General features: G+C 54.2%; 4 protein-coding genes across 5 annotated transcripts in view; 3 read left to right on the top strand and 1 right to left on the bottom strand.

Moving 5' to 3' along the window:
* The window catches only part of Vipr1 (vasoactive intestinal peptide receptor 1), an 18,071-nt gene extending 10,559 nt beyond the window's left edge, over positions 1–7,512 (top strand). For both annotated transcript variants that reach the window (XM_070017508.1, XM_070017509.1), the window contains exons 7-13: positions 799–952; positions 1,491–1,551; positions 1,819–1,885; positions 2,395–2,486; positions 4,936–5,065; positions 5,169–5,210; positions 5,371–7,512. In XM_070017508.1, the coding sequence (XP_069873609.1) occupies positions 799–952; positions 1,491–1,551; positions 1,819–1,885; positions 2,395–2,486; positions 4,936–5,065; positions 5,169–5,210; positions 5,371–5,562 (738 nt within the window). In that variant the 3' untranslated portion in view covers positions 5,563–7,512. The remainder of the gene's footprint in view (positions 1–798; positions 953–1,490; positions 1,552–1,818; positions 1,886–2,394; positions 2,487–4,935; positions 5,066–5,168; positions 5,211–5,370) is intronic.
* Positions 7,513–9,710: 2,198 nt separating this feature from the next.
* Positions 9,711–17,809, bottom strand: Sec22c (SEC22 homolog C, vesicle trafficking protein). The gene is made up of 7 exons (XM_070017510.1): positions 17,636–17,809; positions 15,083–15,291; positions 14,722–14,885; positions 13,975–14,157; positions 12,755–12,873; positions 12,039–12,104; positions 9,711–11,758 (listed from the first exon to the last, which is right to left on the bottom strand). The coding sequence occupies exons 2-7, from the start codon at positions 15,262–15,264 to the stop codon at positions 11,540–11,542; spliced, it is 933 nt and encodes a 310-aa protein (XP_069873611.1). The 5' UTR covers positions 15,265–15,291; positions 17,636–17,809; the 3' UTR covers positions 9,711–11,539.
* Positions 17,810–20,276: 2,467 nt separating this feature from the next.
* Ss18l2 (SS18 like 2) lies at positions 20,277–22,855 on the top strand. Its single transcript, XM_070017511.1, has 3 exons — positions 20,277–20,420; positions 20,695–20,771; positions 22,435–22,855. The coding sequence occupies exons 1-3, from the start codon at positions 20,352–20,354 to the stop codon at positions 22,520–22,522; spliced, it is 234 nt and encodes a 77-aa protein (XP_069873612.1). The 5' UTR covers positions 20,277–20,351; the 3' UTR covers positions 22,523–22,855.
* A 2,255-nt stretch (positions 22,856–25,110) lies between these two features.
* Positions 25,111–60,628, top strand: Nktr (natural killer cell triggering receptor). The gene is made up of 17 exons (XM_070017414.1): positions 25,111–25,240; positions 26,424–26,505; positions 34,359–34,433; positions 35,481–35,588; positions 36,183–36,227; positions 37,997–38,084; positions 46,357–46,386; positions 46,980–47,125; positions 47,850–48,072; positions 50,084–50,239; positions 52,925–53,012; positions 53,293–53,435; positions 53,923–56,061; positions 56,309–56,404; positions 57,335–57,391; positions 58,021–58,131; positions 58,352–60,628. The coding sequence occupies exons 2-17, from the start codon at positions 26,448–26,450 to the stop codon at positions 58,437–58,439; spliced, it is 3,651 nt and encodes a 1,216-aa protein (XP_069873515.1). The 5' UTR covers positions 25,111–25,240; positions 26,424–26,447; the 3' UTR covers positions 58,440–60,628.
* Positions 60,629–60,948: the final 320 nt, after the last annotated feature.

Consider the following 60,948-nt stretch of genomic DNA (forward strand, 5'->3'; position numbering starts at 1 on the left):
CCCCCCCAACCTTGGCACCTCCTTTATTCCCCCCCCCCCTTATCTTTTCTTGTGTGTGTGACAGTCCTGGGATTCGCACTCAGGGCCTGAGCTGTCCCTGAGCTCTTCAGCTCAAGGCTGGCGCTCTTACCACTTGAGCCACAGATATGGCGCCACTTCTGGTTTTCTGGTGGTTCATTGGAGATGGAAGTCTCATGGACATCCCTGCCCACAGGCTGGTTTTGAACCGCGATCCTTCGGATCTCAGCCTCCTGAGTGGCTGGGATGACAGGCGTGAGCCACCGGGCACCGGCTGGGGCGGCTGCCCCCATTGATGAAGGAAGTTTTTCAACCCTGTACAGGGCAGGGACCCCGTGGTCTGGAGCTATCTCCAATCTCAGGGCGCAGGAAGGAAGGGTGGGGAGCTTTCGCTGTGGGTACAGGGGAAATGGGAGGCAGACGGCTTCCTGGTCGAGGTGGCTCTATGCCCTGACCCCAAGGCCTACGTAGCTTGGGTCTGAACATGAGCTCCTATGTCTGGAAAGGGAGGCAGAGGACTCAGAAGATCTTCCAAGAAAGGCCAGGGCGCTGGTGGCTCACACCTGTCATCCTAGCTACTCAGGAGGCTGAGATCCGGAGGATCGAGGTTCCCAAAGCCAACCCCGGGCAGGAAACTACCAGGAGACTCTTTTTACTCTCCAATGAATCACCCAAAAAAAGTCAAGAAGCGGAGGGGTGGCCCAAGCGGTAGAGTGCCAGCCTGGGGCTCTGAGTTCAAGCCTCTTCCTCCTCTCCTTCCTCCCCCCTGTCCCCCCGCAGGTGGGCTGTAAGGCAGCAATGGTGTTCTTCCAGTACTGCGTCATGGCTAACTTCTTCTGGCTGCTGGTGGAAGGTCTCTATCTGCACACCCTGCTCGCCGTCTCCTTCTTCTCCGAGCGGAAGTACTTCTGGGGTTACATTGTCATTGGCTGGGGTACGGTGCGAGGGGGGCCTCCCCCAGGCTGGGGCGGAGCTGGGGGGACAGGTGTGTGTGGGGGAGGAGTTCGAGTTCATCGGGTGGAAGGCACCATCAAACCAGGCCACAATGCTTTTCTTGGTTTCTGTCGGTTGTGGGGCTTGAACTCGAGGCGTGGACGCTGTGCCTGAACCTCTCTGTGCTCAAGGCTGGCGCTCCACCGCCTGAGCCACGGCGCCACTTCGGTTTTTTGAGTGGGTCATGGGAGCTGAGAGTCTCACGGGGCTGGCCTTGAATGGCGATCCTCTAGATCGCAGCCTCCTGAGTAGCTGGGATGACAGGCGTGAGCCACCAGCACCCAGCAACACTGCGCCCCTCTTAATAGAGACCCTAGGTGGCCACGAGAACGTTTGTCCTCCTGTCTCCTTTTGTCTGTCTCTTCTAAACCTCTTGCTTGGGTCTCCTTCCCGTTTTCCTGTGCTTACCACGCCCTCCCCCCGCGTCCCCCCCTCTTTTCCCTCCCTCCCCCCCCCCCCCCACCATTTGGCCCTGACAGGTGTACCCAGCACCTTCATCATGGTCTGGACCATCATTCGGATCCACTATGAGGACTATGGGTGAGTGTCGCCCCACTTCCTGTCCCCCCAGGTACAACCCCCGGGGAAGGAAATAATGCCCCACACCACCACCAAACTTAAGCATCCTCAGCAGACAGATGGCTGTATGTGCAAATGTAGCTAGACGAGGGCGACAAGGGAACAATCTGGAATGGAGGATCCGGTCATTTAAGGACTGGCGGGGTACAGTTGGGACCAGCTGGGAGGGGTTTATTTGGGGGGGCAGGAGGAGGATCACGTCATTCTCTCCTTATCCCCCCCCCGCAGGTGCTGGGATACCATTAACTCCTCCCTCTGGTGGATCATCAAAGCCCCCATCCTCACTTCCATCCTGGTAAGACTGCCACCCGCCACGTGGACCGGAAGAGGTCAGGGGAAACTGAGGCCCAGAGGATGGGGAGACAGCTAAGCGCAGGGCCCACAGGAAATTCCAGTCTACAGTGCAGACATTCCACAGCCTTTCCTGGGGCCGTGGGTGTCGTCCTGTAATGCACAAGCCGGGCGCCGGTGCTCACGCCTGCCATCCCAGCTACTCAGGAGGCTGAGATCTGAGGATCGCGGTTCAAAGCCAGCCCCGGCAGGAATGTCCCTGAGACTCTGATCTCCAATAAACCACTCAGAAAACCGGAAGTGGTGCTGTGGCTCAAGTGGTAGAGCGCTGGCCTTGAGCTGAAGCGCTGAGGGACAGCGCCCAGGCCCCGAGTTCAAGCCCCACAGCCAACTTAAAAAAATAAAAAGTAATACAGAGGGGAAGCAGCCAGAGATGGGACACCCCCATCTCCCCTTCTCTGAGTGACCATTTTTTTTGTGGGGGGGACCCTTCCTGTCTTCCCCACCCACCAGGTGAACTTCATCCTGTTTATCTGTATCATCCGGATCCTGGTTCAGAAACTGCGGCCACCGGACATTGGAAAGAACGACAGCAGTCCATATTCGTGAGTGTCACCCTGCGCCTTGGCCCCCCCCCAAAAGCTCCACCTCCACCCCCTAGCTCTCCACCTGCCTGGCATCTCCTCAGGCTCCCTGGCCAGGGAACTTGAAGGGGTCAGAGATGACCCGTGAGCACCAGACACCGGCAGCTCCCGCCTGTCATCCCAGCTACTCGGGAGGCTGAGATCTAGAGGATCACAGTTCGAGGCCAGCCCGGGCAGGAACGTCCCCGTGAGACTCTTGTCTCCCGAAAACTGGAAGTGGAGCTATAGCTCCAAGTGGTAGAGCTGTAGCCTTAGGGCAGGAGCTGAGGGACAGCACCCAGGCCCTGAGTTCAAGCCCCAGGACTGGTAGTAATAATAATAATAATGATACATAAACGGGAATGAGGATTCCTGAGTGTGTCTACCAACAGGAACCTTCCCCCATGAACCTGTGAGCGGGGGGGGGGGGGGGGGGGGGGGGGGGCACAGACAAGCTAAAACTCAGCAATCTCACGGGGGTTGCCTTCTGCTGGGCGGGGAATGTTCTAGAACGTTCTCCCTCTGGCTGCTTCTCCTGGCGGGGCCAGGCTGGGCTAGGGTTCCAAGATTTCCCTGCACGATATCACGAGCTGGCGGATTGAGGGTTCTATTTTGGAGCCGTGTGGTTCTTTCTAATGAGATTTCAGATTCACATTTGTGGTGTGACAGATTTTTCTTTTTCTTCCCCCCACCCCACTCTCCCCACCCGCCGGCCAAGCGTGTGTGGGCAAGACTCTCTTTCCTGTAAAGATGGGGGGGGGGAGAGAAAGTGAGCCTACTTTCTCTTCCTCCCTTCCCCGCCCCCCCCCCAAGCACCAATGGCTCACCCAGGGCTGGAGGCTGACGACCAGGATCGGATCCGCTCACGTCGGGTCCTGCTTGGTCCAGGATGGGGAACATAAGCAGGAGCCAAGGACCATGTCCCCCCTCCAGCCTTCCATGGGTGGTTTTTTTTTTTTTTGGTCTTGTCTTTAAAAAAATGCCTCCATCTGCCAGCCTAGCCTTAGGGGGTGCGTGGGCTCCATCCTGGGGGGGGGTGGGCAGAGCTACGGATCCTGGGAGCCAGGCTTCCCAGCCAGAGGAAACTCTGGATCCCCAAAGAGACAGCACACCCTACCCCCCCCCCCCCAAAGAAGCAGGGAAAGCTCACCAGAAACTCTAACCCAGAGCACGGCAAGTTTGGCCACTCATTTCCAGCATGTCAACACGGCAGCCGGGCCCCGTGGCTCACGCCTGCCATCCCAGCTACTCCAGGAACCGAGATCTAGAGGACCGCAGTTCAAAGCCAGCCCAGGGCAGGAAAGATCGGGAGACTCATCTCGGATGAACCACCAGAAAACCAGCAGTGGCGCTGTGGATCAAAGTGGTAGAGCACTAGCCTTGAGCAGAAAAGGTCATGGACAGCACCCAGGCCCTAGGTTCAAGCCCCACACCTGACCAAAAACATGATAAAGGACCTTTACCCAAATCTAGACTGTGAACAAAAGATCTCGCTTCCTGAGACTATTTCTCAGTAACTGAAATCCTATATAAAATAATAATAATATAGCCAAGTGTCAGTGGCTCACGCCTGTCATCCTAGCTACTCAGGAGGCTGAGGTCTGAGGATCGCAGTTCAAAGCCAGCCCGGGCAGGAAAGTCCGTGAGACTCTTAGATCCAATTCAGCACCAGGTCAGGAGACAGGGTTAGCTTTGAGCCTTGAGCAAAAAGCTCAGGCATGGCGCTCAGGCCCTGAGATCAAGCCTCAGGATTGGGACAAAAAAATAGTCGGAAACAGTACTGGAGCCTGAATTCAGGACTGCACAGTAGGCAGGTGCTCTACCACCTCAGCCACACCTCCAGTCATTTCTGCTTTAGGTTATTTTCTCACATAGGGTGTTAAGAGAGAGAGAGAGAGTGTGTGTGTGTGTGTGCATGTGCATGCATGTGCCAGTCCTGGAGTTTGAACCCTGGTTGCTGTTCCTTAGCTTTTTGTTGTTGTTGGTTGTGGGGCTTGAACTCTGGCCCTGGGTGCTGTCCCTCAGCTCTTCAGCTCAAGGCCGGCGCTCTACCACTTGAGCCACAGCGCCACTTCCAGTTTTTCTAGTGGTTTTTATGGAGGTTAAGAGTCTCACGGTCTTTCCTGCCCAGGCTGGCTTTGAACCGTGATCCTCAGATCTCAGCCTCCTGAGTATCTGGGACGACAGGCTGGCCCTGTTTGTATTTGATTTTTCCCCAAGCTAGCCCATGATCTGCCTGCCTGCCCGTCCCACGCCGCTGGGATTACAGGGTCATCCCCATCTCATTTCCCCCCCACCCCGCACCCCAGTTCCACACGACGCTGCGTCCCCCTCACTGGCTTCTCCAAGGAGGGGAGGGCAGACACCGGGCAGGACTGGCAGGGGGCGGGGGAGGGCTCATCCGGGTCCCCCCCCCCCCCCCCCCCCGCAGGCGGCTGGCCAAGTCCACGCTGCTGCTCATCCCGCTCTTCGGCGTCCACTACATCATGTTCGCCTTCTTCCCGGACAACTTCAAGGCGGAGGTGAAGATGGTGTTCGAGCTGGTCGTGGGGTCCTTTCAGGTACGGGCCGCGGGGGGGGGGGGGGTAGGGGGGTGATCGGCCCAGGGCCTCCCCCCCCCCCCCCCGGCCTCCCCCGCTAGCCGCCCGCGTGCTCCCTCCGCAGGGGTGCGTGGTGGCCGTTCTCTACTGCTTCCTCAACGGCGAGGTGAGTCCCGGGGCCCGCAGGCGCGCGTCCCCCCCCCCGAGGCCCGGACCCCCCCCCCGAGGCCCGGACCCCCCCCCCCCCGAGGCCCGGACCCCCCCCCCCGAGGCCCGGACCCCCCCCCCGTCCCCACGCCTCGGCTCTCCCCCCCCCCCCCCCGCAGGTGCAGGCGGAGCTGCGGCGGAAGTGGCGGCGCTGGCGCTCCCGGGGCCTGCTGGGCTGGCCCGCGCAGCCCGCGCATGCGTGGGGCGGCAGCAGCGGCGCCACGTGCAGCACGCAGGTGTCCATGCTGACGCGCGTCAGCCCCGGCGCGCGCCGCGCCTCCAGCGCCCAGCCCGACGCCGCGCTGCTGTGACGCGAGCCCGGAACCCCGCCTCCCGCCGCCCCTCGGCCAATCGTCCCCGTGGCATCTGCATACAGCCGCTGACTGGCCCGCCCGGTAACTTCTGGCCAATCAGGAAGGCCGTCGCCTGGACTCGGGGCTGCGCCTTGCAACGGTCTTCAGATCAGACCCCGCCCCCGACAGGCCCTCGGCCAATCATAAGAGTGGAATCTGCACACGGCCGCTGACTCCGCCTTCCAATAACTTCCGACCAATGAGAAAAGCCCCTGGACTCCGGGCTGCGCCTTGCAACGGTCTTCAGATCAGACCCCGCCCCCGACAGCCCCTCGGCCAATCATAAGAGTGGAATCTGCTTAGGGCTGCTGACCCTGCCCCTCTCCCGGCCAATCAGGAAAGCAGTCACCTGGACGAGGGGATGTGCCTTGCAACTCTCTTCAGTTCCGACCCCACCTCCGATGGTTCCTCAGCCAATCATAAGAGTGGAATCTGCACACGGCCGCTGGCTCCGCCCCTCCCAACCTATCAGAGGAAAGCAGCCACCTGCCCTCAGGGCTGCGCCTCGCACCTGTCTTCAGGCCAGGCCCCGCCTCCCGATGCCCCTCTTAGCCAATCGTAAGCACGGAATCTGCATACGACCGCTGACTCCGCCTCCTCCCAATAACTTCCGACCAATCGGAGGAGAGCAGTCGCCTGGACTCCGTGAAAGCTTCGAGCGCCGCGGGGCCGAGAGCTCAGCCGCCATGCAGAGGCGCGGGGCTGGAGGTGGTGGTTGAAATGACCCGTTAGGCCGCACCCCGCTCCCCGCCCGGTGGAGTATTACCGCCCCAGGAACAAGGCGCGGGGTCCCCCCCCGCCCCCACCGCAACAGATTCTCAGCAATAACGGGTCTCCCGCCGCCGTGCCCGCCCGGCCCCCGCTCAGCTCCCCCCACCCCGGGCTGGCCGCGACCCGCGGTCCCCCGGACCTCAGCCTCCCCGGCGGGCGGGCGACGGCCTTAGACAGACAGACAGACAGAGGGCAGCGAGCCGGCCCGGGGCGCCGGCACCGCTGGCCTCGCCCCCACGGGGCCTCCCTGGCCGGCGGGGCCGGGGCGCGGGGGGGGGGGGGGGGGGGAGAGGGGAAGGAGGAGGGAAGAAGGAAGGAAGAAAAGGAAGGAGGCGATGGTCGGCAAAACAACGGGAAAGAAAGGAAAAAGGGGGGGAAGGAAAGAAATGGCCGGAGGAAAGGAGTGAAGGAAAGAGAAAAGGAAGAGGAAAGGGAAAAGGGAGGAAGGATCAGGAAAGAGTGAAGGAAGGAAAGAAAAGGAGGAAGGAAAGAGAAAAGGCAGAGAGGAAAGGGAAAGAAAAGAGGATCACAGAAAATACAGAAGGAAGGAAGGAGGGAGGGAAGGAAGGAGGGAGGGAAGGATCACAAAATACAGAAGGAAAGGAAGGAAGGGGAAGAAGAAAGGATCACAGAAAGTACAGAGGAAGGGAGGAAGGAAGGACAGGGAGGAAGGAAGACACAGGCCGGACCAGCTCCTAAATGAGCTACTTCCAGCCTAAGCCCCGCCTCACCTCGCTGGACGACCGCGAACTGGCCAATGGGCGCGTCCACAGAGGAGACGGGCACCGCGGGGACCCAATCACCTCTTGAGAATGCGAGCGCAGGGCCTGCTGGGGGCCAATCCGTGCCGGGAGGGGGCGGGCGCGGCCCGGCTAGGCCCCGCCCCCGAGGCCCCGCCCCGCGCGGCCCGGCTAGGCCCCTCCCCCCGAGGCCCGGCCCCGCCCCGCCCCGAGGCCCCGCCCCCGGAGGCCCCGCCCCGCGCGGCCCGGCCCGGCCCGGCCTCGAACCCGCGTCTCCGGCTGTCGCAGGCGTGCGCCGCGCCCTGGCCGCGCGTGTATACACATCTTTTATATGAGATATGATACGTATTTTAATCTTGGTATTCATTTTTTAATCTTAAATAATTTAATCTTGGTCCACTGTCTCATTGGCCGGTTCTTGTTGTGGTCCGCGGGTCTGTCTGTCTGTCCGTCTGCCCACAGGCTGACCTGGGGAGGCTGAGACGGGAGGCCCGGGGTTGGAGGCCGGCCTCCTCCGTTCCCGCCAGGGGGGGGCAGGCGTGCGGTCCAAGCGGGGACGGGGACGCAGCCCTGGGACCGTCGGGGGCGCAGGCCCTGGGCTCCAGCCCCGGCTCCACCCGCACTGCAGCGCGGCCTGAGAGGAAGGGGACAGATGGCAGCTGCTGCCCCGCCCGCCCCGCCCCTGCCCGCCCCGCCCCCTGCCCTCCCCGCCCCCTGCCCTCCCCACCCCGCCCCCTGCCCTCCCCACCCCTCCCCCTGCCCCTGCCCTCCCCGCCCCTCCCCCTGCCCTCCCCACCCCCCTGCCCTCCCCACCCCCTGCCCTCCCCACCCCGCCCCCTGCCCTCCCCGCCCCTCCCCCTGCCCTCCCCACCCCCTGCCCTCCCCACCCCTCCCCCTGCCCTCCCCACCCCTCCCCCTGCCCTCCCCACCCCTCCCCGCCCCCCTGCCCTCCCCGCCCCATGCCCTCCCCCTGCCCTCCCCACCCCTCCCCCTGCCCTCCCCGCCCCTCCCCCTGCCCTCCCCACCCCTACCCGCCCCCCCTGCCCTCCCCACCCCTCCCCCTGCCCTCCCCACCCCTCCCCCTGCCCTCCCCACCCCTCCCCCTGCCCTCCCCACCCCTACCCGCCCCCCCTGCCCTCCCCACCCCTCCCCCTGCCCTCCCCACCCCTCCCCCTGCCCTCCCCACCCCTCCCCGCCCCCCCCTGCCCTCCCCGCCCCTCCCCCTGCCCTCCCCACCCCTCCCCCTGCCCTCCCCGCCCCTCCCCCTGCCCTCCCCATTCCTCCCCACCCCCCTCCCCGCCCCTCCCTCCCTCTGCCCTCCCCCCCTCCCCACCCCTCCCTCCCTCTGCCCGGGCCCTGGTGCCCAGTGACGGGAGGCCGCCGCTCTCCTCGCAAGGCCAATATTGACTCTTCGCACTGGGGGCTCTGGCGCTGCTTCCTGTGTCCGGCCTGCTGTCACCCCAAGACCAGCACTGAGCCCCCGTGTCCCCTCGGCCAGCCACCCCGGGCTGGACGTGGGGCTCAGGCCAGGCCTTCGCGAGGACATTGACCATGTGACCTTGTGTTCCTCAACACAAACCTCTGACCCGATGGCTGTTCTGGGGAGGGGGGGGGATCTCAGAAAAACAGGCCTGGGACAACTGCCCCCCCACCCCACAATCCACTTCCCCATTGACACCCCAACTTCAACCCAGCTGGGAAAATCAGGGCCAGGGAACAACTGGGTCTGTGAATGAGTGTGTGTGTGTGTGTGTGTGTGTGTCACATGAGGGCTTGGACTCTGGCTTGGGCTCCTGTCTCTGAGCTTTTTCCCCTCCAGGCTGGTGCTCTACCACTTGAGCCACAGCTCCACTGCCAGCTTTTTGCTGTTGGTTCACTGAAGAATCTCGTGGAATTCCCTGCCCCCCTCCCCACACACATATCTTTCTAGCTACTCCAGGAGGCTGAGACCTGGAGGATCACCGATCGAGGCCAGCCCCAGGCAGGAAAGACCGTGAGACTTATCTCCAATGAATCACCAGAACACCAGAAGTGGTGCCATGGTTCAGGTGGTAAGAGTGCTCGCCTTGAGCACCAAGAGGCTCAGGGACAGCAGAGCCCAGGCCCTGAGTTCAAGTCCCAGGACCAACCACGGAGAGTGTGTTGAAGTGCGTGAACCCTGGACTAGGAGCCTGAGCCTGCATGGCCACCGCGCCCTGGGGGCTGTCCTGGGACAAGGCCTGTCATCCTAGCTACTCAGCCGGCCCATTGATTAAAAAACAGTCTCACAGGGACATTTCCTGCCTGGGGCTGGCCTCGAGCCACGGTCCTCCAGATGGCAGCCTCCTGTCCCTGTGAGACTTTGTTTTTTATTTTATTTTTTTGGGTCTGGTCATGGGGCCTGAACTCAGGGCCTGGGCGCTGTCCCTCAGCTCTTCAGTTCAAGGCTAGTGCTCTACCACTTGAGCCACAGCGCCACTTCTGGCCTTTTCTGTGGATGTGGTGCTGAGGAATCGAACCCAGGGCTTCCTGCATGTGAGGCGAGCGCTCTACCGCTGAGCCACCTTCCCAGCCGCCCAAACCCAGAATTCCCGGCACACACAGAACACACACCGCTAGTTAGCAAACCCCTTTGATTTATTCATGTTCTGTATACACAGTATATAAATCGCTGTACAACCCGCGCTGCCTTTGTTACATGATAAAAGTGGAAAGGGGCAGAGATTCGGGGTGAACACGGAAAATGACTGGCCCTGGCTCACTCAGCCTTTAACTTTGCTCTGGTCCTGGGATTTGAACTCAGGGCCTGGGGTGCTGTCCCTCAGCCCCCCCCCCTGACATCTTCAAGGTTGGTGCTCTAACCCCTTGAGCCACAGCTCCCTTTCAGCTTTTTGGTGGTTCCTTGGCCACAAGAGGCTCACGGGCTTTCCTGCCTTGGGCTGGCCTCGAATCACGATCCTCCGGATCTCAGCCTCCTGGGTGGCTGGGGTGACAGGCGGGAGCCGCCAGGCGCCCGGCCTGAGCTGCTCACTTTTTTTTTTTCCCCTTCCCTTTTCCGTGTTTTCCAGAATGCTCCAGGGAAGAGGGAACTTAAATCGATGTGCAGAAAAGGATGCGGGTGTGAAATCAGCGCCGAAGCGCCGCTGACATTTACATCCCAGCTGCCCGTTGACTTTTCCTTCCAGATTGTTTATATTTGGTTCAAAATAGAAAAGTCTATTCTAGGAAAATAAAGTTACTATGGCAACGTTTTCCCAGAGCGACTCTGAGTCCCAGGAACCGGGTCCCCCCCCCCCCCCCCCCCGATGATAGGTAGGTAGCCGGGTGCGAGGAGCGATCACCAGGGGAGCCTCACGCCGCAGGCCCGCCTGTCCGGTCGCGCAGGGACCTTTCCCACTTCGAGGACGATCGCCGCGTCGGGCGCCGGCGGCTCCCGCCGGTCACCCCGGCCGCTCGGAGGCTGAGATCCGGAGGATCGCGGTCCGAGGCCGGCCCGGGCGGGGAGACCCCGGAGGCGCTGATCTCCAGTGAGCTGGCGCAGGGCTGGGGCTCGGGGGGCGAAGCGCTGGTCATGAGCAAAGGGGAAGCAAGCTCGGGGCGGCGCCCGGGTCGCGGGGCCTGGCCTCGGCCCGGGCGCCGCCTCGGGCTCCCGGGGTGACCCGGGAGAGTCCTGCCGGGGCTGGCCTTGAACCGCGGCCCTCCGACCTCGGCCTCCTCCCCGGCCTCCGCGGGGCGCGGGCGGGGCGCCCCGGGCCTCACGCTCTCACAGATCCCGGCCGCCCCGTCTGTGAAGAAGCCCGGGCGGCTGTCCCACCGTCCCCGGGCCGCGGGGCGGGCGCCGTCTCGGGGCTGGAGCTCGGGGCGGGCGCGCTGCCCCTTGACCCGCAGCGCCACTTCTGGCTTTTTCTGTCGACGGGGGACTGAGGCCTCGAACCCGGGGCTCCGTGCGCGAGGCGAGCGCTCCTCGGTGGGGCCGCCTGCCCGGCGCGAGCGCCTGGCCGCGGGCTGCGGGCCGCCAGAGGGGGCGGGGCCGGAGAGAGGGGCGGGGCCGGAGAGAGGCAGGCGGGGGCGGGGCCGGAGGGAGGGGCGGGGCCGGAGAGAGGCAGGCGGGGGCGGGGCCGGAGGGAGGGGCGGGGCCGGAGGGAGGGGCGGGGCCGGAGAGGCCGGAGGGAGGGGGCGGGGCCGGAGGGGAGTAGAGGGAGGTGGGTGGGGGCGGAGAGAGTGGGCGGGGCCATGGAGGCAGAAGGAGGTGGGCGGGGCCGGAGGGAGGTGGGCAGGGGCGGGGCCGGAGGGAGGGGCGGAGGGAGGGGCGGGGCGGAGGGAGGGGCGGGGCCCCGCGCCGCCGCCGCAGGCCCCGCGCCGCTCCCGCTTCCGCGGCCGCCGGCCGTGTGTGGGCCGGAGGTGGATGGGGGCGGGCCGGGCCGGGGCCGGGCCGCGCTCCCAGCTCACACGCCGCCGCCGCAGGCCCCGCGCCGCTCCCGCTCGCGCTCCCGCGGCCGCCGGCGCAGGATCTGGTGCGAGGCCAGGAAGGCCACGCCCACGTGGAACAGGATCTGCCACAGGTTGCGCAGCCCGTGCAGGTAGGCGTTGCCCAGGCAGATGGACAGCAGCCCCAGCGCCGCCTTGGCCGTGCGCGCCGGGCTGTAGAACAGGTACAGGTAGCACTGGACGGGCGGGGGGGGGAGGGGGGTCAGACGTCAACAGGTCAGAGGTCACCCCAGGGCCGCCCCGCGGCTCACAGCGGGTCCCGAGGCCAGGTGGGTAGAGGGCGTGGCCTGCACGGGGCGGGGCCTGCACGGGACGTGGCCTGGTCCGCATGGGGCGTGGCCTGTACGGGGCGCGGCCAGCACAGGGCGTGGCCTGGCCCGCACGGGGCGTGGTCTGGCCCACATGGGGCGGGGCCTGCACGGGGCGGGGCCTGCACAGGGCCCGTGCTTTACCCACCTGGAACATGCAGGCCGTGAAGGGAATGAGGAAAGCCAGGATGTTCCCAATCTCCTCGGGGGTGACCTGAAACCAGGATGAGGACAGGTGGGAGGCCGTAATGCCATTTTACTCCAGCTGGCCAGGCCTGGCAGCTGAGGCACCCGCCTGTCAGCCCAGCTCTCAGGAGGCTGAGATCTGAGGATCGCGGTTCAAAGCCAGCCCAGGCAGGAAAGTCCATGAGACTCTGATCTCCAATAAACCAACAGAAAACCACAAGTGGTGTTGTGGCTCAAGTGGTAGAGGGCTAGCCTTGAGCTGAAGAGCTGAGGGACAGCGTCCAGGCCCAGAGTTCAAGACCCACAACTGACCAAAAACAAAAACAAAAAACTTCCTCTTGAGCCGGGCACAGGTGTCTCAACGCCTGTTATCCTAACTACTGAGGAAGTTGAGATTCGAGGATCTCAGTTCAAAGCCAGCCTGGGCTTCCCACCCCTCCCCCCAAAAAGTCTGAGATTCAATCTCCAATTATCCAGCAAAAAGCAGGGCTGGAGGCGTGACTCAGGTGGTAGGGCGCCAGCCGTGATCAAGAAAGCTGATCTGCAGTACAAGGCTGTGAGTTCAAGTTCTGGTGCTAGCACACACCATCACAATCACCATCACCACCACAATGTAAAACCTGAGTTCACAATGACCTTAGACTATAAAATGTGTCCCTGGAAAAGGGGGGGCGGTACCTGTACGGAGTGCTCTGCGAGGTGCACCCCGCGGATGAGGTTCAAGGCGGCACACATGATGTTCAGGACCAGAGAGAGGACGCCCAGAGCTGTCACGGGCTCCATTCGGAAATTAGGAGCTTCACAGTTGAAAAGAAAAGGAAACAGGTGAAGACGAGACACTATGCCATCAACTCAACCTCTGCTCGCAGCAGAAGCTCGCGCTGGTGAAACGCAGAATCACAAATATGCTCATTTTTGCGGGGAGCTAGTCCTGGGGCTTGAACTCAGAGGACCTTGCACTCAGGACTCGCAACCAGCTATTCTTGATCATGGCTGGCGCCCTACCACCTGAGCCACGCCCCCAGTCCTGCTTTTTGCTGGGTAATTGGAGACTGAATCTCACTTTTTTTTTTTTTTGGACCTGGGCTGGCTTTGAACTGTGATCCTCAGATCTCAGCCTCCTGAGTAGCTAGGACGTGAGCCACTCAACTAAGAAGCTCGGGGACACTGCTCCTCGGGCCCCGAGTTCAAGCCCCAGGACTGGCACTAAACTCCATTAGCCAATCTCCCCTTCCAAATAGGAGTGGCGGCTTTCCTACGAGCAGCAGAGCCAGTGTTAGGAATATCCTGGTTGAAATAGAGAAAGCCAAAACACAAAGTAAAGTAAAAGAAAAACAACCAGGAAGTCTGTTTACGTGCCAGTCCCGGGGCTTGAACTCAGGGCCTTTTGCTCCTAGCTTAGCTTTTTCTGCTCAGGGCTGGTGCTTGACCACTTGAGCCACAGGTCCACTTCCAGCTCTCTGCTAGTTAACATCAGAGGTGGACAGATTTGTCTTCCCGAGGCTGGCTTTGATCCGCGATCCTCAGATCTCAGCCTCCTGAGCAGCTAGGATGACAGGCGTGAGCCAGCGGTGCCGGGCTTCACATAAACATTTTTATTATACCACTTTGAAAGTGCAAGAAAGAAATTTAGTATGACAGAAAAACAAATGATTAGGGCTGAGAAGGTGGCTCAGTAGTAGAGTGCTTGCCTAGCATGCATGAGGCTCTGCGTTTGATTCCTCAGTACTACACAGAAAAAGCCAGAAGTGATGTTGTGGATCAAGTGGTAGAGTGCTAGCCTTGAGCACAAAGAGGCTCGAAAGACAGCATCCAGGCCCTGGTACTGGTGCGTGGCTCCAGCCTGGCATCCCAGCTACTCGGGACACTGAGATCTGGAGGATCACAGTTCCACTCACCAGGCTCGGAGTACGCAGGCGCGTGACCGTTGGCCAGGGTCCCGTTGGCGGTATCTGTGTCTTCTAGGGTGAGGATGGTGGGGGGCAGGAACTGCAGCTCCTCCTGGATTTTCTCCACGCTACTCCTCAGCTGAGCGGAGCTGACGCAGTTAAAATGCCACTTTGTTTTCTGAATGACACTGTCTGCAAAGGAGAGCAGCCCATGGTGAAAAGGCTCAGCCAGAAATCCCGGGCCTGGGCTGGGAAGGTGGGTCAGGGGTAGAGAGCGCTTGCCTAGCATGCACAAGGTCCCGGGTTCGATTCCTTAGAAGCCACATAAACAAAAAATCAATAGAAGAAGAAGAAGATCACACGTGTTCTGTGGCCTGCACGTGGCATCGTTGCTATCATCAGGAGACTGAGATAGGAGGATCACGGTTCAAAGCCAGCCCAGGCAGGAAAGCCTGTGAGACCCTGATCTGCCACGAACCACCAGGAAAGCAGAAGTGGCGCTGTGGCTCAAGTGGTAGAGCGCCAGCCTTGAGCTGAAGAGCTGAGGGACAGCAGCCAGGCCATGAGTTCAAGTCCCTGTCGAACTTTCTAGGCCGGTTGAATCATTTCGGTGACTTGTGGCTAGCACAGCCCCAACCCCCTCCCCCATAATGACCAGAACCCCTTCCCAAGCCTGCATTGATGGCTCTACCGCACAGTGTGACCCTCCCTCCCGCCCCCCGGAAACAACAGGAGGTATCAGAGCGGGGTACCAACCGAACTCCAGGAAGGCGTAGGGGCGGGAGGCCAGGCGGATGCGGGTGGGGTCATAGGAGGTGGTGAAATCCCACCAGAGTGTCTCCAGGAAGCAGAATGCCATGGCGGCCGGACACCGGAGGGAGCAGATAGCCAGGCAGCCCACGTCTCCGGCGGAGGAGAAGCTGGGACACACGGGGGGGGGGGGGGGGGGGTGGTGAACACACTCGTGAGGGCCACAGGATCCCACAGCCCTGTCCCCCCCCACCCAGCCACAGCCCGAGTTCAAACCCCAGGCCTGTCATCCCAGCCGCTCAGGAGGCTGAGATCCGGAGGATCGCGGTTGGAGGCCAGCCTCGGGACAGGGGTGCTGCTCACTTACTAGATGCTGAAGTCGGGGCTCTGGGCCGAGCCCCGACCGGGATACTGGGCCAAGCGGGAAGCCAGAGCCTTCAGCCGCCGCCGGCACGCCAGGAACTCCTGGGCCTGGTAGAAGTCGGTGCTGGCGGACAGCGGCAGCCCATCCCTCACCCGAACCACGCAGGCGAAGACGATCACGGACATGGTCCACGGGAGGACTCATCAAGACATCTGCGGGGAGCATGGCGGCCACGTGAGCACGGTCAGGGGGCCCACGGCTAAGTATGTGTGTGTGTACACCTGTCCCGGGGCCTGAACTCTGGGCCTGGGCGCTGTCCCTCAGCTCTTCAGCTCAAGGCTGGTGCTCTACCACTTGAGTCACAGCACCATCTCCGATGAGTTAAATCAGTGGGGGATAAGGGATAAGGAGGTAGATCAGGTAGGAGATAGGGCCATCCATAGGTTCCAGAAGCATCTTTGGAACAGTAGGGAGTAAAACACAGAGCTGGCCAGGTGCTGGTGGCTCACGCCTGTCATCCTAGCTACTCAAGAGGCTGAGATCTGAGGATCGAGGTTTGAAGCCAGCCCAGGCAGGAAAGTCCGTGCAACTCTTATCTCCTCTGAACCACCAAAAAGCTGGATGTGGAAGGTGTGGTTCAAGTGGTAGAGCATCAGCCTTGAGTGAAAAAGCTAAGGGACAGAGCCAAGGTCCCGAGTTCAAGTTCCAGTACCAGCATGGCACTAAAAAAATAAATAGAGAGAGAGAAAGAAAACAAAGAGAAAGTGAGGGATGCTGCTGTATGTCTTGAAGTTCTGGAAATACTGGATCCAGAGCCGATCATCCAAACAATGACCAAGTTCCTACAGGTGGACCCCGGAAGCCATATTGCCAATCCTATTATAGTAAGATACTAAATATGGGACCTGTTATGAGAGAATAGTTAGAAGCAGAAGGAAACAGATCCGGAGCTCCTCACGGTGCCTGTTGTAAATCAGAAAAAAAAAAAAATCCCTCTCAGATGCTGGGCACCCAGGAGCTCACAATTAGCATCCCAGCTCCTCAGGAGGCTGAGATCAAGAGGATCATGGTTCAAAGCCAGCCTAGGCCAAGAAAGCTCATGAGATGCTTAATTCCCACAAACCAGCAGAAAGCTGGAAGTAGAGATGGGGAAGGAGAAAACGTTAAGGGAGAGCACCTAGGCCCTGAGTTCAAGCCCCAGGACTGGCACACACACACACACACACACACACACACACAAAGAAAACAACACCAGGACCAGCTAACCACCCATCGGGGACTTCAAATGTGGCCCGTCCCAGGAGAACTTCATCCCCACACAAAAGGCACTCAGTTCTGAGCACCAAGCCAACCAACAGAGAGCACAGCACAGGAGCCCTTTATGCCCACGCTGAGCACCACAGGGAATAGGGGAATAGGGGAATAGGGGAGGGGGGGAGGGGAAGGGAGGGGGCCGTACTGTGACTTTTGCTCCCATTTGAAGTTGTTCAGTTTGGAAAAATGTTTTGGAAAAGCACAGCAGTGGGTGGGACCTGGTGGCTCATGCCTGTAATCCCAGCTCCTCCGGAGGCTGAGACTGGAGGATCACTGTCTAAAGCCAGCCTGGGGCGGAACAAACCAACCCAAGAGATTCCTTTGTGTGTGTGTGTGGGGGGGGGGGTCCTGGGGCTTGAACTCTGGGCCTGGGCGTTGTCCCTCAGCTCGAGGCGAGTGCTCTACCCACCTTGAGCCACAGCGCCACTTCCGGCTTTTTCTGTGTCTGTGGTACTGAGGACTTGAACCCAGGGCTTCCTTGCTCGCTAGGCCGAGCGCCCTACCACTGAGCCACCTTCCCTGCCCAGAGTGCTAGTCTTGAGCGCAATAAAAGCCCGGGGACGGACAGCGCTTGGGCTCTGAGTTCAAATATCAGAACCAGGGGGCTGGGAAGGTGGCTCAGTGGTAGAGTGCTTGCCTTGCATGCATGGGGCCCTGGGTTCGATTCCTCAGCACCCCATTAGCAAAAAGAAAAAGTGGTGCTGTGGCTCAAGTGGTAGAGCGCTAGCTTTGAGCTGGAGAGCTGAGGGACAGCGCCCAGGCCCAGAGTTCAGGCCCCACGACCGGACCCAAAAAAATAAAAAAATAAAAATAAAAAACAAATATCAGAACCAGCTCAAGAAAGACAAGGGGGGAGGGAAGGAGGAAGGGAGGAAGGGAAGGGAAGGAAGGGAAGGGGGGGAGGAAGGAAGGAAGGAGGGAAGGGAGGGAGGAAGGAAAGAAAGGAAGGGAGGGAGGAGGAGAAGCAGGAGGGAGGCAGAAAAGGAAAGGAGGGAAGGAAGGAAGGAAGGGAAGGAGGGAGGAGGAGGGAGGGAGGGAGGGAGGGAGGGAGGGAGGGCCGTGTTCAGGGATTCCCTGGGCGGGAAACATCAGCGGGCAGGGGAGCCGGGGACCCCGGGGACCCCCTCAGTCGCCCCGGGGGTGGGGGGCCGCGCCTCCGGCTCCGATCCCCCCCACACCCCCCACCCCGGGCCGGCCCTCGGCTTAGCGGACCTCCACCCCGCCCCCCGGACCGGCTCTCACCTCGCCCCGACCGCGGCCTTCGGGGAGCCCAGCCGGTCCCCTGCCAACCGCCCGGTGCACGGCCGGGCCTGGGCTGCGGCGCCCCATGCAGCCCGGGGCCGGGCCGGCCCGCAGGGCAGCGCAGGCCGCAGGCCGGGCTCGGCCTCCACCTCCACCCCGGCTGGGACGCAGGGCTCCGAGCCGGAGGGGACGTCCTGCGCAGGCGCGCGGGCGCCGCCGCCGCTCATTCGCCGTTGCCAAGCAACGCACATACCGGAACGGACCAATCCCGGCACGCCGCTGCCACCTGCTCAGTTCCCTCCTCCTCTGCTCCCCCCGGCCCCGCCCACCCCGGCGTCGGCGATACTCATTCGTCGTTGCTAAGCCACGCCCATGCCGCAACGAACCAATCCCGACGCGCGGCTACCACCTGCCCAGTTCACTCCTCTTCTTTTTTCCCCGCCGCCCCGCCCACCCCGGCGCCAACGCCTCTCATTCGCCGTTACTAAGCAACGCCCCTACGGGAACTGACCAATCCCTGAGCGCGCACCTGCCACCGGTCTGGTTTCCCCCTCCTCTTCCTCCTCCCCGCGGCCTGTCCAGAACTCCAGCAAACCCAGTAAGCAGTTCTTCCAGGGCTTGAGGCACCCCATTAAAACGGGGTGCGAGGAAGCCCCGCTGCTCGGCCGCCCGACTGCTCCCCAAGCCCGCCCTCAGTTGGAAATCTAGGCCTATTCGTTCTCACCTCTGTCCTCCGGATGGCAGGCGATGCTGGGGTGGGGTGGGGTCACTGGGCACGGGCTGAGGAAGATTCGGGGTGACCGGACCTCCTTGCACTTCCCGGGACGCGGCTTCTCGTCGTCTGTCAGGCTTGGAAGTGGGGTGGGGTGGGGGGAGGTGGTGGCCCTGAGATAGACAAACCCAAAGAGCACGGCCTACTGCCAGCCTGGAAGACGGGGTGCCAAAGTCCGCCCGCAGCGGCCCGCCCCGGGTCGCAGGGCCGCGGGGAAGCCGGAATCGCCTGGGGCTTTTTCCTCCTTCCTCCCCCCTCCTCAATAAGTGATTTGCACTTGGCAGTTCTGCACACCTGCAGGACGCCAGTGAAGAACCTTCAGTCGCTTTAGTGGGGAGGGGAAAAGGTCACGGTAAGAGCCCCAAGTAAGATGTGTGAACACGATTTAAATCATCATGCAAAGGAGAACCAGAGGTTTAGATCTGCATTTGGGGGAGCAGGGAAAGCTTCCCTGGGTTTGCAGCCAGTTGGGCAAATAGAAGTGTGTTCGAGGTGGAGAGATGGATCAGCATAAGAAGAAGCAGCAGAAGGGGAGGAGGAGGAGGGAGGAGGAGAAGAGGAGGAGGAAGAGGAAGAAGATGACAACAACAGAGGCAGAGTATGGGCCAGGGAAAGTTAGTATTTTCATGAGTTCAGAATTTAAGTTGGGAAAGATATAGAAAGTTCTGGAAATGGACCAGGCGCTGGTGGCTCACACCTATCATCCCAGCTACTCAGGAGACTGAGATCTGTGGATCGTGATTTGAAGCCAGCCCAGGCTGTAAAGTCTGGGAGACTCTGCTCTCCAAAGGACCACTAGAAAACCATTAAGTGGCACTATGGTTCAAATTGATAAGAGTGCCAGCCTTGAGCTGAAGAGCTCAAGGACAGCACCCAGGCCAGAGCTCAAGCCATATGAAAGAAAGAAAGAAAGAAAGAAAGAAAGAAAGAAAGAAAGAAAGAAAGAAAGAAAGAAAGAAAGAAAGAAAGAAAGAAAGAAAGAGGGAAAAAAGACAAAGAAAGAAAGGAAGGAAGGGAAAGAAGGAAAGAAAGAGAGAAAAGAAAGTCCAAGGAATGGATAGTACTGATGATGAGTGGATAATAATGTAAAAGTATTAAATGCTACGGAGCTGAATATTTTAAAGATGACAACATAGAGTGTATTTTCTCTATAATTTGCCAAAAAAATAGCAAATTGTTAAAATAAAAACTGGATACAAGGCTGGGAAAGTGGCTTAATGGTAGAGTGCTTGCCTAGCATGCATGAAGCCCTGGGTTCGATTCCTCAGTACCACATACACAGAAAAGGCCAGAGTGGTGCTGTGGCCCAAGTGGTAGAGCTCCCCCCCCCAGCCTTGAGCAAATAAGGGAAAGTATCCAGGCCATGAGTCAAGTTCCAGGAGTAGCACAGACACACACACAAAGAATCTGAAGCCTTCAAATTACTACAGGAAAATACTCGAAGATACAGACATAGGCAACAATTTTCTGAATAACCTCAAAAAAAGGAGGTGGGGAATGAAGAGTAACAGAGGGAATACATTTAATCAAATGAAGTGATGTGCACGTATGTAAATGTGACCACAAACCTCCTTTGCACAATGAGCATAAGCTAATTAATTGGTTTTTTCTTAGCCCTGCATCAGTTCCTAATAACAGCCATCCTACTAGGGCTGGGGAGATGCACTAGAGCTACGACCAGTCAATCACAGGCCTAGCCCCGCCCCCAGAGTTTACGCAAGCGCAAATCGCCCCAGAGCCCAAGGGGCGGGACCCGGGGGAGGGACCAAGTTGCTTTTGTTTTTGCACTTCCAAGCCACACAGAACGCCCCGCCCACAGGCAGCGTAGTCCAATCAGCATCAAGATCGTATCCCCCGCCCCGTCGTGACGTCTATGGAGGCGCGCCGCCGTCGCGTGGGGACCGAGCGCGGGTCGGGCGGGCTTCTGCCGGGGAGTTCTCGGCGATGTCGGTCATCTTCGCGCCGGACTGGCTGCGAGGGAAGGCCAAGGTGAACCAAGAGACGGTCCAGCGGGTGAGCATCCTGGCGGGCAGACGGTGGGCCCCGGGGGGGGCTCTCAAAGCTTCTTGGAAGCGGGTTCGGATGGAGATCTGAGGCGCTAGTGTCCCCCCCTCCACCTCCACGCGCATGCGCGCAATCCCCTCCCCCTCCACGCGCATGCGCGCAATGGGGTCCAGCGATCTGGAGCTCCGCGGGTCGAAGCCGGCCCGGGTGAACCAGTCCAGAGCCAGAAAAGTGATGCTGGGAGACGCCATCCTGACCTCACTCACGCTGCTCATCTTCGCAGCTCCTGGAGGAGAATGACCAGTTGGTGCGTTGTATCGTGGAGTATCAGAACAAGGGCCGGGCGAACGAGTGTGTCCAGTAAGTAACTCACCCCTACCCCCCACATCCACCCTTCCCGCCCTCCTCCCCCCCCCATTTCCTTCCCCTGAAACGGAGCAAGGAGAAGTAGGTATGGTGGGTGGCTGGGGCCATCTCAAACGAGCAGTCTCGGGTGATGGATGGAGTCGAACCTCACCGTACAGTCCAGGAAAAGGGAGCCTCGAAGAGGTTTCCGTATAGACTCAACACCACCGAGCCCAATGCCTTGTAGACCATGGAGTTAGATGGGACTCCCACTCCCAAACTTGATTATTCTCACTGCAAAGATGCCTTCACCTCCAGCCACGCCCAGCTGGGAGGGAGCAGACAAAATGGTAATGCTCAGGAGATGGGAGTGGTGTGGTATCCTGGGTCTCTCCTTCCTTCCCCCTGCCCTCTTAAATAAGAGAGTCAGCCCATATGGTTGCTAACCCCCTGGCCAACCCTCCCCCCCATTCCTCTCAGTCATCCTCTGAGGGATACACAGGAAGATCAACAAAAGACTTCCAGGTTAAGGCTGGGTACTGATGGCTCACGCCTGTCACCCTAGCTCCTCAGGAGGTGAGATCTAAGAATTGAAGTTCAAAGCCAGTCCCCGCAGGAAAGTCAGTGAGACTGTTATCTCCAAAACAACTAGAAATGGAAGTGTGCCTCAAATGGTAGAACACAGCCTAGTGCAGAGACGCTAAGGGACAATGCTCTGGCCCTGAGTTCAAGCCCCAGTTATCATCTCACACACACACACACACACTTACACAGATACCTGCATTAATGGCTCACTAGATGCTAGAGGGAGGATGTATATGATTAACCGTATAAGTGCTTAGTGAGACTATAGCTCAGTGTTAGAGCATTTGCCTAGCCTGTGAGTTGTTCCCGAGCACTACAGATGGGTGGGTGGGGCCTGGTAGGAGTGCTGGGTCTCTCTACCTCATAGCCAAGAGGACACTGGCCAGAATTCAGCCAAAGGTAAACCATAGATGAGATCTGAGAGATACCCAGAGGCTGCCATCATGGAGAAACTTACGGGACACAAGAGTGGTTTAGCTTTATTCTGAGATTTGGGTCTTTGAAGGCTACTATTGTTGTTGTTGTTATTTGCTAATCCAGGGGCTTGAACTCAGGGCCTGGGCGCTGTTCCTGAGCCTCTTTGTGCTCAAGGCTAGCTTTCTTGGCCTTTTCTATTGATATGGTACTAAGGAATCGAACCCCGGGCTTCATGCATGCTAGGCAAGCACTCTACCACTAAGCCACATTCCCAGCCATGCTTGTAGTCTTAAGCAAGAAATGATAGTGGCTTGTGGACGTGATGAGTGTGTATGAGTGAGATTCTGTGGAAATTCTCCTGGAATATGTTAAAGCAGGGTCTTGGAAGGTGGCTCAGGGGTAGAGTGCTTATCTTGCATGCATGAGGCCCTGGGTTCAATTCCTCAGCCCCACATAAGCAGAAAAAAGCTAGAAGTGGTGCTATGGCTCAAGTGGTAGAGCGCTAGCCTTGAGTGGAAGAGCTGAGGAACAGCGCCCAGGCCCAGAGTTCAGGCCCCATGACCCACAGAAAAAAAAAGGCCATTCCATTAAAGTAGGTAAATTCCTAGCTTTTAGTTGGGGACCAGAAAACCAAGCCTTTAATTTTCACCTCTTTTTCTTTTTCTTCTCCCAATAGGTACCAGCATGTATTACATAGAAACCTCATTTACTTAGCTACCATCGCAGATGCCAGCCCAAATGGCACTCCAAAAACAATGGAATAATCCTCTCTGGGTTGACCAGTAGGTGGAGTGAGTGGAATAGAATCCATTTCCCATGAAAGGCAGACTGCATCTTCACCACAAGTCTGCTGTGGAAAACACAAATGAAACTTCTGTGGTTCTTTTTTTTTTTTTTTTTAACTGTGAAGATAGCTATTAACTTACCCTCCTTCTCAATGCCATTATTTATTTTAACAGTTAAGTAGACCTCTGACTAAACTTTGAAGGATTCAAGGCCTATGACAACTAGCACTTTTCTTTCCAATAAAGAGAATGATTTTTTAGTTATCATCTGATGTCACCTTATAATAAATGACGTGCAGTTTTGCCCATTTATCTGCAGTGTTTTTGCTGGCTTGTTTGCATTGGGAGCCAAGCGAGATGACTTGTTACTTTCAAAACTACCTCAGTTCAGGCTGGGAAGGTGGCTCAGTGGTAGAGCGCTTGTCTTGCATGCATGAGGCCCTGGGTTCGATTCCCCAGCACCACATAAGCAAAAAGGAAAAAAGCCAGAAGTGGTGTTGTGGCTCAAGTGGTAGAGTGCTAGCCTTGAGCTGAAGAGCTCAGGGACAGTGCCCAGGCCCAGAGTTGAGGCCCACGACCAGACCCACCCCCCCAAAAAAAAAGATACCTGAGTTCCTCTCTCTATTCTTTGCCCCAGGTTGAAAAATCTCAGTCCTTTCTCACAGAATCTCTCCCGGCCTAGATTCACCCATGCTGTTAATGTCCCATTGTCACCACAAGATGGAGGAACTCATTTGAATATAAGATTCTGTTATTTAGGTTCAGGGTACATCAGATGATACTTAATCTTGACTCACATCAGAAATGACCTGGTCTAATTTTGTATTTTACCAGTCATTAGGTAGTGCTGATTTTCTTTCATAGCAAGGAGGTGGTACTGGTGTTTAAACGGTTCCTTGTGCATGCTAAGTTAGTGCTCTGCTACTTGAGCCACAGTGCCACTTCCAGTTTTTTAGAGTTAATTGGAGATAAGAGTCTCATGGACTTTCTTGCCCAAGCTGACTTTGATCTATGATCCTCAGACCTCAGCCTCCTGAGTAGCTAGGATGACAGGCATGAGCCACTAGCACCCAGCTTGAGTCATTTTTTCAAATAGGGTGTCCCATGTTTGACAGGGGCTGGCCTTAGTCTACAGTCTATTACATCATAGGCCTGCGTATCTGGGATGATCGGCATGACTGCCATGTCCAGCTTGTGTGTTATGATGGGATCTAGGTGCCTTAATTACTCCTTTAAATGGTTAAAACTGTAAGCTTTTTAGTGCATTTTTTTTTTTTTACAGTTAAAAGAATTTTTTTATTGGCCTGGTGGTTCATGCCTGTAATCATAGCTAGGATCATGTTTTAAAACCAGCACTGGCAGGAAAGCCCACGAGACTCTTATCTCTGATAAACTACTCAGAAAAAGCCAGAAATGGCACTGTGGCTCAAGTGGTAGAGTGCTAGTCGAGCACAAAGAGGCTCAGGGGATGGTGCCTAGGCCCTGAGTTCAAGCCCCACGACTGACCAAAAAAAAAACAACAAAACAGTAACTTAAAAGATGTGTCACTAATATGAAGAAATGATTAAGAATTTGTAAAGTAGCCCCCCCTCCACACACAAACTCACTATGCCAAAGTGGATGAAAGATCATCTTCCACATGCTCCCAAAGGAGATTGTGAACCCCCAAAACTCCAAACACACACAGAAGTCAATTCTAAGATGACACACTTAAAACACAGACATTATGAAACTTGAAAATTTCCAGATGGGATCAGGAGCTTCCAGACAGGCAGGTAGGGGCTGGGAAGGTGGCTCAGTGGTAGAACGCTTGCCTTGCATGCCTGAGGCCCTGGGTTCCATTCCTCAGCACCACATAAGCAAAAAGAAAAAAGCCAGAAGTGGCGCTGTGGCTCAAGTGGGAGAGCACCAGCCTTGATCTGAAGAGCTGAGGGACAGCGCCCAGGCCCAGAGTTCAGGCCCCATGACTGGATCCCCCCACCAAAAAAAAAAAAGACAGGTAGGTAGACATTTTCGAGCATGGGAAAAACATCCAAACGTGAAAAGGGAAAAATAAAGAGAGGAAATGACTTCACCAAACTTAAAGCAATGAGCCACCAGAACCCAGATTGGGAAGAAGTGACAGCATCCAAAAATAAAGGTACTGCAGTGAACTGCACATCACCTTATCATAAAAGACAGCACTGCAGGAAGGACGGCTTAAAAGCAGCTCACCACAACAACAAATGAAGCAACCGGCCATGCGCTCCTGCAGGTTTCACACCAGCTCATTCACAGCCTTGGACACACACATCTCGCGATACTTGAGAAAGCGCGGCGGCAGCCTGCTAGCTAGTACGCGAGGCGCTCAGACCACGTGTGCGTGTGGGGGCGTGTCCAAGTAGCCTCTGATTGGGTGATGCAGCTCCGGGGGCGGGGTCTAGGGATCCTCCGTTATATATACCCGGAGGCAGCCGGAGCCGCGGCCCCGGCTCCTCCTCTCTGCACTGCGAGTCCGCGCCGCTGGGCTGTGCTCTCGCGGCACTGGCGGCCGTTCTCGCGGGATCTCGCGTGGCGTCGGGGAGCCGGCCGAGGGGGAAGGAGGAGGAGCCGGCGGGGGTGGAGGGAGCGGCGGCGGCGGCGGCGGCGTTCCGTTACCGACGTTGGCTTCGCTCGGCGGTGGCCAGGCTTTTCTCGGGGAAAGGGGAGGTCAGCCAGGTGTGGAGAGCTTGCGGGGGAACCCCGAGGATCCGGGGCGGGAGTGGGGCGCTCCCCGGCGGGGCCCGCGGGTGCGGCCTCGGGGCGCCGCGGCCTCGGGGCTGGGCCGGGCCTGGGCTGCGGGGCAGGGGGGGGGGGGGGATGGCGGCCTCCGCCTCGGCCCGCGCCCCGGGACGCGGGACCCCGGCCCGGCCTGGACCCCAGACCCGACCCGGACCCCCGGCCCACCCCGGCCCGGCCTGGACCCCAGACCCGACCCGGACCCCCGGCCCACCCCGGCCCGGCCTGGACCCCAGACCCGACCCGGACCCCGATCCCGGCCCGGCCTGGACCCCAGACCCGACCCCGGCCCCGGGACGCGGGACCCCGGCCCGGCCTGGACCCCAGACCCGGCCCGGACCCCCGGCCCACCCCGGCCCGGCCTGGACCCCAGACCCGGCCCGGACCCCACCCCGGCCCGGCCTGGACCCCAGACCCGACCCGGACCCCGATACCGGCCCGGCCTGGACCCCAGACCCGACCCGGACCCCCGGCCCACCCCGGCCCTGCCTGGACCCCAGACCCGACCCCGGACCCCGATCCCGGCCCGGCCTGGACCCCAGACCCGACCCCGGCCCCGGGACGCGGGACCCCGGCCCGGCCTGGACCCCAGACCCGACCCGGACCCCCGGCCCACCCCGGCCCGGCCTGGACCCCAGACCCGACCCGGACCCCGATACCGGCCCGGCCTGGACCCCAGACCCGACCCCGGCCCCGGGACGCGGGACCCCGGCCCGGCCTGGACCCCAGACCCGACCCGGACCCCCGGCCCACCCCGGCCCGGCCTGGACCCCAGACCCGACCCGGACCCCGATACCGGCCCGGCCTGGACCCCAGACCCGACCCCGGACCCCGATCCCGGCCCGGCCTGGACCCCAGACCCGACCCCGGCCCCGGGACGCGGGACCCCGGCCCGGCCTGGACCCCAGACCCGACCCGGACCCCACCCCGGCCCGGCCTGGACCCCAGACCCGACCCCGGCCCCGGGACGCGGGACCCCGGCCCGGCCTGGACCCCAGACTCCGGACCCGACCCCGGCCCCGGGTCCTGACCCCCAGACCCGACCCCGGGTCCCTGGACCCCGGACCCCGCCCTGACGGCTCTTTTTCCCTCCTCCCTCTCCTCTCCCCCCCCCCCCCCCCAGCTGGTGCTGCCAACCTCGGTCGCCATGGGGGCGCAGGACCGACCCCAGTGTCACTTCGACATCGAGATCAACCGGGAGCCGGGTGAGCTGGACATTTGTGTGGAGGGGTGGGGGGAGGGGACCGAGGGAGACAACCCTCCCCCCTCCTCCCTAAACCTTTTGGAGAGCTGGAGACTGCGGGGGGAGGGGGGGCCTGTGGCGAGAAATGTGGTTCAGGTACACACACACACCACACACACACACACCGTGGAAATCCTGGCCTTGCACACACCAGACAGACACACACACACGGGCCTATGGAGAGAAGTGTGGTCCAGGTGCACACACACACACGTGGAAATCCTGGCCTTGCACACACCAGACAGACACACACACACGGGCCTATGGAGAGAAGTGTGGTCCAGGTGCACACACACACACGTGGAAATCCTGGCCTTGCACACACCAGACAGACACACACACACGGGCCTATGGAGAGAAGTGTGGTCCAGGTGCACACACACACACGTGGAAATCCTGGCCTTGCACACACACACCCGTGGAAATCCTGGCCTTGCTCTCTTGTCTCTCTCTTGAACTCCACACCCCACCCACCCGGACCGGACCCCCGACATGCCCTTCTAACCCAGCCTTGGACAACCAAGGAAAACAGGGTGCGCTCCTCCCTGTGTCTCTGTCTCTGTCTCTGTGTCTCTGTTTCTTTCTCTCTCTCAGGAGATCCACACTTCTGGTGATCCCCAGGTCGGGGCAGGGTTTTTTCTTTTTCTTTTTCTTTTTTTGGTGGTAGTCGTGTTTTTTTAAGTGTAGGTCTGTATTCTGTTATTTCCAAAAATCACAGCAAGACTATAGATAAGCCAACTCTTGTTTTCCCATTTTTTTCCCCTTTAAAACTATATATTTATTTAGTTTTTGAGTCCTGGGGCTTGAACTCAGGGCTTGGGCGCTGTCCCTGAGCTTCTTTTGCTCAATGCCAGCGCTGTAGCACTTGAGCCACAGCGCCACATCCGGCTTTTTCTGTGTATGTGGTACTGAGGAATCGAACCCAGGGCTTCATGCATGATAGGCTAGCACCATACCACTAAGCCACATTCCCAGCTTTGGGGAAGGTCTTGAGATAAATCAGCATTCTTTGTAAGCAGCAGAATTGCAGGGGAAAAGCAGAGGAAGAAGTAACGTCCAAAAAACAATGGTAACCCTTCTGTACAACACCTTAATAGTGATAACACTACATATGTACACACATATGCATAAAAACAATGGTACCCTCTGTACAAGAATAACAGTAAAACTATATATGTATGTCTCTATACACATATGTACAAGGAGTTGCAACGTGTATGTGCTTAACATTGGTGGTTTTTTTTTTTTCATTAGGAGTTTATTCATCTATTCATTAATAGCTGGGGTTTTTTTGTTTTGTTTTCATTCCAAAGGGTATGGTTTCATTCTGAGTAGCATGCAGGGTTCCCACCGTTTTCTTAGCTCTTTGGTATTTTTGGACTAAGTTTTGATTGCAGACATACATACTATTTTTGTCTATCATCTTTTTCTGCTTGGTTCTTACAAGAAAATTCCAGTGAACATCAGCATTCAGCCTTGAATGAAATACCTGTTAGCAGGTGGCTCACACGTGTCATCCTAGCTACTTAGGAGACTGAGATCTTTGGGTCACAGTTAGAAGCCAGCTGGGGCAGGAAAGTCTGAAAAGCTCTTATTTCCAATTAACCACAAAAAAGCTGAAAGTGGAGGTATGGCTCAAGTGGTAGAGTACCAACCAGCTTTGGGCAAAAAAACTTGCTTGCCTGCCTGCCTGTTTTCCTTCCTTCCCTTTCCTCCCTTTTTCTTTCTTTCCATCTCTTCTCCTTTTTCTTCCCTTTCCTTTTTCCTTTCTCTTTCCCATCACCATCTCAGCCTCCTGAGTAAGTAGGATGATAGGCGTGAGCCACCAGCACTTAGCTTAAACTAAGATTGTATAGCCATGTTAAATACTTCCTTCTGAGGGATTTGTCCATATTGCTAGCTTTTCAAATAGCTACAGACTTCTCCAGAAGTTGGAGAAATGGTGAATGAATTTCAGCATCACACATGATTCATAGTAACTGATAGAAGAGAGTAACATCTGAGAACAGTCACCAAAGCAAGGATGTTTACATGGTTTTACCTTGAACCGAATGATAATTGGCAATTTCATATGGTTCAGTCTTGTATAATACTTAACTGATACTTCTGAGAATATTGCCTAAGAGCCAGGCACTGGTGGCTCACGCCTGTCATCCTAGCTACCAGGAGGCTGAGAGCTGAGGATCATGGTTTGAAGCCAGCCTGGGCAGAAAAGTCTGAGACTCAAACTATAAAAAGCTGGACGTGGAACTGTGGCTCGAGTGGTAGTACACTAGCCTTGAATAAAAAAGAAGGTCAAGAACAGTGTCCAGGCCCTGAGTTCAAGCTTCAGGACAGTACAAAATAATAATTACCTCACACGTTACCTGACCACTGAATGAAAGTATTTTTTTTTGGGGGGGGGGCTCCTGTCGTGGGGCCTGAACTCTGGGCCTGGGCGCTGTCCCTCAGCTCTTCAGCTCAAGGCTACCACGCTACCACTTGAGTCATAGCACCACTTTTGGCTTTTTTTTTTTTTTTTTCTGCTTATGTGGTGCTGAGGAATCGAACCCAGGGCCTCATGCATGCGAGGCAAGCACTGAGCCACCTTCCCAGTTTTATTTTTTTATGCTACTCCTGGGGCTTGACCTCAGCCTGGATGGTGTCCCTGAGTTTTTGTGCTTATAGCTGGTTGGTGCTCTACCACTTGAGCCACAGTTCCACGTTTTGTTGGTTAATTGGTGGTAAGAGTCTCAGTCTTTTCCTGCCCAGACTGGCTTTGAACTTTGAACCTCAGATCTCAGCCTCCTTATTTAGGAGTATAGGTGTGAGCCACAGCCTGGCATTTTGGTGGCTTCTAAGCAATTCATGCATTTTACCTAAGCTGTCAGATTTATACACATAAAGTTGTTCCTCAATGTCTACCCATGTGTTCTCTTTCATTTGTGATATTGGTAAAGTCTGTCTGCTCCTTTTTTCTGTTTAGAGGTTTGCCAAAGAAACAGATTTTAGTCTCATTGAATTTTCCCCTGCTCTTTTTCTGTTTCAGTTTTCTGTTGTTTGGGTTTTTTTTTTTTTTTGAATCTTTTAAAATATCATTTCTAGTGCTTTGCTCCTTTTTTAGTTTCTTCAAGCGGAAGCTTACCTCATTCACTATGATTCCTTTTCTGACATAAGGGTTTAATTATATAAATATAGAGGGAAATTTACAGATATCTGACAAATTTTGATGTGTCTGTCATTTTCTTAAAACTGCAGGCTATTTCTGATTTTCTGAGACTTTTTAACTTACAAATGACCAAGAAGTGTTGTTTTTTTTGTTTTTTGTTTTTGTTTTTGTTTTTGTCGGTCGTGGGGCTTGAACTCTGGGCCTGAGTGCTGTCCCTCAGCTCTTCAGCTCGAGAGGAGTGCTCTACCACTTAAGCTACAGTGCTACTTCCAGTTTTGTAGTGGTTTATTGGAGATAAGAGTTTCACGGACTTTCCTGTCTGTGCTGGCTTTGAACCGAGATCCTCAGATCTCAGCCTCCTGAGTAGCTAGGATGACAGGCGTGAGCCACCAGCGGCCGGCAAGTGTTTTAACTTCTAAGTGTAGAGATTGCATATTCTTTATCAGAACTCACAAGACTAGAAATGTTTTAGGAAATTAAGATTTTTGTGGATTTTGGAATATTCACATACATAATAAGGTATCTTGGGGATAAATAAATTCCAAGTCTAAATATGATTTGTCTGTTTTATATTTGTATTATACATGTAGTCTGTTAAGCATGCAGGTTTTGTTCTGTTTGTAGTAGTGGGGTTTGAACTTGTATTCTCACTTAGTAGACAGGTTTAAAGTGGCTTCCTTGTAGATTGCAAACAGATGGATCTTATTTTGCTTGTTAACTATATTTACTGTGTTGCAATGTTATTTTGTTTGTTCTTAACTATATTTAATGTTTCTTGTGCTTGGATTTGTCTTCATTTTCAGTTATTTGTGGGCTTTTTGATTTGTTTTGTTTTTTTTTGAGACAGGCTCTCATTGTCTTGCCCCAACTAGCTTCAGACTTTTTGAAACCCACACATTATTATTTTCTGAACTGTTTGGGGTGAGTTGCTTACGTCATGGCTCTTTGTCTTAAAATGATTCATTGTGTTTTTGTTGTTGTTGTTGTTGTTTTGTCGGTCATGGGGCTTGAACTCTGGGCTTGGGCACTATCCCTCAGCTCTTCAGCTCAAGGCAAGCGCTCTACCACTTGAGCCACAGCACCACTTCCAGGTTTCTAGTGGGTTTTATTGGAGAGAAGAGTCTCACAGACTTCCCTGCCCGGGCTGGTTTTGAACCGTGATCCTCAAGTCTCAGCCTCCTGAGTAGCTAGGATTATAGGCCTCAGCCACCGGCGCCTGGCTCATTACCTATTTTTTATAGGGACACTGTCTTATGTAACTCTAATACATTAGCTTATCAACTACATCTTTACAATATATACCTATTGTTTTGGTCAGGTAGCCTAAAAAGTCATTTATCACATACAGAATCCATTTAAGCATCAGATGCTACTTTTAGCTCTTATGTCCCTTTATCTTTCTTTTCTTTGCCAGTCCTGGGGCTTGAACTCAGGGTCTGCGCACTGTCCCTGAGCTTCTTTGGCTCAAGGCTAGCACTCTACCACTTGAACCACAGTGCCACTTCTGGCTTTTTCTGTGTATGTGGTGCTGAGGAATCAAACCCAGGGCTTCATGCATGCTAGGCAAGCACCCTACCACTGATCCACCTTCCCAGCCCCTTTGTGTATCTTTAACTTATACAGTACAGTCATTTTGGGTCTTTTAGGATGGTAATATTTTAGAATGTAACCCCCGTATCCCCTTTTAAATAGTACATTAAACATTTTGCATTGTCAGGGGCTTAAACGTGGTTTTTAAACGTGATAGCCAGGATAGTTTCTTTAGAGGCATGTAAAGGAATTTCTTTCCTTTCTATACATCTGACAGCAAAATCATATTTTCATAGCAGTTTATCAAAATAGATCACAGTGAGCCTGGTTGAAATGGATGTATTTACTTTCTGTTTAAGATACAGGAAAGACTTGAAAGTGTGTCCTCAGTAAATAAGCATATTAAAATATTGAGAAGTGATAGGTCTTGGTTTTAAGAGATCATGTAGTTTTCAGTGAATGTTTTGGGTAGTACTTGTGACCCTGCCCGGGCTATTTAACCTCTTTGTAAAATGGAAGTCCTGTGCACTTTTTGTCTTCATACAGTTCTAGAAGATAAAACTGTAACAATCTAGTCATAGTCACAATTCAAAATTTCCCTTCAAACTTTAGACAGCTCAAACTCAAGACAGCTCATACTTGGGGGATGGGACTGGTACTAAAGTAACGGACGTGCATACCTCCGAAGCTCAGGAACAGAAAGTGAACGCCCTGGCTTACACTATTAAGTTTAAATGACCTTTTTTTTTTTTTTATTGCTCATGAGTGAACTAGGACACTCGCTGCCTGTCTAGTAAATTATGATTGTTGACAGGAGTTCCTAAACAGTACAACCCACCTGTCTTCTACGTTGTATTTTTGTAGTATGAATGTCAGTGGGATGGATTAATGACAGAGCATGATTTTAATTAGGCAGACTAATTTTAATTCGTAGTGGAAAAGTGGGGGCGTGTGGGAGGGATGAGCAGCTTGTGGGTTCACCAGCCCTACGGCCCCGACTGACTTCATTTCACAGAGCTGCAGGAAGCAAACATGCTGGCTGATTGGTTGTTTAAGATTTTGCAGCTAAATACATAATTTTAGCATATGATACTCATAAAAATATAGTTGTTTTATTTCCTTTTTTTGTTGTTGTTGGTTTGCGGGGCTTGAACTCGGCCTGGGCGCTGTCCCTCAGCTCTTCAGCCCAAGGCTGGCGCTCTACCACTTGAGCCACAGCGCCATTTCCATTTTTCTGGTGGTTCATTGGAGATCAGAGTCTCACGGACTTTCTTGTCTGGGCTGGCTTTGAACAGTGATCCTGAGATCTCAACCTCCTGAGTAGTTACTAGGATGATAGGTGTGAGCCATCAGCGCCCGGCAGTTGTTTTATTTCTTTAGTGTGCGTTCAGAATACAAGGGGAAAAAATCTTACTGTAACTTGAAATTCCCTTGTCTTTCTCTGTCCTCACTTTTTATGACAATGCAATATTTCTTTTCTATTTTTTTCTTCTTTTCTTTTTCTTTTTACCAGTCCCAGGGCTTGAACTCAGGGTCTGGGCGCTGTCCCTGAGCTGCTTTTGCTCAAGGGTAGCGCTCTACCACTTGAGCCACAGCACCATTTCCTGCATTTTCTGTGTATGTGGTGCTGAGGAATCGAATCTGAGGCCTCAGGTATGCTAGGCAAGCACTCTACCACTGAACCACCTTCCCAGCCAAAATTTCTTACAATTCTGAAACCACATACTTGCAGAACAGCCTGTTTGTAAAGTACCTTGTGCAATATCTCACACACACACACACACACACACACACACACACACACACACACACACACACACACACACACACACACACACACACACACACACACACACTTACTTTAATATTACCTAAGGAAAAAAAAGCCAAAAAAAACCTGCTTTTATTGCATGTGGACTGGTGTCAAGTTAAGGGTAAAGCCTTCTAGAACCTACCATTTAGCTTGGATAACCAGTGGGACATAATACTTACTCAGATGGTCAGTTATTTAGTCCCCCTCTCCCCCCCCCAAAAAAAAAACCATGTTAACTGGAATAAGCAGGTTTGAGCTGCAAAGGTGGTTTTTAATTCGGCGGAGGATTGGCAGGACCTGGGTTACTGACGAAGTTCTCCGGATGGAAGGAGAGCGCTTTCCAAAACATTTTCTCAGAAGCTGCACTGAAAAACATCTCATTGTGGGCTGGGGCGTTGGCATCGTGATAGAGCACTTTCCTAGCATGTGCTGACCTGGGGAGTCTGGTGTCGGACATGGCATAAGCAAACAAACAGAATAAACCCCCTAATTATAAGCAACCCCCTAGCTACGTGAGCCTGGCTACCGATGGCGTCCAACTGCTTGCTGGGCAAAAAAAATGAGACCTAAGTTAAAAGAGCTACACAAGAGGGCTGGGTGCGTGGTTTAGTGTAACCTGTCTACCTAGCAAGCACTGAACTCAAGTGCAACCTCCAGAGTCTCGCGATATAACCTAGGCTTGGCTCTCTTGGAATTCAGGATCCTCCCGCCTCCCCAGGGCTGGGCTGACAGGTATCTGTCGCCACACGCAGCCTTGTGAGAGTTTTTCTAGAGATGTTACCGTTTCCGGGTCATTGTCAATTAGGAATCCTGAGCCCTCTTCCCTTCTCTGGAGATTGGAGGATGGGGCTGAACTTCCAGGCCTTTCTGGTTGACCAGTCCCCATCCCGAAACTGGCCATGGCCAGAAGTTGTCTCTATAGACCAAAAGATGTTTTTGTTGTTTTTATTTTATTTTTGTTCATCACGGGGTTTGAACTCAAGAGAGCCTGGGCGCTTTCCCTGAGCTCTCCACTACTTTGAACCCTACCTTCCTTTCTGATTTTCTGGTGGTTCATTGGAGATAAGAGTCTCATGGACTTTCCTGCCTAGGCTGGCTTCGAACTGCGATCCTCACATCTCAACCTCCTGAGTTGCTAAAATGACAGGTGTGCATCACCAGCACCTGGTTATGAAACAGATTTTTCTATTTATATCTGTTTACCTATTTTTGTTTCCTCTGTATAAAATGTTACATTTATTATGATCATTATGTAATATTATATTATTAATATATATTAATCAACTTGCTGTTCTTTTTCCCCCCCAACCTGTTTTCATTTCAGTTGGTCGCATTATGTTTCAGCTCTTCTCAGACATATGTCCAAAAACATGCAAAAATTTCCTCTGCCTATGCTCAGGTAAGGGGATTTTTTTTTTCAGTTATTTACCTTTTTCTAGCATAGTAGATATTTTCATGAAATCTAATGGTCTGTGAGATGAGATTGTACCTTAAAACTGCTTTTCACTAAGCCTTCTCTGTGAGTTAAGCCGATAGCTCTTTAAATGAAAAGGGGAGAGAGAAATGGTCTTAGAAGTGGGCACAGTGGCTCAGGCCTGTCATCCTAGCTACTCAGGAGACTGAGGTCTGAGGATCGTGGTTGGAAGCCAGCCCTGCAGAAAAGTCCCCATGAAACTCTTACCTGCCATAAACTACTCAAAAAAGCCGGTGGGGGTGGGGGGGTGGGGGGAGTCGGGGAAGTGGGGAGGGAAGGGATAGTAAGGGGAAAACAAAGGAGAGGGTAACAATGCTCCATAGGAAATGTACTCATTGCCTTACTCGTGTAACTGTCACCTCTCTATACAGTAGCTTTACAATAAAAAAAACCATATATATATATGTATATATCTAAAGCCAGAAGTGGTGCTGTGGCTCAAGTGGTAGAGCGCTAGCCTTGAGCACAAAGAAGCTCAGGGACAGCACCCAGGCCCTGAGTTCAAGCCCCAGGACTGACAAAAAATAAAATTACGCACCTTCACCATTGATTTGTCTTGGTAGAAGTTTGCAGATCACAGTACTTTGAACATACTCAGCACCCTAGCTTTCATTCAACATGATTTGGCATCCAGATGCTATTTGCTATTTTGTATGGATATATATCTATATCTATATCTATCTATATCTATATCTATCTACCTATATATCTATAGATAGATATAGATACAGATATAGATAGGTAGTGTGTTAAATTTCCACGCCATCCCCCCATTTCTTAACATCTTAGGCGGTACCCAGTACATAGGAGAGGTGTGTGGGTAGTGGCACTGGGGCTTGCTAGGCGGTGCTTTCTCATCTGAGCCACACCATACAGTTGGTTTGTTGGGTTCTTTGCATGGAAGGATGGGTTTGTAGCTAAAACTTTGTTTCTTTTTCTTCTTCTTCTTCTTTTTTTTTTTTTCCTTCCCAGGGGAGAAGGGCCGTGGGAAAACCACTGGAAAGAAGTTATGTTATAAAGGCTCCACATTCCACCGAGTGGTTAAAAACTTTATGATTCAGGGTGGGGACTTCAGCGAAGGTAGAGCCAAAAGTGATGTTTCTAATTCTTGCAGCCACCAGGTGTAAACTAGCTCCTCATTCTTATTAGTGCCGATGATGACAGTTGCTCGTTATTCTTGATTAATGTCCGTGGTTACATCTTGTAGCTCCAGAATGTGTGCAGGAGTGAAATACTATGACATTATAATTTTACTTTTGTCATGTCATTTACTTGACTCGTGTAACTGCTTAGGCAAATGCCCAAAGTACTGTCCAGTTGCATTTATCCTACAGCTTAGGAGGTTTTGACGATTGTTAGAAATAACTGGCTGGTGGCGGTCCTTTGGGGATGGAGTACTAATATTTTAAAGTTCTGTGGGGAGCCTTCAAATGCTGGCTGTTGGCAAATCGAAACCATCAAAAATAATTTGTAGCTGGGCGTAGTGGTGTACGCGTATAGTGCCAGCCCTCGGGACACAGATAAGAGATTTATGAGTTTGAGGCCAGCCTGAGCTACCTAGACCCTCTGTCAAAAATCAGGTTAAAACAAGATAATTTATACGTATTAGTTATAGGCATGATGCGTGTGTATGTATAATATCATGTGTTTCAGCTTTCACTTTGCTATTTGTAGGTAATGGCAAAGGTGGTGAATCCATTTACGGTGGCTATTTTAAAGGTAAGGCTTCATATTTTACGGTCTTCTCAGTGCTGATGATAAAGCAAGTCCAGTTTGGCCATATACCTTTTAATGAGGAGAGGCTTACTGATAGTTCACTTTTTGCATGACACTAATGCTGCATGAAAATACTTTATTTGCATGAATTTGGGGATAAATTGTACGGTAATCTATAACTTTTAATTGACCAGATTAATTAAGGCTAACTTTATGGTTAAACATGACTTTCAGCATGGAGGTTAGGCAACTATATACATGAAAACTCCTCTCTTCCTGCCTAAAACTGTCAACATATTCTTTTGTTTATAGAGAATGTGGTCTTTTGCAAAATGAAAAGGTAAGAGAACAAAGCTCAGTAACACAAACTCCAATTCTGTTCCCTTGCACCCTTACCTAATAAATTCGTGGACAGTCTGGGTCAGGATTGTTGCTGGATTTCTATTTTGTTTGAAGACTTGGAAACTTCTTTATGTTATTTCATACATGCATCTGTATCTGTTTTCTTTTCCCAATGAGTTGTTACTGCTACATCAGGAAAAAGAATCTGGGTTGTGGATTTTTTTTCCCCCCTCCCTCAATCTAGCAATTTCTTTAAAATACAATGATATTTCCTCCTTCCTCAAAGGTTTGTATGTTTTCTTTTGTATACTAAAACTATGTGATTGTGTTTTATTCCTACAGTAGTAGCAGTTGAATAAATCTTAACTATTGAACTTGCCCCCCCAAAAAAAGCCTTAGAAAAGTCAGTTGCAGAGATTCATTAAAAGAAAGAAAAAAATCCACTAGGTTTAGTGCCATAAAAGCTGCAGTATTATAATAGTCTTTTATATTTCCTTTGGGAGAAAATGGATTACTACTTCTTTTTGAGAGGCCCTGTTCCCAAGGTAGTATTTTTTCCAAGGTTTTGGTTTTTTTTTCCTCTGGTTTCTACTAAAGAAAGATTTGTTTGTATTAGTGTGAGAAGGGAGCTTGGGTTAATTTGAATGGTGTTTTCGCTGGAAGGAAAGTCATATTGAAGCGACTTTGATGGCAAATTTTCCCCTCTCATACCTCATTGTGTCTAGTTAGTAGCATGTAGCAATTTCACCTTAATGCCTAGCCCACTTCACTGTATTTGTTCCATGCACCAGCTACTTTAGACTTTAAAGATGGTGTTTTGCCACTTAAATTTTTATTTTTACAGAACTTTCTTTCTTAGATAATTTTGTGATCCTATTGATTATCCATATACTTCATTTTAGACATGCCCCTAAAACTTCCTCTGATTTCCCCCCCCCCCCCACCATAGACTAGCTTCGTTTCCATTCACTAACAGATTTACCGACAACTGAAATGTCTATATATGAACTATACCCAGGTGTAGTTCATTTGGCTGGTTAATTGGGAGTTTAAAAGAAATGAGTTTTATTTTTTTGAGAGTTCCCTAAAAGCTTGTCATTAGTTTTTCTCTGCAAGTTAACATGTATCATTTAGCCACGGGTATGCATGCAACTAAAAGTGACTATTCTAAGGCTTGTCTGTATAAAGTATTCAATATATGTTCCTTTTTCTCAAGGCTTTAATTAGTACCTTTGGGCTTTTTATGCTTTTATGAACTTGATTAGTTTATTAAAAGAAAAACCACTTTTTTTTTTCTCTAAATGTTGTCAAATAACTATACTGACCAGAAGAGGAATCCCGTCCTTTGCTTTCTGTGTATTACTTGAACATGATCACTTGGAGAGTGGGTTATCGCGGCAGGCTGACGAATTTGTGTTTTCTTCAAACAGATGAAAACTTTATTCTCAAACACGATAGAGCGTTCCTTTTGTCAATGGCAAACCGCGGGAAGCACACCAATGGCTCCCAGTTTTTCATGTGAGTAGGCGTGGCGCAGACACGACCCTTTCCTCCCAGAAGCGCTGTCCTTAGGAAAGGTGGCGGTCCTTAAACTAATTCCACTGTGGAAACGCTAACTGCTTAGGTCTCATGATGGATTTCGCACATGGCAGGGAAGCCAGTCAGCTTTGGCTCCCTCAGCGTTCAACACGTGTAGTGGGGTTTACGATGTAAGAACAGGAATTCAGAAACGATACCTTGAAATGAGAGGCCAAGTCCTAGCTCCTGCAGAGGCTAAGTTCTGAAGATCGGGGTTCAAAGCCAGCCAGGGTAGGAAAGTTCATGAGACTCTTGCCTTTAGTTAACTACCCCAAGACAAGCCAGAAGTGGAGAGGTATGGTTCAAGTGGTAGAGTGCTATTCCTGAGCAAAAAATGCTCAGGGACAGCGCCCAGGCCCTGAGTTCAAACCCCAGGACTGGCACACACACACACACACACACACACACAAAGCAGAAAGGAGATATGTATTCTTTTCAGTACATATAAGCTGTCATCATGAGGGAAGAAAGTGGCTTTGGCTCAGTTTATGAAAACTAGATTGGAATATAAACTACTGATGAACATTTAAAAATTGTTAATAGCATATGGCCAGATATGGCGTGAGCATAAAAAGTTGGTTCGAGGAAGCCGTTGTGAAGTGGCTTTTTCTCCCTCCTATTTTTCCTCATTGAGCCACTTTTGAGAGACGTATTGTTCTTTTCTGATGAGATACAGAAACACAAAACAGATCGTATGCTGAGCCAGCATTTGTAAAATCTGCATAGTTGAATTAACCCAAACCGGCAGTGGGTATCTTCTGCCAAAACTATATAATGAGATTTTCATTCAGCACACTTGAGAATGTTGAAATTAGCTTTTTAACTAAATATATATGTGTACACATACATGCACACGCACACACATATAATTACCTAGTTATATGTGCATAACCTTATTTCTCATGCTAAAATTCTAAATAGAACCTTCAGCCTGTTTCTAGTTGTATTCTTTTCTTGTTTTGTATTGCCCTAGGACTGGCAAAAAAAAAAAAAAAAGTCGCTTTGAATTTGCACCCAAGAGAAAGTTCTCTGGTTTTAGTTTGGTGGAAGTCTAGTTTGAAGTCAACTTCCAGGAAGGTCTTGCATTAACAAGTAGTCTTGAAAGTAGTTAACTATTTTAACACACACAAAATCCTCTGTCTCGGGGCTGGAAAGGTGGCTCAGTGGTAGAGCTCTTGCCTTGCATGCATGAGGCTCTGGGTTCGATTCCTCAGTACCACAGAAGCAAAAAGAAAAAAGCTGGAAGTGGCACTGTGGTTCAAGTGGTAGAGCGCTAGCCTTGAGCTGAAGAGCTGAGGGACAGCACCCAGGCCCAGAGATCAGGCCCCATGACTGAACCCCCCAAAAAAAAAGAAAAGAAAAGAAATGAGTTCCCATGAGTTGAAGATAAACTCAAATTAATGTTCGTATTTCTGAACAAATATATTGTGACTACCATAGAAAGAAAGGTCAAACAGAGGCAACAGCTCATAAAAGAGCAGCCCTTGCAACTGTATGTCCTGCCGTCCTTTTGGATTTGGACATGATAATAAAGCGTGATGTCCTGTCTCCAGGCTGTGCTTGTAGTCATGGATCATTGCTGCGATGCAGCCTGGAATCTCACAAAGAACAGATAGTGTAACTCAGAACTGACCTCCAAATCTCAGAAGGACTCTTCATACACTTGTGTAGAGTTGTATTTGTAGTTTGTTTATACCACAACTCTGCAGTTCCTAAAGAGTCCATTTGTAGCCAAGCGCAGGTGGCTCATGCCCGTCATCCTAGCTCCTCAAGAGGCTGAGATCTGAAGATCACAGTTCAAAGCCGGCCCAGGCAAGAATAGCCCAAGAGACTCTTTATCTCCACTTCCAAAAAACTTTTATCTCTAAACTTCCAAAAAACAAAAACCAAGAAAAAAGCTGGAAGTGGATCTGTGGCTCAAATGGTGGAGTGCTAGTCTTCAGCAAAAAAGAAGCTGGGGGACAGAGTCCAGGCCCTGAGTTCCAGCCCCAAGACTGGCAAAAGAAAAAAGAAAATTCTGTGGTTTGCCTTGAAGCAGTTTGAAATGAATTCAAAGACCCGGGGCAGAGTGAGCTACCACCTTACCTCGCTTCGCATTTTGTAGTGCTATTACTAATAATGTCAGGAAGAGAGTACAAGAACAGGTCCACCTGCTTATTTGGCTCAGTGGTACATGCCCTGCACACCCAGGCATGATTGCCAACCCTGTGCAAAAATACAGTAATAATAAAACAGTACATGCTAATTCTATAATTCTAGGGAATTAGCCTTAGAGTGGAAAGGGATTTAGCCATCATCTAGAACACAGTTTTCATTGGGTAGGTAATTATGAATTAAGTGGGAAAAAAATCATGTGAAGTCCAGGTTATAGACGCTTTAGGGCAAGAATGCTGTAGACTCTTAAGCCGTGTCTTTAGTTATAAGTACAACCTATCATTTTATTAACCATTATGCTTCAAAAATTTTTGTAGCTAAGTGTTAGATGCAGTCAGCGCTTCGCTAGAAAGTTAAATTATATTTTGGGAACATTTTTTTTCCTCCTGTTACTAATAACAACTCTGGCGCGCGCGTGCGTGCGTGTACCCATGACCTTGAGAACCTTCCTAGACACATGCTTTGCTGCTGAGCTCTGCTGCTAGCCTTGGTCGTTTTCATTGTCTTCACATAGTTATCAAAAAGATGAAGGGCTGGGAAGGTGGCTCAGTGGTAGAGTGCTCACCTAGTATGCATGAAGCCCTGGGTTGCGATTCCTCAGTACCACATACACAGAAAAAGCCAGACGTGGCTCAAGTGGTAGAGCACTAGCCTTGAGCAAAAGAAACTCAGGGACAGCGCCCAGGCCCTGAGTTCAAGCCCCAGGACTGGCACACACACAAAAAAAGAGAGCGAGATAAAGAAGCCATTACATAGTGGTTTCAGAAGATGAGGTAGAATTTTATACCTTTTGTTATTAAATAACTTTTCTAGAATTAGAACAGTAAGCTGGCTGTCAGTTGATTTTTTTTTTTTTTTGTTTCATTTCCTATGTATTTTGCCCCCTATGAGTGACTTTTTGATTCCTTTAAAGTTCCCTACTCTTAGACATAAACGAGCACACATTTTGCTGTTAGGACACAGTCATAAAACAAAGACCATGTTTTGTAAGGTGATTTATGTGCAGACATTATCTCACTGCAAGGAAATGCTTGTTTTGAACCTGCCGGGTAGGGACCTCATAGAAGTTTGTAGAATCATTTTATGTCCAGGAAGCAACAGACTTGCCAGTTTTCTTTACCCAAATGAGGGTTGATCACTTCATAGATGAGAGTACAGGCTAGGTGGTAAGGGTAGTCTCCAAGGGTTCGGTGTAGCAAAACTAGATGTAAAGGGCCAGGCATGGTGGCTCATGCCTGTAAATCCTAGCTACTCAGGAGGCTGAGATCTGAGGATCGAGGTTCAAAGCCAGCCCAGGAGGAAAGTCTGTGAGACACTCATCTCCAGTTAACTACTCAACAAAGTTGGAAGTGGGCTAGAAATGTAGCTTAGTGGTAAAGTGCTCACCTAGCATGCATGAAGCCCTGGGTTCAATTTCTCACTACCACATACACAGAAAAAGCCGGATGTGGCACTGAGGCTGAAGAGCTGAGGGACAGCGCCTAGGCCCTGAGTTCAAGCCCCAGGACTGACCAAAAAAGTAGATGTAAGAGTAGAAACATTTTTCCATCCACACATTCATAAACTTGAAAAGACATGCTAGTAAATATTAATAATCTTGAGATATTCTAAATGTTTTTTTTTTTTTTTGGAAAAGCGAATACAGAAGAATCTTCATATATAGTTAAATACAGATCATGTAGAATTTTTTGTGACCAAAGACACTTCACCAACCCCATGCCAGCATCTTTGAATATCAAACTTCCTCTTTCGTAGTGTTTATGAAGCCTGGGCAGGAAATGTGGGTAGTGGTTGATAGGTGTGAACCTTTATATTAGTGCTGGATTTTAGAAAGTTCTTCTGTTTCGGGCCAGTGCACTCGGGTGCCTCTTGTGTGACAATATCATAGTTTGAAGAATGGAAAAAAAAAGTTGTATGTTAAAGGCTAAATTAGAAATAAACTAGGGACTGGGAAGGTGGCTCAGTGGCAGAGTGCTTGCCTAGCATGCATGAAGCCCTGGGTTCAATTCCTCAGCACCACATACACAGGAAAAAGCCCAGAGTGGTGCTCTGGCTCAGGTGCTCAGGCCTTGAGTTCAAGTCCCAAGATTGGCAAAAAAAAAAAAAAAAAAAAAAAAGGAAATTATCTTTACTTCCCTATTCCATACTCATTTATACCTAGAATACTTTTTTTTATCATACTCATTGAAAATTATACATTATTACAAACTTTTTCTTTTGCACAAATCCATGTATCATTACTTTCACAAGACATTAAAACTTTTATTTTTCAATACTTTAAAATTTGGTATTTCTTAAATTCCTGTCAAGTATTAGGATTTGGGAGGGGTGAGTGGTTTTAGATATATTTCAAGTTTACTCCTTTAAAATTGATCAGTGTGTTTTGGGAGGAAAAATTAAAACAGAGTAGCTGGGAAAAGAAAATTCTGGGACCAAGATTAGATAGCACAGTCTTAGTCACCTGTTTTGCCTTTTTTTTGTTGGTCATGGGGCTTGAACTCTGGCCCTGGGCGCTGTCCCTTAGCTCTTCAGCTCAAGGTAAGCGTTCTACCGCTTGAGCTATGGCTACTGCTTGAGCTATGGCGCCACTCCCAGTTTTCTAGTGGTTTACTGGAGATAAGAGTCTCATGGACTTTCCTGCCTGGGCTGGCCTCCTGGGCTGGCCTCCAACTGCGATCCTCAGATCTCAGCCTCCTGAGTAGCTAGGATTACAGACGTGAGCCACCAGCGCCCAGCCTGTTTTGCCTTTTTATCTTCTGAGAAAACCTGTCTCACCAGGCCACTTTATCATTTTCTCATTACATTGAGTGATGACAGCGTCGAGTACAGAATGAGATTTAACAAGAAACACTGAATCACTGGTTCTGGGAAGAATGACCCATAATCTAAAAAGCTTGCAAATGTGAAACGTGAAAAGCTTCCTTCACGCTTGAAGGGAATTAGTTTGAAACAAAACCATTAAAAAAAAAAAAAGCCATGAAATTCTGTTTTGAATTTGCTTACATTCTCCCTCCCCCCCCATGAAAATTTCCATTTTTAACCAAAAATAACCTCCCTAACACTTGAGATTTTTTTTTTCCATGTATGCTTCTATTTAAGATATTTTACTCCTTTGTTTTTAAGGCAGATTGGGTAGTTGTTTTAGCAGTTTCTGGGATTTGGGAAGCGGGGGGGGGGGGGGGTGGAGGGACATGAAATGTGGTGTTAATAGGTGTTATTGACACGTTTAGATCTGAACATTTGTGTCAGCTACCTCCTCCCTCCCTTCTTTCCCTGAGCATCTGTCTCTCCCAGTGCCCGGAACGAAAGAACATTTCCAGCCCTCCCTTTTAAAAAGCTTTCTGGCTTTGCATAAGAATTCTAAAGTATTGAATTTCAAAGTGATGTTGATATTAAAACATAGATTCAGTCTTGTCTTAAAAGTGTATTACAATTTATTTCTTGCCATTTTTGTGTAAAATTTACAGAAAGAGTGTTACACCGTGCGCTTCAAAGGTAATGTGTCACTACTCTTAAGGCTTTCTCTCTCTCTCTCTTTCTCTCTCTCTCTGCCTTTATCTCTGTAATCCTGTTGTTACGTGCATTGAAATTTTGTTTTTAAGAATTTTTAAAGCCTTCTGCTTGGTGTATATAGCAGCGATAGTAGTAAGACAAATGTGTTTTATATTGCTTCTGGGAAACAGATTTTTCTTTCAGCAGTTCATTGGCACTAGGTTATTTGCACGATTCTTTCTTACCATGTAAAATCACAGCTCTCATTTCCATGCCCAGCCAGTCAGTGCTGCTGCTTCCCTGGTGATATACAGAATACAGGTGCTACTTTGGAATAACAGAGTGTTTCCCTTTCTAGAATCTACAAAGTGGGAAGGAAGGAGGGGCCCAGGAAACTGAGAGGATGGGTCTAAGGGACAAATTCTAAACCTTGGAAGGTTTTATGATGACAAATGTTCTTTTCTTTTTTTAATGATTTCTTCCCCTGAAGCACATGTTCAGCCTTCACATTTATGATCATCTCTGGCCTTCCTGCACGTGTTAGCATATTGTCCTTTTGCAAGGCTGCATAGCTTTGGAAAGATGAATGCAGTTCGGAGCTCTGCCCATTTTAGAGTTGATGGAGCCAGCCATCCCACCCCCATCAGTGTGACGGCACTTGGCTAGTGCTGTCTGCCCAGCACCAGTAAAAAGCCTATGGAGGCGGAAATTTCCTTCCCCCTGGAGAACATAGGCTTCTTTGGATTAAATCACTTGCAATATTCCTAATATGTCATCATCACGCCCGGTTAAAGTCCTAATTCACATTCCTGCAGAGCAAATGAAATGATTGAGGTCAGGGAGGATATAGATTGAAAACCAGTCCCGAAATTAAACAAGAACTCTGGATCGTACAGGTAGCAAACTATAACCAAGTGGCATTTTGCAGTATCATGGAGTTAGCTAGCATGTTTTGTCTCCTCGTTTTCTCCAAAGGTTTGTCAGGTGTTTTGTTGGTTGGCTACTTTGTCTGTTTACAGTGTTTCTCTTAGCTTAAGATGACAAATTGACTTGGGCTTTGTGTGTTCTAGAACAATCGGTAGACTTTCCCCAGTGCCAGAATACATCAGCACTCTGAGAAAGAGGATCGCAGAAGGCTCAGAGAAACCATACATTGTGTTCCTTTCTTTGAGACTGATTTCTTACCTTTTTGAACACATTATATGTCTTTTATCTCAGGGAATCGGTGTCTTATCTAGCTTATTTGCCACTTTGCTCTTACTTTCCCTGAGCTTTGGTTTTATAAAAAGGAAGAAAAAAAAAAAGTTAGTTTCTAGTTTAATGATCCCAAGCGTTGGTGACTGGCAGGTTGGCTCGGTTTTGTTTTCTTTCCTTCCTCTCATTTTCTCGCTCGTTGCCTGTTTGTATTTTTCTAACTGCACTAACTGGACTGCACAGTCTCCTAAGGCAGATGACGTGAGACTTGTGCTTTGCCACACTTTTCTCACGTTGCCGTTTTATTTTACTTTCTTCAAGTTAAATATACTGTAGTGCTCTTACAGAACTGAATGCTCTTAATGTAAGTATAAGCGGCACCCTCTGCCGCGGGGACATTCTCCGATTGTCGTGCAGGTTGAAATTGTGTTTTGTGGATCGTGTGTCTTCTCACTGCCTTGAAGATAGATGAGTGGAAGGATTTAGCTGGGGGCTTCTAGCCGGGGGACATTCATCTCCCGCCTCTCAAGTAGCTGCTAACCGAAGTAGCACCCCGAGTCCAGTTAGCTGCCTTTGAATTGTCCCCCTGTAGTTGGGGTAGCAGGGGCCCCCAGCGCCTTGGCCACACATACACACACACTGACTGTGGAGGAGGTCAGTGTGGGGTCTGGGGGGGCCCTGGGAATCTCAAGAGGGCAGTGTGCTCCCCCATCTGACATCAAAAGAGTTGGCACAGGGGACGTTTTGTGCACTCAACTTTTCAGAGTTGTGAAGGAAAGAGGGGCGGGAAGCCCCGCAGACAGCTCTCGCGAGGTCTTCCTCTGATCTGCCTGTGTAAAAGATGGCAGACCCCCTGAGCAGCAAAGAGACCTTGGTTAAGGGTACAAGGCTAGCCTTCACACCCCCCCACCCCAGGGCCGCAGGAGCTCCTTTGCCTTGTTCAGTGATGCTGACAGATCTTTGAGGGTTTGTGTTTGGTTCTTTTGGTTTTTGGTTTTGTTTTGTTTTTTTTTTCTTTTGGGCTTGAGCGTCATTTCCATTCTAATGTGTATTTATGCTCTCCATTGATAGCTGTTAACTCCAGCGCAAGGTATTTCGTGTTCTGCTGTGCATATTATCTAGTAAAGATGACTTTGTAATTCATTATAATCTTGATTTTCTTTTCTTTGTTTGAATCAGTAAGTTGGCTACTATTGCTGTTTTGGGGGTCTTCAAGACTAGATGTATATCCTGTTTAACATTTTCCCCTTTCTTTTTTGTTTTGTTTTGTTTTTGTTTTTTATCTTTGCTTTCTCCTCCCCGTGCTGTGTTTAAACCCTCTGCTCTCTTCATCTGAACGTGTGGTTTTTGATGGTTGGTGTTTGTCACACAGTACTACAAAACCCGCTCCACACCTGGATGGGTAAGCGCCCCTTCTTTAGTAGCTTGGGCAGCAATTGGGGAGTCAGCCTGGTGGATGAATCTCAGCAGGGCACTCTGGCTGGATCTCAGTCTCTCAGGTCCACATGGGGTTGCAATCATTTTCAGATTTCCCCAAAGGGTCCCTCAAAAAAAAAAAAAGTGACTTTTCAGCTGCACCAGTGGCTCACGCCAGTCACCCTAGCTACTCAGGAAGCTGAGAGCTGAGGATCCTGCTTCAAAGCCAGCCCAGACAGGAAAGTCCATTAGTCACTGATCTTCCATGAACCATAAGAAAACCAGAAGTGGCACTGTGGCTCAAGTAGTTGAGTGCCAGCTTTGAGCAAGAGTTCATGGATAGCACCCAGGTCCCGAGTTGAGGCCCCATGACTGACACCCTCCCCCCCCCCCAAAAAATGAGTTTTATTCCTATCAAGTGTGATCTAACTTGTTAATGAGATCATTTACACTGATGTTGGAAAGCCAGGGTCCAGACACTCAAAGCGGGGTGGTCTCCTTCGATGTCGGGTTCCTCCCCTCTAAGTTCTTCTGCCATCGCTGCTCCCCTCACCCACCGCTCTGGCTTCGCGGTGACAGGGTCCACGTGGTGTTCGGCCTGGTGATCTCCGGCTTCGAGGTCATCGAACAGATTGAAAACCTGAAAACAGACGCCGCAAGCCGTCCTTACGCAGACGTGCGCGTTATCGACTGCGGGGTGCTGGTTACCAAGTCCGCGAAAGATGGTGAGAACTCTCCAGATGGGGGGGGGGGGCGGTGCATGAGACACTGGGGTGAGGCAAGCGTGGATGCCCCTCATGCACACAGACCTCCTAGACACTGACAAACACGACCAAAGCGCGCATGCGTGTACGGCAGAGATCTTGTGAGAGAAAAACCTTGTCCTTGCAGGTCGGACTCAGAGCAGGATCCTCACAATAACTGCCTCGCCCCTCTCCTTGCTCTGATCACCTTTTTTTTTTTTTTGGTCGATCATGGGGCTGGAACTCTGGGCCTGGGCGCTGTCCTTGAGCTCTTCACCTCAAGACAAGCTCTCTGCCACTTAAGCCATAGAGCCATTTCCGGTTTTCTGGTGGTTTATTGGAGATTAAGAGTCTCACGGCCCTTCCTGCCTGGGCTGGATTTGAACTGCGATCCTCAGATCTCAGCCTCCTGAGGAACTAGGATGCCAGGTGTGAGCCACCGACACCCGGCAGTCTGTGACACTCAACCTCCAATAAGTCACTCCAAAGAAGCCAGAAGTAGTGCTGTGGCTTAGTGGTAGAGCACCCGCCTTGAGCTGAAGGACAGTGCCCAGGCCCTGAGTTCAAGATCCAGGGTCGGCCAAATAACAAACATTACGTGCTACTTAATGTTCAGATTGTTGTTGTTTGTTTGTTTGTTTGTTTACTCTGAAAGGTAGGTGCTGGCATCTAGCACTAATATTTCTGTCCAATATTGTTTTAAAAGCTATTGAGAAAAAAAAGAAGAAAGCGACACCTTCAGAAGACTCAGCGTCTTCTTCCAGTTCCTCTTCCTCTTCCTCCTCCTCCTCAGACAGCGAAATCGAACGGGGACGGAGCAGAAGACGGAAGCGGAAGAGGAGGCCAAAGGTCAAACATTCAAAAAAGCGACGGAAGGAAGCCAGTAGCTCAGAGGAGCCGAGGAACAAACATACGCTGAGCCCGAAGGGGTAGGTGTTAGGTGTAGGTATGGCCCGCTGACACGCCTTTCCTCCGCTCTTGCACACACCCCCCCCTGCACACAGACCCCAGCCGAGGAGGAAAGGTGCAATTCCTTACTCAGTTTTGTTACCTGTTGTTAAAAAGGATAGCATTTTTGGACTTCAAGTGAACTGAAATCTGGACGTGTAAGAGTATTATAGACATATTCTATCCGAGATTTGTGTGAGGGCTGGGAAGGTGGCTCAGTGGTAGAGTGCTCGCCTAGCATGCATGAAGCCCTGGGTTCAATTCCTCAGTCCCACATACGCAGAAAAGGCTGGAAGTGGTGCTGTGGCTCAATGGTAGAGCGCTAGCCTTGAGCCAAAGAAGCTCAGGGGACAGTGCCCAGGCCCTGAGTTCAAACCCCAGGACTGGCCAAAAAAAAAAAAAAAAGAAGATTTGTGTGTTTTCTGGTGTGTGTGTGTGTGTGTGTGTGTGTGTTACTGAGTTCATGGCCTTAGTATTCTACTTGAGCCATGGCCTACTTTATTTTTCAGATAGGCCCATACTTTTTTCCAGGTTGACCTTGAAAGTTTTGTTTGTTTGCTTGAGGTTTTTTTGTTGTTGTTGTTGGTCATGGGACTTGAACTCAGGGCCTGGGCACTGTCTCTGAGCTTCTTTTGCTCAAGACTAGCACTCGACCACTTGAGCCACAGTGCCACTTCCAATTTTTTGAGTGGTCAAGTGGAAATAAGAATCTCACAGGGACTCTTATGCCCAGGCTGGCTTCAAACCATGATCCTTAGCTCTTAGCCTCCTGAGGGGTGTTCTTGTTTTTTATTGTTGTTGTTTTTGTCAGTCCTGGGGCTTGAACTCAGGGCCTGGGTGCCATCCTTGAGCTTCTTTTGTTGAAGGCTAGCACTCTTAACACTTGGAGCCACAGTTCCACTTCCAGCTATTTTGGTAATTTGTTGCTTTCCTGCCTGGGCTGGCTTTGAACCACGATCCTCAGATCTCGGCCTCCTGAGTAGCTCGGATGACAGGCGTGTGCCACCAGTGCTTGAACTAACCTTGATGTTTCTTCATTGGATCTTTACCTTCCCAATAGCTAGGACCAAAGAGTAGCTGGTATCACAGGCCTGCATACCTAGCTTCCTTTGTTTTTGTGTTTGTGTTTTGTTTTGCCAGTCCCAGGACTTGAACTCACGGCCCTTGTATTTTTTGACAGTACTAGAGACTGAACTCGGGGCTGTGTGCTTGCTAGGTAGGTCCTCTCCCATCGGATCCCTGCCTCCTGCTCTTTTGAATTCAGTTTTCCAATTAGGGTCGCAGTTTGATCACCCCCGTGTCTTGGTCATTGTGTTTCCTCTGTAGCTAGGATAACAGACCTGAGTCATGTAGCTCTTGGTTGACATGGGGTCTCTGAGCCTTTGGTCTCCTGCTTCCCGTCCCAAGCAGCTAGGATTCCAGGCGTAAGCCACTGCACCTGGCTCGCTTAGTTTTGTGGTGGGTCCTCTGTAACTTGCGTTCGGGCTGACCATGATCAGTGATCCTTCTCACACCACAAAGGTAGGATTGGAGACAGACGCACCATTCCCAGGCCCTGGAAAGTTTAAGAAGAGGCTGTTAAACTTGTGAGACTTTCCACAGCTCAGTTTTAGGGTGCCAAGGTTTTCACTGTGTGGATGTCCACTTGATGAAAGTTGACCCTTGGAGTGACACCTGTAAGCCACCGGCAGTTTTGTTGTCTCCCCCTGCCCCCCTTTGGTTGATCATGGGGCCTGAACTCTGGGCCTGGGCCTGAGCTCTTCAGCTCAAGGCTAGCGCTCTACCACTTGAGCCACAGCACCACTTCTGGCCTTTTCTGCTTCCGTGGTGCTGAGGAATCGAACCCAGGGCTGCATGCATGCAAGGCAAGCGATCTACCCCAGAGCTACCTTCCCAGCCTTGTCATCTTCACTTCTAGTTCTGCATGTCCTTTATTGTGATGAAATGCACGTGTGACAGGTGTTCACGGGCGGCTTGCTGTTTCTTTCCAAGTCACTCTGAGCGAAGCGATGCCAATGAGAAAAGGTCCGTGGAGTCCAGTGCCAAGAGGGAAAAGCCTGTGGTCCGCCCGGAGGAGATCCCCCCGGTGCCAGAGAACCGATTCTTACTCCGAAGGGACATGCCTGCGGTGGCTGCGGAGCCCGAGCCGTAAGTGCCCAGAGTTCAAGCCCCAGAACCCGAAAAAAAAAACAAACCCAAAAGCATGACATGTATTTCATCTTTTAGAATTCACCTTCCACCCAAGTACCGGGAAGGAGATTGTGCCGGTTGGTTAAGGAGTGTGGCGGGTTGTTTTGAAATAGGGTCTTCCTCCTTGGCCCAGGTTGAATCTCAGCGCGCTGTGTAGCCCAGGCCGGCCTTCACCTGGCGGGCCTCCTGCCTGGGCCTCTGGAGGACACGGGATCCCCTGCGGGGGGGGGCTCGGGGGTGCGGGCAGCGGGGATGACTGTCATTGAGGGATGAGGCTGTGGTTCTCACAAGAGGTGAACCCTGGATCCACTTGAGTGAGTGAACTCTGGTTTTTTTTTTTTTTTTTTTTTAATTTTTTTTATTGTGGAGATACTATACAGAGGGTTATAGTTACATGAGTGAGGTAATGAGTACACTTCCTCTTCCTCTTGAACATTGTTACCCCCTCCATTGTTTTCCCCCTACCATCCCCTCCCTCCCTCCCTTCCCCAAGGTTCTTTTTTTTTTTTTTTTTTTGATCGTGATTAAGTGATTACTTAATTTCCGGAAATTCACAGTATTGTGGAATAATGATGCTCATTTAAAGTCACAAGCTCATTCTAACTTTCCTGGAGCAAATTGTCTATCACAGTCTGTAATATATAACGGTGCTCATATGTTATATACCATATATGTGATCAGCAGCATGGGGATATTTAGTAGTGGTTCAACCAGATGAGTGGGAGTTCTTTGTTTCTTAAGTCCTGTTAGTTTTGTCATATCACCTAACATTTTGGATTCATCATCCACTTATCAGGGAGACCATGTACTGTTTGTCTCTTCGTTCTTGGCTTACCTCGCTCAACATGATTCCTTCTAGCTCCATCCATTTCCCTGCAAATGCCATTATTTTGTCATTTCTAATGGCTGCATAATATTCCATTGTGTATAGATACCACAATTTTTGGATCCATTCATCTGTGGTGGGGCATCTAGGTTGTTTCCATATCCTAGCTATTGTGAACAGTGCTGCAATAAACATGGAGGTGCACGTGTCCTTGTATATTGGTTCCTGTTGTTCTACGGTAGATGCCTAGAAGTGGTATGACTGGGTCGTAAGGGAGGTCAATCTTTAGCTTTCTAAGGACCCTCCAGACTGCTTTCCAAAGTGGTTGTATGAGTGTACATTCCCACCAGCAGTGTAATAGCGTTCCTCGTTCTCCACATCCCCTCCAGCATTTGTCGTTGGCTGATTTGTGGATGTGGGACATTCTGACTGGGGTAAGGTGGTATCTCAGGGTTGTCTTTATTTGCATTTCCTTCACCACCAGGGATGATGAACATTTCCTCATGTGTTTCTTTGCCATTTTTATTTCTTCATTTGAGAAGTCCCTCTTTAGTTCCCTTGCCCATTTAGTAATTGGTTTGTTGGGTTTGGGAGGGATTAGTTTCTTGAGTTCCCTGTATATACAGGATATTAACCCCTTGTCTGATATATTGCTGGTAAATATTTTTTCCCAATTAGTTGGTTGTCTTTCTAGCTTGGTTGCGATAGCTTTATCTGTGCAGAAGCTTTTTATTTTAAGGTAGTCCCATTTGTCGAGTCTCTCTCCAATTTGTTGTGACCCTGGGACTCTGTTCAGGAAGTTCCTTCCTGTGCCTATTAGTTCAAGTGTCTCTCCTACTCTGTCCTGCAGTAGTTTCAGAGATTCAGGTTTAATGTTAAGGTCTTTAATCCATTTTGAGTTGATGTTGGTGCATGGTGATAGGCTGGGGTCCACTTTTAGTTTTCTGCATGTGGCTGCCCAGTTTTCCCAGCACCAGCGGTTGAAGAGGCTGTGTTTCTTCCATTGTATGTCTTTGGCTCCTTTGTCGAATATCAGCTGGCTGTAGGCCTGTGGATTTATTTCTGGATCTTCTATTCTGTTCCATTGGTCTTCGGGTCTGTTTTTGTGCCAGTACCATGCTGTCTTTGTTATTATAGCTCTGTAGTAGAGTTTGAAGTTCGGCATGGATAGCCCTCCCATATTGTCTTTATCCCCTAGAATTGTTTTGGCTATTCTAGGTCTTTTGTTGTTCCATATGAATTTTTGGACTGTTTTCTGTATTTCAGTGATGTACGTCATTGGGATTTTAATAGGAATTGCGTTGAATTTGTATATTAGTTTTGGAAGTATTACCATCTTTACTATATTAAGTCGGCCTATCCAGGAACATGGGAGGTCTTTCCATTTCCTAGTGTCTTCTGCAATTTCTTTCTTTAACTTTTTATAGTTCTCATTAAATAGTTCTTTTACATCTTTGGTTAGGTTAATTCCTAAATATTTTATTTTTCGGGAGGTTATTGTGAATGGGGTTGCTCCCTTTATTTCCCTCTCTTCCTGTACATTATCAGTGTATAGGAAGGCAACTGATTTTTGTGGGTTTATTTTGTATCCTGCTATTTTGCCGAAGTGATTTATGAGAGTGAACTCTGTTTTGCTCTGTTTTGGGGTGGTGGTGGGGGGGCTGCGCCTCCTGCGCTCAGGGTGAGCTCCGCCGCCTGAGCCCAGCGCTGCCTGGGGCCCTGGGCCGAGCCCCGCCCCGCCCCGTCGCCCTGCGTCCTGTCCCGGGCTGTGAGCCCTGGCCGCCGCCTCTGCACCTTCCCCGTGTCTTCTTCTCCAGGAAGATTCCCGACGCGCCTCCCGCCGCCGGCGAGGCCAAGCCGTCCCTGTCCAAGTCCGGGCGGAAGATCCGAGGGCGGGGCACCATTGTACGTGCGGGGGTCCCCCCCCAGAGCCGAGCCCGCGCCCCGCCGCGCCCCCAGAGCCCAGCCCAGCCCAGCCCGCGCCCCGCCACGCCCCCAGAGCCGAGCCCGCGCCCCGCCACGCCCCCAGCCCAGCCCAGCCCAGCCCGCGCCCCGCCACGCCCCCAGCCCAGCCCAGCCCAGCCCGCGCCCCGCCACGCCCCCAGCCCAGCCCAGCCCAGCCCGCGCCCCGCGGGTCCCCCCCAGCCCGCGCCCCGCCGACCGGGCTCTCCCTTGCTGTGCGCAGCGCTACCACACGCCGCCGCCCGCCCGCTCCCCGGAGTCGGAGGCCGCCGACAGCAGCGAGACGCCGCCGCACTGGAAGCAGGAGATGCAGCGGCTGCGCGCCTACCGCGCCCCGAGCGGGGAGAGGTGGAGCAAGGGCGACAAGTGAGCGAGCGGCCGGGGGGGGGGGGGGGGGGGCGTCCTCGCACTTAGGAGCGCCTGGGGTGGCCTCGGGACGGCCCCTCGTGGGGAGCAGCCCCTCGTGGGTCTGGGGCGCCATTGAAGGATTGTCCCCCCGCCCCCAGTGCCAGCATTTGCGGCCTCCGGTTTCTGCACCCTGGGCGGGGCCGGGCTCTGGGTGGATGGGGCTCCTGGGCGGGGCTCCTGGGCGGGGCCGGGCTGTGGGTGGGCGGGGCTCCTGGGCGGGGCGGGGCTCTGGGTGGGCGGGGCTCCTGGGCGGGGCGGGGCTCTGGGTGGGCGGGGCTCCTGGGCGGGGCGGGGCGGGGGAGCTGCGGGCCTGCGCTCCAGCACTGGGGCTCCGGCCTCCGCGGCCCTCCCCGGAGCGGAGCGGTTGTGCGGCGCCGGGGCCGGGTTGGCGGGCAGGGCCGGGCCGGATCCCCCACCGAGCGCGTGGCCCTCGTCCTCTCCGCAGGCTCCGGGACCCGGGCTCCAGCCGCTGGGACGAGCGCAGCACCTCGCCGCGCTCCGGCTCGCGGTCGCACGCCGGCGGCCGCTCGGAGCCGGGCGCGGGGCGGCGCGGGCGGCGCGCGCGGGAGCGGAAGGCCAAACGCCGCAAGAAGGCCCGCAAGCAGAAGCGCGGCCGCCGCCACCGCCCGCCAGAGCCCCCCGAGCCGGCGCGTGCGCGCTCCCGCCGGGCCGCCTCCGCCACCTCGGCCTCCTCGGCCTGGACCCGCTCCGCCTCCCGCTCCCGCTCCCGCTCCCGCTCCGGTTCCCGCTCCGGCGGGCGCGCGCCCGGCTCCTCGGCCCGCTCCAGCCGCGCCTCGCCGCGCCCGGGATCCCGCTCCGGACCCCGCTCCCGCTCGGCGTCCCGGTCCCGGGCCAGCTCCCGCTCCCGCTCCCGCTCCGCCTCGGCCTCGCGCTCGCCCAGCCCGGCCCGGCCCCGCAACGGCTCCCGCTCCCCGCCGCGGGCGCCCGCCGAGCCCGCGCCCGCCAGGGCCGCGCCGCCCGCAACCGCGCCCGCCGAGCCCGTGGCCGTGATCCCGCTGAGCGACAGCCCGCCGCCCTCGCGCTGGAAGCCCGGCCAGAAGCCCTGGAAGCCGTCGTACGAGCGCCTGCAGGAGCTGCGCGCGCGCGCCGCACGCCCCGCGCCCGGCCCCGCGCGCCCCGCGCCACCGCGCCCCGCGCACGCCCGGCCCCGCCGCCGCCGCCGCGCCAGCGCCGCCTCCCGCTCCTCCCGGAGCGCGTCCTCGTCCGGCCGCTCGTCCTCGCGCTCCCGATCCCGGTCCCCGTCCCGATCCCGATCCCGCTCCAGGTCCCGTTCCCGGTCCCGCTCTCTGTCTCCATCTCGCTCCCGCTCCCGCTCGCAGTCGCGGTCCCGCACGCGCAGCGGCTCCAGCCGGGCGTCGTCGTCGTCGTCGTCGTCGTCGTCTGCGGGGCGGCGCGGCGCCCGCGGCCAGGCGCTCGGCGGAGGCTCGGGGCTGCGGCCGTCGCGCTCGTCTTCCGCCCGCTCCTCCGCCAGCGCCGGCGACGCGGCCCGCGGCCCCCGGGAGCGCCCGCGCCCCGCACAGCCGCCCGCGGAGCAGGGCGCGAGGAGAGGCCGCGCCGAGGCCCGCCGCGGCCCCGCGCCCAGCCCCGCGCCGCGGCCCCGCGCCGCCTCCGACAAGGAGGAGGGCGAGGCCTCCTCGGACTCGGAGCCCGACGCCCGCGCCCGGCCCGCCGCGCGCCGCCCCGGCCCCGACGGCTCCCCCGCCGCCCCCGAGCCCGGCCGCCGCCGCGCCCCGAGCCGCCGCCGCGCGCCCCGCGCCCCCGAGCGCGGCCCCAAGCCCAGGCCCGCGGGCGCCGAGCGCAGGACGCCCGCCTTCCGCTGGCAGCCGCCGCTCGAGTTCGGCGACGACGACGACGGGGACGCGGACGCCGGGGCCGAGGCCGCGCGGGAGCCGCGCCCGCCGCCCCCGGACCCCGGCCCGGGCCCCCGCCAGCCCACGCCCGGCCCCGCGCCGCCCCCCGCCGACGGGGAGAGGCCCGCGCCGCCCGCGGACGACAGCATGGAGGTGTGCACGCCCGAGGGCAGCCCCGCGCACGCGCCCCGGCCGCCGCCCGCACAGCCCCGCCACCCCGCGGCCGCCGCCAGCGCGGGCGCCCCGGAGCCCGGCCCCGCCGCCGCCCCGCACGCCAGCCCCGGCCAGGAGCCCGCGGCCGCCGCGAGCCCCGCGCGCGCCCCCGACGCCAAGTGGAAGCCCCTGCGCGGCGCGGGCGAGCCGGGCCCCGCACCCCCCGTCGCCGCCGAGGCCCCCGCGGACGGGAGGCCGCCGCCCGCCGCGCCCGAGCCCCGGCCGCCCGGCCTGCGCATCGAGATCAAGAGCCAGAGCCGCGTGCGGCCCGGCTCGCTCTTCGACGAGGTCCGCAAGACGGCGCGCCTGAACCGGCGCCCGCGCGCCCGCCGCTCCCGCTCCCGCTCCCGCAGCCAGAGCCCCGCGCGCGCCCGCAGCGCCAGCCGCTCCCGCAGCCCCGCGCCCGCCAAGGCCCGCAGCACGCGCTCCGCCTCCTACAGCCACAGCCGCGGCTCCCGCAGCCCGTCCCGCAGGTCCCGGAGCTCCACCTCCTCCTACCGGTGAGCGCGGGCGGGGGGGGGGGGGGCTCCAGCGCTGGCCTCGAACCCCGATCCTCAGATCTCAGCCCCCTGAGTAGCCAGGGTGACAGGCGGGAGCCACGGCGCCCGGCCAGCGTGTACGTGTTGTTACTCGCTGCAATTGTAGAAGTGGCGCTGCGGCTCGGCTGGCAGCGCGCTCGCCTTGAGCTGGAGCGCTCGGGGACAGCGCCCGGGCCCACGACCGACCCCAGCACGATGCTCATTGTAGGTCAAGGAGCTACTCTAGAAGCCGGAGCCGGGGCCGCTACGGCAGAGGTCGAACCCGCAGCCCGAGCAGTTCCTACTGCAGTTACAAGAGTCACAGGTGAGCTGGTCCCGCCTCCTGCGTGGGGGTCCCGCCACCATGCTCCCCCGCGCACATCCCGCATGTCCTCGCAGGTGCTTTGGACAGAGAGAGAGCGTGTGTGTGTGAGAGAGCGTGTGTGTGTGTGTGAGAGCGTGAGTGTGTGAGAGCGTGTGTGTGTGAGAGCGTGTGAGTGTGTGAGAGAGCGTGTGAGTGTGTGTGAGAGCGTGTGAGTGTGTGTGAGAGTGTGTGAGAGAGCGTGTGAGTGTGTGTGAGAGAGCGTGTGAGTGTGTGTGAGTGTGTGAGAGAGCGTGAGTGTGAGAGCGTGAGTGTGTGTGAGAGAGCGTGTGTGTGAGAGCGTGTGAGTGTGTGTGAGAGCGTGTGAGTGTGTGTGAGAGCGTGTGAGTGTGTGTGAGAGCGTGTGAGTGTGTGTGAGAGAGCGTGTGAGTGTGTGAGAGCGTGTGAGTGTGTGTGAGAGAGCGTGTGAGTGCGTGTGAGTGTGTGTGAGAGCGTGTGTGTGTGAGAGCGTGTGAGTGTGTGTGAGAGCGTGTGAGTGTGTGTGAGAGAGCGTGTGAGTGTGTGTGAGAGCGTGTGAGTGTGTGTGAGAGAGGGTTCTGGTTCCCTCAACTTCTTACCCCCCCCCGCCCTTTGGCCACCCACTTTTGCACTACTGGCAGGTGTATTTCCAGTAGATTCTTCAACTAGCTCTATGTAACACTTCAATCTTACCGTGTAAAAATCGAATAGTCCTGCAAAGAAACTGCAGGCTGCTGACTTGCGAGGCAAACGTCAGAGTTAGAAGGTTTCACTGTGCTGACACTTGGATGGGGGGGGGATTTTTGCCTGGAGCTTACTAGCCTGTCTACCCGCGCGCGCGCACACGCACACACACACGCACACGCACGCACACACGCCGCTGACACCCTGACACCGCGCTGTGCTTCACGCCAGGAGGTCCAGCAGGAGCCGCTCCGCCAGCAGCTCATCCGGTGCCCGCAGCCGCTCCAGGTAGGCCCGGGGCTGGGGGACCACCACGGCCCCGGGGGCCTGTGTGGGGAGTTCTTTTTGGAGCTGAGAATGGAACCCAGAGCCTTACTCGGATTAAGCCCGTGTCCCTGAGCTCTTTCTGCCCAAGGCTAGTGCTCTACAGTTACAGCTGGGCGCCAGCCGTGCCCCGCAAACACTGCAGTTCCTCATCAGGTCCCTTCAGGGCATCTATTTGTCTCTTGAACTCATGTGTACCCTTTTTTTTTTTTTTTGCGGGGAAGAGGTCGGGTGTGGGGCCTGAACTCCGGGCCTGGGCGCTGCCCCTCAGCTCTTCAGCCCAAGGCAGGCGCTCTACCACTCGAGCCACAGCGCCATTTCCAGTTTTCTGGTGGTTCATGGGAGATCGGAGTCTCAGGCAGGGTCTTTGCTGCCCGGGCTGGCTTCGAACCGCGATCCTTGATCTCAGCCTCCTCCTGGGCAGCTGGGATGGCAGGCGGGAGCCGCCGGCGCCGGCTTGGTGATTGATTTTTTCCAAAGTGGAGCCGCTGCCCCGGGCCTCGCAGCCCCGCCCGCGGTGCTGGATGGCCGGGGCGGGCGGGGGTCTCCGGGCGTCGCCGGGGAGAGGCATGGGCGCTGTTGCTGTTGAACAGGTCCTACTCTTACGACAGCTACTACAGCCGCAGCCGCAGCTGGAGCCCGAGCCGCAGCCGCAGCCGCCGGAGCAGCAGCTACCGCAGGAGCAGGCGCTACCGGCGCTCCAGGTAGGCCCGACCGTGCTGGGCCGAAGGGGCGCGGGCGGCTCCCCTGTCCCCCACCCCAGCCAGATCCGAGGATCGCGGTTCAAAGCCAGCCCCGGGCAGACAAGTCCAGGCGGCTGTGGCTCAGCGGCGGAGCGCCTGGCCCCGGCCCCACGATGCCTCCTCGCACGCGCTGCGGCCGGCTGGGGGAGGTTTTCACCCGGGTTCTCCCTCCGTGGCGCAGGAGTCGCCGGTCCTTCGGCTCAGACAGCAGGAGCGAGCGCAGCTACTGGCATCGCCGCAGCGCCAGCGAGAGCAGCCGCTACAGCTGAGCCCCGCGCGCATGCGCACGCGCACGCGCACGCCAGCGAGAGCAGCCGCCACAGCTGAGCCCCGTGCGCACGCGCACGCCAGCGAGAGCAGCCGCCACAGCTGAGCCCCGTGCGCACGCGCACGCCAGCGAGAGCAGCCGCCACGGCTGAGCCCCGTGCGCACGCGCGCTCCACCGCCTGGACATGCCCGCTCACTTGCTCGGAGTTTGAGACGCGTCCCGGCCGTCGGTGGCTCTGTCTTGAGCAGTGGACACGAGTCGCCAAGGGTTCCTTTGGAGTCTGTGGCGGTGAAGACCCAAGCATACACACCTTCCCGAAAGGTTTCAATGCCTCGGTGTGCAAAATAGCCCCACGGGGGAAGCGCCATGCTTCTTGAATCAAGAAGCAGCGAGCGTCCCGGGAAGTGTTTCCACGATTTGTGTATCACACCCCAGACTGCGGGCGCCCCGTCTCACAGCCAGGCCCGGGGAGCTGGGAGGGCGCCGGGCCGCCCCCCCACGACCTCGGCACCCCCACGACCTCACCCCCCCATGACCTCACCCCCCCCACGGACCTCGGCCTCCGCCTGCGCTGTCTCCACGGGGTCACGACCCACGCGCACGCGCGCGTTGTTGACGAGTCCACACGGTCAGAAGTTGCGTCGGTGGAGCCCAACTGGAGTGGAGAGCGCGCCCGGTGCCGGGAAGTCTGGGGCGCCTGTCGGGGAGGCTGCAAGAGCCCCTCGCGGTCAGCCCCGCTGGGCGCTCGGGCACCTGACGATCGTGGGGTCCCTGAAACAGCCGGGATGGCCGTCTGGCCTGCGCGTGTCTGTGCGTTCACAGAGCGTGGGGGGCGCGCCGCACGGTTTTCCCGCCCAGCGTGTTTTTTCCCCTTGCACCAACCCCCGCAGGCGGCCCCGCAAGCCCGGCCCGGCCCGGCCCCCGCGCCCTGGCAGCACGGCCTGGCGGCGGGGTTTTTTTTCCCTCCCTTCTCAAGTCTTGGTGGCTTATGTTGCTCCCCAAGTGTACTTAACGAATCACCTCAGTGCCAACCGGACCCGCCCCTGCGGAAGCTGCTCCTGCGGGGGGGTCGCCCGCGCCCCCCTCCCCCGCACCCCCTCCCCCGCACCCCCCCCCCGCACTCCCCCCCCCGCGCCTGGCTGGGGGGTTCGTGCCGCGGAAGTGATGGCTGGGGACCCGTGGAGGGAGGGACGTCGGATTGTCTTCAACCTGTCAACCCCGGGCCTCGGAGGGACGGCCCTGTGGGGAGAGTAGATCCGGGGTACACAGTCCAGCCCCCAACACCAGCGAGTACATGAAAGCTGTGGGAGGCCAGCGCCGGCTAAACCCAGCAGAAGCTCGTCAGATGGGAAGAGCTTCAGGAAGGTTCCCCCTGGTTCTGTAAATAGGTTTCTTGTGGCTGTGTGGGAAGGGGGGCGGGGGGTGGAACGCCCCCCACTCCAGCGGGCTCCGGGCAGTCGCCAGGCCGCGGGAGCCGCGGGGTTCCGTTCCGCACGCTTCCTGTCTGCCTTCCTTCCGTCTTGCTGTTTGGTTTGGTCTGGGTGGGATTTGGGTTTCGGGGTTCTTTTTTGGGGGGGGGTTACCAGAAGTGCGGCTTGGACTCAGGGCCCAGGCACCCGGTCGGTCCGGCCCCTTTCCCCTCGAGGCTGGCTTCATCTTGCCCTGCGAACCACCGCTTTCCGCCTTTTCCTGGAAGACGAGACTCGTCAGGACTGGACCCTGCCCAGGCGGGCCCTCAGTCTCCGTCCTCACGTGGAGTTGCGGGGTGGGGGATGGGGGGGACAGGTGGCTGGAAATCTGCACTCGGGGCCAGCCAGCGGAGCGGGGTGCGGGGATGCGGGTCTGCCGGGAACCAGGCCCTGGGAGCCGCCTGCGCTGCCGCGCTCACCTTGTGTTTCCTAAAGTGCAGTGTGGCAATGGCTTTTTCTTCACAAAAGGGGGTCGATCGCTGTCTAGTTTGAACTTCTTTAAAAGAAACAAAGTAAAATGCTGTCCTGTCCTGTGCGCTTCTCTTCACAGAAGGTGAATGTGGGGACTGGACTTTGTGAACATCCTGTTTTCCTGCCTACCAGGTCTCTTTCAAAACATGTAGAGAAGCCTTTTGTGCTCACCAGCAGACGCCTCCTTTGTACCAACTCCACTTCTAAAAGGTGAAAGCGGAACCTGGTAGAAATTAAACAACAATGCCTAGTCCAAAGTCTGTGCATCGTTCCTGGTTTTTGTTGGTGCCAGTCCTGGGGCTGGAACTCGGGGCCTGGGCGCTGTCCCTGAGCTGCTTTTGCTCCAGGCTGGCGCTCTCCCTCTCGAGCCACAGCGCCACCCCTGGGCTTTTGTCTATGTTTTCTGTGGTGCTGAGGAATCGAACCCCGGGCTTCCTGCATGCTACGTGAGCGCTCTACCACGGAGCCTCAGGCCCAGCCCACACACCCCGCCAGCCCCTCGGGGACGTCGCTGATGACCTTGTCACATGCACTGATGACCTTGTCACGCCCCTCCACGCTCAAGCCCCA

The sequence above is a fragment of the Dipodomys merriami genome, unplaced genomic scaffold (assembly GCF_024711535.1).
Source record: "Dipodomys merriami isolate MVZ:Mamm:240054 unplaced genomic scaffold, mDipMer1.0.p SCAF_125, whole genome shotgun sequence".
In the NCBI taxonomy this organism is placed as follows: Eukaryota; Metazoa; Chordata; class Mammalia; order Rodentia; family Heteromyidae; genus Dipodomys; species Dipodomys merriami.

Excerpts from the sequence above, each read along its gene's own strand:
- Nktr (XM_070017414.1), top strand. The coding sequence starts at position 26,448 with ATGGGGGCGCAGGACCGACCCCAGTGTCACTTCGACATCGAGATCAAC. Across the intron at positions 53,013-53,292 it reads TCCGAGGGCGGGGCACCATT|CGCTACCACACGCCGCCGCC; the intron begins GTACGTGCGGGG and ends TGCTGTGCGCAG. Across the intron at positions 56,405-57,334 it reads TGCAGTTACAAGAGTCACAG|GAGGTCCAGCAGGAGCCGCT; the intron begins GTGAGCTGGTCC and ends GCTTCACGCCAG.
- Sec22c (XM_070017510.1), bottom strand. The coding sequence starts at position 15,264 with ATGTCCGTGATCGTCTTCGCCTGCGTGGTTCGGGTGAGGGATGGGCTG. Across the intron at positions 14,158-14,721 it reads CTACGCCTTCCTGGAGTTCG|ACAGTGTCATTCAGAAAACA; the intron begins GTTGGTACCCCG and ends TCTCCTTTGCAG. Across the intron at positions 11,759-12,038 it reads TCACGGCCTGCATGTTCCAG|TGCTACCTGTACCTGTTCTA; the intron begins GTGGGTAAAGCA and ends CCGCCCGTCCAG.
- Ss18l2 (XM_070017511.1), top strand. The coding sequence starts at position 20,352 with ATGTCGGTCATCTTCGCGCCGGACTGGCTGCGAGGGAAGGCCAAGGTG. Across the intron at positions 20,421-20,694 it reads ACCAAGAGACGGTCCAGCGG|CTCCTGGAGGAGAATGACCA; the intron begins GTGAGCATCCTG and ends TCATCTTCGCAG. Across the intron at positions 20,772-22,434 it reads CGGGCGAACGAGTGTGTCCA|GTACCAGCATGTATTACATA; the intron begins GTAAGTAACTCA and ends TTCTCCCAATAG.